The sequence below is a fragment of the Populus alba genome, chromosome 5 (genome assembly GCF_005239225.2).
Source record: "Populus alba chromosome 5, ASM523922v2, whole genome shotgun sequence".
NCBI lineage: Eukaryota > Viridiplantae > Streptophyta > Magnoliopsida > Malpighiales > Salicaceae > Populus > Populus alba.
The window spans coordinates 21,769,741-21,830,688 of NC_133288.1; the positions used below are offsets into that span (position 1 = coordinate 21,769,741).

The following is a 60,948-nucleotide window of genomic DNA, read 5'->3' on the forward strand; positions in this document are numbered from 1 at the left end:
CTTTAGTCATAATGGGAAAGATCAATTAAAGTGAAAGACAGCCATTATAAAATGTTTACTTTATCAACTTTGTTTTCCTTGGCTCTTTATCAATAAAGGAATGCTAAAGTATGCATGATTAGTTGATTACAATGTGCTCTAAATAGTACAATATCATGATATGTTACAAAATCAAGATTTAATTTGGTGATAATCTGGCCTGATTAAATATCCAAAAACGAGAAAAATATAAGATATTATTTGACTATTTTACTGAGATAAAAGATACAAAAAATGTTGGGACAAGGGGATGTCTCTCCTTTATAGTTTTAAAACCTGGTCTGGCATGATAAATCGATCTGAGATTGTAACCGGGTCAAATTTTAAAAAAAAAATAGCTAAAGAAAAAACTCAGGGTGACTTGATTAATCTAATAATTCCAGTTAAAAAATTGGTTATAGTTCGTTAATTTTTTAAACTAAAATGATGTCGTTTTGATATTTTAAAAAAAAAAAAATTGATCTAGTCAAAACTTGGAAATGAAGATCTTGAATCAGACCGGGTTTAAAAATTATGCTCTCCTCTTTCTTTCTTTTTGGAAAATCATTATAGAAACATATATGTTTTTATCCTCTCAATCAAACACGTTTTGTTCTTTTACATATCAATCATTTCTATTCCATTCCACTAACTGGACACAAGTTAAAATAATGATTTCTTCACAAAGCATTGGTTGGATGGTTCATTACTCAATTCTCAAGCATAGAAATGGTTATGAAAACATGCTTATTCCAATTTACTCCACACTAGGAGGTAATTTGAACCCATTAATGTTCCTTCTCTTCTTTCTGTGTATTTCTTTAAGTAAATTTTATTTTTCAAAAACACTACTTGAAATGTAAAAAGAAACAGGTAAGAAAAGGGCAACAAAACGAGAAATGAAGTGATAGCAGTGAAAGAAGCCTACGCTTGGTGCTAAAAAGGGAAAGTCTTCCTCGTCGGAGATAGGGTCCGTCAGGAAGAGCATGCTCGCTACAAGCCCTTTAATATCCTTCATGTCACAAGGGGCCCTCGTTGAAACACATACTCTGCTACCTTGCATCATGCTTGGTTACCGTCAAATCACTATTACCTTAAAACACACACAAAAATAAATAAATAAATAATACCAAGCCCTCCTTAGATTATTATTTTTTTCATGGTCATGGTTTTGTTAAGGTAGGTTTTTTTTATATAAATCAATTTAAATCTGTAATATAATATATTGCTCAGGCAACAAAATTTCTCACTTTCTTCTTTTTTCCTGAGTAAATATTCTGTCATCCCTGACCTCTCGCAGTAAAAAGGAAAATTCCATTCCTTATTATTATTTTTTTCTGGTGGCGTTAATAGCTCAACGTGGCACATTGTAGTGTCAACATGTAACATAAGACAACAAGAAGCTAATATGATGATCATCATGACCAGCATATGGTCCTAACTGGGAAAAGGGGACGAAAAGTGATGATAGCCATGGAGGGAAGTGGAGGTGTGGGCTGGCTAGGAGAAGTACCGACGGCAGATCAGAATCCAAAGAGAAAAAAACTCTCCTCTGTGCTATAAAGGTGCACAGGAGATGGCGTGAAGGTGTGGCCTGTGGAGATGTGGCCCTGTGGGTCCTTGAATGGTATAATTTGGTTCCATTGCTTCTATTCCACCCTGTAAGAATTCTTCCGTGCCCGGAAAGCAAATTGATGTTGAAAATTCCCACGAAGATATATATATAATATGGAATGTTAAATATGGGGCTCCATCTTACTCATCATTCTCGTCCACTACCGACTGCCCTTTTTGGATACAATGGAAGTCAGTATCACTGACCACTGATCTCATCTGGTCTAGTTCACACGAGGTGTAAAAAATAAAGGAATTTTTTTTACTTTAAATTAGTTCTTTTCTGTTTTTAAATTATTTGAAATAATAATATTAAAAACTATTATTTTAATAAATTTTCAAAAAATAAAAACCTTGAAAACAAAAAATACCGAATTTTTCAAACAGCACTTTCACTGTAGAGCTAGCTAGCGGTGGCTTTTCTCGCTTTGATGGTGGATTGTGTCTTTCCTTCCATTAAATTTAGCATCAATTGTCAGAGACCTTTAGGCCTAGTCATCCTAGCTACGCCAATGGACACTCTAATTCAAACAGATCGTCCTTGATAAATATGTGAGGAGAAAGATTATCTAGTTCAGAACATCTGGGCTCTTTTCTTTTCTCTTCGATCGAAATAGAAAAGAAAGAGGGGTAATTGCAGACCAATGACAGCTTTTAACAATATCGATCTCTCTCAATCACGAGAAATATATCGTAATTAGTTATATTTTAAATTTATTTTATAAAAATTATAATTTTAAATTTTATAAATTCTAAAATTATTGAAAATTTATATAATTATTAATTTTAGAATATGTAAAATTAATCGGGAGAAGCATAAATCAAATATACATATTAAAAAATATATATAAATATATCAATCTCTCTCTTCAAAATCGTTTTGAAAAATGTTTCACTTTTGATTTGCAAAATTAAAAGTTTTAATACTGTTTTACACCTTTTCACGTGACATGAACACGCGTTAAACTAGCGAAGTTATTTTCTGCATTGCATTGTGGTGTGGTTAGAAATGCTGGTATTATTATAATTTTAAAAATTCTTTAGTTGTTGTTGTTTAACCAGATTTTCATTTTAAATCTATTATAATGTTAGTCACGTAATAAAATTTCCGTGTGCTTGCTACTTCCAACCTAAACAATCAAAACCTTTGTGTCTTAAAATATGTAGAATTCTCATATGATTTTTTACGTGCAAGGATGTCGTAAAAACAACAACAATATTATTTATTTAAAAATAGCTCAACCAACAGTAGAGTCCTCTTTCACTTGAGATATCCCGAGCCTTTTTTATTTTAATTAAAAAAAAACAGTATTTACTTCATCTCTACTTTCAATAGTGAGTTTGCAAATTAATGTCCGGTTATTAGCATGCTTGCATACTAGAAACAGGATTTAACCCAAGTTTTTAAAAAAGGGAATTCAATCACCCACCAATCTACTTGCGTGGCGATGTTTAAACTATAGAACACAAATAGACAACCTTAGCCACTTGTAACTAATCCAGTCTGAGGGTCCCTGCCTTGTAAGGAGATGCTATCACTCTAGCTGGCAATGTGGAATTTTTCTTCGTAAATTGGTGTTTCATGAGGAACCATCTGTTTTCTTTCCTGTATCCTTTCTCTCTGCAGTTCGAATATATTTTAACAATTAACAAAACTTGCTTGACAGTTCGAAATTATTTTTTAAACCAGCATTTTGCCCAACTAGATACCCATTGAGTAAAAACATTTTCAATCGAGTCCCTCTGCTGTGTGTTAATATTTTTTCTGTGAAGATTCTAGAAGCTCTCGTTTCATGCAGTGATAAAAAAATATTAGGGTTTAATTGATAATTAGTACATGTATAATCGAGGATTAATCCGATTTTTTTTTTTCTTGTGCGTGTGTGTGTGGTTATTGTCAAGTGTGCATTGATATCGGTGCCGAATTATCCAATCCATTATGATAGCTCCATTCAAATTATTAAAGACTTGATTACAGAGTATTAACAGGGGTAAAGTTATGCAAAATTCATATGATTTATGACTATAATATGATGGGAATAAGGATATTAACACTTGACGACATGTTCTTTAAAATAGGAGCACCAATAATTAAAATTAGTGTTGCCGGAAAATGACATAGCGTCTAATACCTAATACGGCCTGTAGCTAGCAAGGGTGGGCCAGATTAGCGACAGCCATACGGGCATGATAAGACTAAACCTGTTCATAAGTACGCAAAACTCAGGTATGTGAGTGAAAAATTGTCTTTCAGTTTCTAAAATGAAGAAAGTTGGCAAAATCATTATCGGATGATTTTGATGATTAGTGTGTTAATGCCTATTCAAACAGGTTGTTAGCTTGTAATCTCTGCGCCATGGCTTGAGGTGAAGGTCCATTGGTAGAGGATAGGATTTTCGACAACAACGCACAACCAGTGATAAAAAGCTAATCTTCATACCATACTAAGCTAGGCCATTGTTTCGCGAGCTTGAGGTATCAAACACAGAGTCCAGATCAATTCTTGTTTGTGTGGAAGAAAAGGCCAAATGAGATAGGGAAATATCACTGCACGCAGGAGATAATTGCATAAAAAATGTAATCGGGACGCCATTTCACAGTTTATCTTTTACAGCAAATGGTTTGCGATTTCTTGGCCTTGGCTCAAGTGGTTAGGTTTCTTTCTAATACCTAAAAAATGCAAGTTGTTACTAAAAGATCTGGGTGTGGGAGGTTAGGTTCGCTTAATATATAATCTGGGAAAGGATTTAAGCTATGTTGACGTTGTTGTTATTATAATTATATAACTCAATCTAATTTAAGATTCGGGATTGTGGGTTAATTTGTATGTTAGTGGGTTAAATCAAGTTTATGTTTTTTTTTTAATATTCAAAATGACATTGTTATTATAAAAATAATAGTTGAATTTCTAGATTAAAGGTTACCGATCAGCTTTATTTGGGAGTGTAATTACAACTGCTTTTTAAAGTATTTTTTATATTGAAATACATCAAAAATGATATTTTTTATATAAAAAAAATTATTTTTAAAATTAGCACATCAAAACAATCTAAAATATATATAAAATATATTTTTTTATAAAAAAAATAATTTTAAATTTTTTAAAAAAATACGAACACAATCATATTTTCAATCGCTCATTGCCAAATCAAGTCTTGTAAGTGTGCCTTTTGCTATAATTTTAGTTTTTAATAGGGTTCTAAACTATGGGTGCAGAGAAGCATTTCATGTGTAATAGGGTTCTAAACTATGGTTGCAGAGAAGCATTTCATGTGTATATTGTTAAAATCCTCTTATATAAATCATAGTCAAATGTTTTAAATTTTGTTTTATAACTTCTAGTTTTAGTCTAGAAACTTTGGTAATTACATTGCCTTTAGAGAGAGAGCCTAATTCATAAACCTAAACAAAAGTATTTTTAAGGTTTGTCCCCAAATAAAAGCAGGGGATATAGAAGGTTTTATGAAAATTGTGGTGTCTAGAATGGTAAGCCGGGTTTTAATTAGGATATTTGGGTACAAACATGAATTGTTTTTTGTTTACATGTTGGGTTTCTCTGGGCCTTTTGAGCAGAAGGCTTGATTACATTGTTTGTCCTTAGCGGCAGGTGAAGGCTTCTTCTTCTTCATCTTCTCCTGCCGACGCTTGTCTGTTTCGATAACTAGGGACATAGGTTTTATGAAACGTGGTCGCTCTCTTTCGAGTGTTTTGTCTAGTGGTCCCTGCTTGGTGTAAAGGCTAACACAGCAGAACTCGGCTTTTAACTGCCCTTGGATTCTGTTCCCTCGGACCGTCAGTTGGATACCGTGCTACCGATTTTTTTAAAATGTTTTTTTATTAGAAATATTTGAAAAAATTTTATTTTTTATTTTTTAAAATTTATTTTTAACTTTAAAATATTAAAAAAAATTTAAAATAATTATTTAAATATATATATATATATATATATATATATTTTAAAACACGAGAATAAACAAGCTTTTAGCATCGTCTGTTTGAGATGGTTCTGGCTGCCTTTTACGGCCATTGTCATCCTCGACGCGCCACTCGCTGGTCAGGTCATGGATATTTGACGGGGTTTTGTTATCTTATATTCACAAATTATATAACAAGAATCTCATCTAATTTTATAAAATGCAATAAATTAAAAGGTTTTATAATTAATATTCTACGACTACTAGGTGGGGTAGTCATGCCAGCGATGCCTACGAGGCTAGTGTTCGCACACACAAGTAGGATTCACTAGTAGGCGTGGCAGTGTGGGTTCTGGGACCTGGGTAATATTAAACTCAGGGTAACATAAAACTCGGATGAGAATAAGGGCTTGTTTATACGTATTAAAAGTATTTTTTAAAAAATTTATAAATTTATAAATTTTTTTATTAAATTTAAATTAATATATTTTTAATTTTTTTAAATTATTTTAATATGTTATTGTCAAAAATAATTTTTAAAAAATAAAAAATATATTTTTAATATACATTTTAACACAAAATTTTATTTAAAAATCAATTGCAATGACACCATCAAATAAACTCGTGACAATTTTGTTTTTGGTTCGAATTTTAATTAAAATACAATAAAAAAATATTTATTTAATATTTATTTTAATCCCACTATATCTTTGTTTGTATTATTAAATATTAAGGATGGTAATTCCATCTTAACTCTTTATATTTATTTGAAGCAACCATGATAAATGGATTTTTTTTGTAGTTATTTTATTTTATGTATAATAGAAGTAATACGAGCTTAACTGGATATATTATTTTATTTTATATTGAACAATAAATAATATTTAGATGGATTGTATTTAAGATTTGATGATTAGAATGTAAATATTTAAATTTATGATTAATTAGTTAATAAATGAAGGAGGAGGGGGGCAGGGACAGGGACAGAGACTGGGAGAGTTAGAACTCTTCTGTACTGTCGAGGTTAGAAAAGCTTTCTCAATTCTCAGGTCCGTTCTCGACATCGAACTATCTTTTCTTGAATCTGCCACCAAAAACGACGCCATAACGCTAGAATCACACCATCCAAAGGATTGAAGCTACTGATGGTCGACATTTCTGCACACTAAAAATAAAATCATGCCCCTTTAAATTTTCTAGACGAGTTTCTCAAGGTGTATGATAATTTGTTTTACCAATAAAGCATGTCAAGTTCACCTTTTTTTTATAAATAATATCATTGTGTTGGCAATTAAGGTGAAGAGGCACTGTTCTTCACCACGTCACATTGTTGAAAACTTGCCATTTAAGGCATTCGACATCTCAAATAGCATTGTCCTTTGCGTGTTCAAGCAGGTTCCCGTGAAAGAAGATGTGGCCAGATTCATAGCATGATTCCTTCTGCTGTCGAAATCTGTTAAATCGATCCTTGTAATTTAATTTTGGATACAACAATCCTCGCATTTTCGACTTTTAGCCATACATGGTCACTCGTTCATCTCATGCTGAATATATCCCTCCTACATGTTGTAACGTGTACATGTACGTGGGGGTGAAGGGATCGATCCAATGCGAAAACCAACCACGAATTAAAGTTTGAAGAATGAATTACCAATTAATCAATTTTGAAAACCTCAAGGGACAAGAGGATGAAGGCAAAGCATTAGAGGTATCCTTTTCATTTATTTATTTTATCGTATTCGAGTTAGTTTGTGTGTATCTCGATTAATTTTATAAATTCCTAAAATTAATAACCATGTAAACCTCCAACAACTCTAAAAGTTTGTAGAACTCGAATTAATGACCTATATGAATCAAATCCAAAACCTAACAAGTTAAATTAAATTCTATACTTGTTCTAGCATATCAATTCACTACCCTGATAATTTACAGCTCAACTCGAGTCAAATTTAATTTTAAATTGTTTTTATATTAACCTAGCTAAACACATTTAAGTTAATATAGTGAAATGTTTTTAACAAAAATATTATTCTTTTATAAAAATCACAATGGTATTCTATTACGTGTGTTTGTAACTATAGTGTAGACTGTAGAGTATTTTTTAAAATAGTTTTTTTATTTAAAATATATTAAAATAAATTTTTTTAGAATTTTAAATTTTTAATATTAATGCATTAAAATTATAAAAAATAAAAAAATATATAATTTAATATTTTTTTAATAAAAATTATATATTTAAAAAATATTAAAAAACAGTTTCAAAGTAACTCCGGAACACTCATGTGATCTTTGTGGCTGAGAGAATAAAAAAACATTACGGTGTCCTAGCACGTTAAAGAATCTAGTGTTGCAAATATCGCGGTTGTAATTCGTCAGGCTGTCTAATCTTGATGATCTGGTGTCTTGTGATTGGCCTGTACGAATTTATTTTCCAGCTCATCTGTAGCAGTGAAAAGGACAATTAAATTAGTAATTCATCGTCCATCGTCACGCCTTTGCCGCCAATTGAAGCCGAGAATCAACAGTGTTGGCCAGTCACAGTCGTTTCTTTTTTCTTTATATATATATATATATATATAAAGGAATTGAGAAGGTAAGAAAGGGAGTCGATCCACCGTCAAATTAAAAAATCAGAGAGGAGCAGTGGCTGGCAACTGAAGCAATGGTCAGGTCGAGGGCACAGAGTCTTGACTTTGGGAACCTAGGAGTTTTCAAGAGACTGTGTACACATCTCATCAAACAGTTGTTGTACTGTACAGCAGTTGTATCTATATGCTTTGATGCTTTTAATGGATGCTGCGCCACAGCACCATGCACTGGCATCAAACAAATGAAATTTGCTTTTTAAGTGTGTATTTAATAACATGTTTGAAGATAATTTGTATCTGAAAAAAAAATATCAAATTCCCATCGAAATCATTGAAATTTATTAAAAAAATAATTTCAATAATTTTTTAATCTTAGACATTGCAAAACAAAAGTATGTAGGAATATATTATACCACTGAAACAAATATATTTAATTTATTATTATAAAATCATGATAAATAAAATATCTCCAACAAAAACCTATATTTTATACATGTTTAAAATTATAAATATATAAAAATATAACTAATGATAAACATGTTTTTAATATAAAAAATAATAATAAAATTTTAACAGACAAGTATAAATCAAATTTGTAATTGATATTAATTTAAGGTTTGAAATTAAAAAATCATAAATAGTTAAAATCAATACTAAGTAATTATTTAAGTTTAAGTTTCTCCTAATTAAGAATAATATCAATTAAAATAAATAAAAATGAAAGTGTAAATTCTATCATAATTAATTAAGCGACTAAATAGTCAAGGGCAGCACATAAAAGAGAAGAAGAAAAAATATTCTCCAATAAATTTTAACTGCGTTATGCATTTGATGAATTCTAGTGATAGAGAATGAAAAGAAAAAAAAAAAAGGAAGCAATTTTTCCGTGTACTTTTGAGGTTGGCCGAATTTGGAGGTTTGGTGGGTGAGTGTATTAATTAAAAGATGCAATAGTACAGTTAAAAAAATTAATAGAACTAGTCAGATTTTGAATTTATTTTATAAATATCATCGGTTCGAATCTTATAAATATTAAAATCACTAAAAATTTATATGGTTATTAACTTTAAAGTTCATAAAATTAGTCAAAGTATGCAAAAGTTAGTTTAGACAACTACATTAACAAAAAAAAAATAATTAAAATTGTACTTGATTAATATTTTAATATAGAAAGGACTTATAAAAGAAAAACACGAAGACATATTTGGTTAGAAAAAAAAAAAACATAATAATTTAAAAATAAATTTATGTCATTTTAAAATAATTAAAACATACATTGAAATATGTTTTTCCTATCTTTATTTTTCCATCTCAAAATAGTAATCAGACACTGCCTAATTGTATTAGACATTGCATTCGTGTATTCACCGTGAACCCTTCTTTATCAGGAAAAATAAAAAGCCGTGAGAAGAAAAGGTTTTGACAAAGTCACAAAGACAAATAATTCTGCCCCCTGCATTTATTGCTTTCAGCATCCAGAAAAGATTGCTGGGTTACCGAAGGAGACCTCCGAGGCTGACTGATAACAAATTTGATACACTGTTTGGCATTTTGTTTGTATTTGTATTTCATTAAATTTTATTTTTTTTTATTAAAATTAAGTGCGGTTTATATTTTTTGAATCGTTTTGATGTGCTGATTTTAAAAATAATTTTTTAAAAAATAAAAAAATATCATTTACATGTATTTCAACACGAAAAGCTATTTGAAAAGCAACCACTATCACACTGCCAAACACACTTTTAGAAGTAAGGTGGGGATTGGTTAAAGAGTTTTTTATTTTAAAATATATTAAAATAATATTATTTTTTTATTTGACACCAGTACAGCACACCAATACAGTAAAAAATTAATTTTAAGCAGTTGTTTTCTTTAAATTTTGGTGAAATAATAGTTCCACCACATAGCCAAACACCTTCTTGATACTATAGTCGGTCGAAAGAGACCCTCTAACTCTTAGAAAACGACCTGGACACCGCGGCTATTTCCACTCATTGATAATTTTAAACTATAAATATTCCCCAGGACGAAGAAAACTCCAAAAACCATAAATAATTGCAACAAGCTCGAAATATCATCACTTAACTAGCATACACAATTGAATTGTGAAAGTAACGTTACAAGAAAAATAAACTAAAATCGACGAAGGGAAATAAGGACACCTTTATCAGGAGTCATTGTCCATTGTTTTCTGGGCTTCCCCCGCATGGGTGTTGTTGACAATATTAGCACTGAATATCGGCTGCTAGGTAGACTACAGTGGTTCGTTCCTGTAATGATACATTTATGGTTTGAAAAATATTTTAAAAAATAATTATAATTATATTTTTTAGATATGTTTAAATTATGCTTTGCCTCCGTCATAGTTTTGATCAAGTTTAGTTAAACATCATCTACATAAATTTATATGAATTTCAATAAATAAATAAAAAATCTTCAGCCTTGGTTAAGAAAAAACAATAATTTATAGTTTTTTTTAAAGCATGTATTTTTTAAAACGGAATTATAAAAACTATCATGAAACCTAAATACAGGGTTCCTCACCTCACCTAAACACAGGCTCGATGGAAAGAACAACGGAGAAGATACCAGTGGCAGGCGGTGATATAATTTAGTAAATGTTTAAATTCATTTACTAAAGAATGGTAGAGCTTTGAATTCATGGCGAGAAGAACGCTGTCTGCTTGGTAAATGGCCGCGTAGAAATACGTGTGGACATATGCTGAAATAGAATAACATAATTTCCATGCATTCTCGTGTGTGTGACCAATCCATGAACGCACAATGGCCTTGTGTTTTTGCTTATTTCACTTGAAACCACTACAATTTTAAAATTCAATGGAGTATGTGATTCAATTTGCTCAACTGGGAAATAAAAAAATTGATTTTTATTAAAATATCTGATATTGATTGAAAAACTACAATTACATTGACATGGGTTTTTTTATACAACTTGTGCCAAGCATCCAGCAAAATGGCAGCCGGCAGGGCTAACTTGTCTCCCGTTAATTCCCTTTGGTTAATTAAAATTTTTTAAAATTGACTCAATTTTTTTAAAATTCAAGTCATAAATTAAATAAGTTAACTTATATCAAAATTAAAATGATATTATTTTAAATTTTTATTTTAAAAAATTAAATTAAAAATTTTGACCGAATCACAAATTGGTTGATTGTACTAACATTATGGAGCCAATCAATTCTAAATTGTTTTTTTTTTTAAATCAATCTAAACCAGCCAGGTCTTGAATTAACCCTCGGTTTGATAACAGCGTTATTATCTGTTTTCACTTTTGTTTGCCTTCTTCAGCCACCCTTTTAAAAAATAAAATAAACATTATCCACTCCACTAACATTAATTCATTTCATTAATTTAAGCTGGCCAGAGCGATGGCAATTGGAGTTAAGGCACGGTAATGGGTTTGCCTGGTCAAGAGATTAGGCAGATTAGGCAGCCAATCTAGAGATTATACCCGTCCCTCCAAAAACATGTAATATGTTATATCTTGTAATTTTATTTATAAATTTAAACTTTTTAATTAAACAGATTTTTTAATATGATATTAGAATTGATGATTAAGTGATTATAAATTTAAATTTTAAAATTTTTATTTATTTAATAAAATTTAAGAAGTTTGAAGCAGAATGAAAACACAACAATCTATTCCTGCCAGGCAGTGCAATCAAAAAGATTAAAGGTGTAATTACTGATGAACGGCTGAGATTTCTTGACTGGCGGTGATAACAATGGAAGCACAGCACATGGTGTGGCCACTACACTTTAAGAGCTTGTATGAGCTGTGACGGTGGTCCAAAGTCGTAGCACAGATAACAGAAGAATACACAATACACGCTCACTTTCCTAATATCGGATCCAGCTCATCATTTTTACTTCTTGCACAAGCCTAAAGGAATTAAATTGATTTTTTTAATAAATACATCAACTTAAATATACATTACCCTCGTGATTGTTGAAGTTATTTTTTTTATGTATTCATTTTTTTATAATTAATATGTAAAAAATACTTAAATTATTTCAAATATAAAAAAAATACCAAAGGACTGTTTAATAATGTGATAACTTTTGATTTTTGCCTAATTACGGAGAAAAAAATCATTTAATTTTTATATAATTTATGTTTTTTGAATTGGACCCCATGTATAATTACATTTCATACTTTTTTTTTATATAGAAGTTAAAATAAAATGTTTTTTCAATTATAGACACCTCTTTTTATATTTCATGCAAAAATTCACTCACAACAATTTTAACAAAATATATTTTTTTGAAACCTGTTTTTTTAAAGTCACAAATAAAATTAATTTTCTTAAACCTATTTTTTTAAAACCATAATTATAAAGGCTACTATAATACAAAAAAAAAAAAACACATTAAATTAGCACATGAAATTGCGGTGTGTTATAAAAATATATTAAAAAAGTCTAATTTTAATTGACAGATAAACTAATATCTTAAAGTTTAATTTTAATCAGAAATAATCTTTATCATGGAATAAATAAAATAAAATTGATATTATTACTTGTCTCAAAATAATTACCTAATTAAACCTTTGTTTAAAATATTTCATAACACACACTTTAATTAAAGCTAATTTAGCAAGAGATTTACAATCGGAAAATAAGTATTATAAAGAAGTACGAATAATAGAGGGTCATGGTTCTCATGAATTTATGTTAATTTTTATTTATGTAAAAATGTTAAATATGAAAAATAAAAGAAAAATCTATTTAAGATAAAATTAAAAAAACTTGTACAAGACATCTACGTCAACAAAAAAAGAAAGAGTACGAGGATACCACCGCCGATTTTTAATTTTCGAGGGGCAAATCCGTCAAGAGGAAGCACGCATGCCACTTTCAAGATTGCAATAAAAAAATAACAATTTCATTAATTGCTTTTTTTTTTTTTTTTTTTTTTTAAATAAAATTAATCTAAAAAGCTGATGTTTTATGGAGCATTTGCAACGTCCTCTCTTTTAAGTGACACCTCGAAGTATAATATTTTCACTCTCTCACCCACCACCACCACCACCGTCTCCTCTGTCATTTCTCATTTAAAAGCCATCAACCTTAGATCTCCATTTCTTTCCTTAACCCCAATATTCTCATACTTTCTCTACTTATCGAAGCTACATTTCTACTGGTGACTGGTGAGCTATTTTCTCTTTCTTTTTCATGTTCATCATCCTTAAACTTGTGTATTGGCGAGCTATTTTTTCATCGGTGGCGAGAAAATAAAAACGAAAATAGAAATGGGTTTTGTTTGGCGTGTGAGTTATGCTTGTTTCCGCTTTGTGGAAAAAAATAAATTTGGTTTTATTTGGGTCTTTTTTTCAAAGTGAAGAACATGATTTCTCTATCTGTCGGTTATTGTGGGATTTCTTCCACACTAAATCTTTCTTAGAGCTTGTGTTTGTTTTCCTGTTTTGATTATATGATCTTTGGCTTTAGCCTTTTTTTGCTTAATAGCTAAAATGGCTTTTACTTTTTATACCTGTGGGATTTTTCTTGATAACTGTTTTTGGTAGCAGTCTGGCAGTGATTTGACATTGGTGGCGTTTGGGGTTGATTACCTTTTGGGTTAGATTTTTTCAGCTTAGTACAGTCTCTCTTTCTGCTCCTGTTTCACTTCTTGATTTTCTTTTTAAAAATATTCCATTTGGTATAGAAACATTTTGGTTCTTCTGAACGTGGTTAATTTTTGTTGTTGTTAATTTTAGTTGTATTTTTTGCGTTATTCATTGAATTGTTATTTATTCTAGAGATCTTTATATGGTATTAATTACTAACTTGGTGATTAGTTCTTGGCAGTAATTAATAAGGTATTACTGGCTTTAATGACATAGCATGCATGTCATGGATGGTGTTTTTTTTTTTCTGAGATTTAGTTACACACAGGAGATTAATTTATGAAAATGCTGGTTATAATTTTGATGATAATTATTTGGTCAGATTTTTTGGGATTTTTAAAATATTGATGGTCCTATTTTTTATTATATATTTTAAATCGTGTCGATTAATAATAAAATCGTCGTGTTTGATTGCCTGATGTTTTTGTTATACTTTGTTCGATTGCTTAGCAAATGCAGGATTCTAGAAGGGAAATTTAATGAGAGAAAATGACATTATTCCTAGGATTTGCATTACCATTAAGAAAGGGCGGCTTCGAAAACCTGGTCTTATTATTTTTAAAATACAGTATGATTTTTCTGAAGTCATTTTCTCCAAACTTGCCAGTTGAAATAATGAAATGGAATTCCCTATTTTTTTATGTTTAAAGTTGATGAAGATTACATGTTATATTCTTTCTATAAGGTGTACCATCAGAAAATATATACTATACGACATAAATTGGAGGTGGTTGTTTTGATATATGATTATGGAGGACAGCTTTTAGTAGACCCGTTTTCTTATCTATCTGCATTTTTGACATTCTTAAAGTGGATTTATAATTCGTGCATTTTATTAATTTCCTTGTTTGAGGTTTGACTCTTTGGGTGCCATTGTTGCCTTATATATTTCCTAGTTGATTTCAATCATTTTTGCTCATATTTACTGTTGAAATTTCCAGTCCAATATGGATCGACGGAGTTGGCCTTGGAAGAAAAAGTCATCCGACAAGACTGAGAAAGCGGCTGCCGCAGCAGATTCTGGTGGATCACAGGAAGAGAAGGTATATTCACTGATAAAAGTTTTGTTTTCGCATTGTTTACTTACCATTGGTGTCAGACAATTCTAGCATCCTTGTTTATTTGGATGGTTTGTGACTTTGTACGCTTAACAATGGCATCATTCCCATGAATTTCTTTGTAACTTTGTCTCCACCAACGAGTGAATTTGTGAACTGCAAATTTTAGCATCATTAAAAATATCAGAAAAATAGACCGCATGCTTCTATATAGCTTTTGTATTTTTCTGAAAACGAACTCCGTTCTCTAATCTGCTACATACCATTTTAGTTTCTGGACCACTTCAGATTTGTTGGATGAAAAGACCAAGGACAAGATTTAACAGTAGCACCATGCAACTGGCTGGGTGTCATGCTGTTTCAGCTCCTTTGGAAAACAATGAATTTCTCCAATTAATTCTTGTTCTGATATTCTTTTTCATGAAAACAGGATAGCTATAAAAAACCCAGCTATGTTCAAATTTCTGCGGAATCATACACCCACCTGACTAGTTTAGAGGATCAAGTGAAGACATATGAGGAACAAGTTCAGACACTAGAGGGAGAGATTAAGGACTTGAATGAAAAGCTGTCTGCAACCCATTCAGAGATGACTACCAAAGAAAACCTGGTGAAACAACATGCTAAAGTTGCTGAAGAAGCTGTTTCAGGTATGGCACTGTTCTTGAGATACTATATGAATATAGCCATGATGGTGCTTATTTATTAATGCAATTTCTTAAATTTAACTTGGCATGAATTGTATTGAATTTGGATCACCTTTTGCCTCAGGTTGGGAAAAGGCTGAGGCAGAAGCTTTGGCATTGAAAAATCATCTAGAATCGGTCACCCTCTCAAAGCTCACTGCTGAAGATCGGGCATCACATTTGGATGGTGCTCTTAAAGAGTGCATGCGGCAGATACGAAATCTAAAAGAAGAACATGAACAGAGAGTGCAGGAAATTGTCCTCAACAAGAACAAGCAATTGGACAAAATTAAGATGGATTTTGAAGCAAAAATTGCTACTTTAGACCAAGAGCTCCTTAGATCTGCTGCTGAAAATGCTGCACTTTCAAGGTCATTGCAAGAGCATTCTAACATGCTGATCAAGATAAGTGAAGAAAAGTCACAAGCTGAGGCTGAAATCGAGCTCTTGAAGAGCAATATTGAGTCATGTGAAAGGGAAATAAATTCACACAAATATGAACTCCATGTAATTTCTAAAGAGCTGGAGATTCGTAATGAAGAAAAGAATATGAGCATAAGATCTGCTGAAGCTGCCAACAAGCAGCATATGGAGGGTGTCAAAAAAGTAGCTAAGCTGGAATCAGAGTGCCAAAGATTACGCGGTCTTGTTCGGAAGAAGTTGCCAGGTCCTGCTGCACTTGCCCAGATGAAGCTAGAGGTTGAGAGTTTGGGCAGAGATTATGGAGACTCTAGATTGAGGAGGTCTCCCGTTAAGCCTCCAAGTCCTCGTTCGTCCTCTGTGACTGAATTTTCTCTGGACAATGTACAGAAATTCCATAAAGAGAATGAGTTTCTCACAGAGCGTTTATTTACAATGGAGGAGGAAACAAAGATGCTGAAAGAAGCTTTGGCAAAGCGTAACAGTGAACTGCAGGCTTCTAGGAATCTGTGTGCTAAAACAGCAAGCAAGCTTCAGAGTTTAGAAGCTCAATTTCATATCAGCAATCAACTGAAAAGTTCCCCAAAATCTATCATTCAGGTTCCTGCTGAAGGTTACTCTAGTCAAAATATTAGCAATCCACCTAGCTTAATCACTGTGTCAGAAGATGGAAATGATGATACACAAAGCTGTGCTGACTCTTGGGCAACGATATCGATCTCCGAGTTTTCCAATTTCAAGAAGGACAATCACAGTGAGAAGTTGAACAAGGCTGAAAACGCAAAGCACCTTGAGCTTATGGATGACTTCTTGGAGATGGAGAAGTTGGCTTGTTTAAATGTAGACAGTGCCGCTACCACTTCAAATTCTCCAAAAATCAAGACTTCTGAAGTTGCCAATAGGGATGCTTCAGATGAGATTTCTTTGCAAAAAGAAGATACACTGTCTGAAGAGAAGCACAATTTGGATCCACCGGTTAATCACCTGTCTTGCAAAAAGGATTCTTCAGCCATAGAATCAGGATCTGATGCAGACCTGTCATCATTCATGAAGCTCCAGTTGAGAATCTCTACATTACTTGATTCTGGGTCTAAGAAGGCTGATATGGGGAAAATTTTAGAAGATATTAAGCAGGTTGTGCAGGATGCAGAAACTGGTGCAAGCTGCGTTTCCAAAGAAGCACACTGTTCTGATGCAACAACACATGACAGGCAGACTTGTCCTGAAGATGCTGGCATAATGGGAGAGAAGGAAATCGAATTGTCCCAAGAGAGTAAGACAGCTGCACAAATTACGCACACAGTAAGCCAGGAGTTATTGCCTGCCATTTCTCAGATTCATGACTTTGTATTATTGCTGGGTAAAGAAGCAATGGCAGTTCATGACACTTCTTGCGATAGCATTGGTCTGAGCCAGAAAATCAAGGAGTTTTCAATCACTTTTAATAAAGTTTTATACAGTGACAGAAGTTTGGTTGATTTCGTATCTGATCTTGCTCATATATTAGCTCTAGCCAGCGGGCTCAGATTCAATGTCCTGGGATATAAAGGCAATGAGGCAGAAATCAGCAGTCCTGATTGCATAGATAAGATTGCTTTACCCGAGAACAAGGTTGTTCAAAAGAATTCATCAGTAGAAACATATCAGAATGGCTGTGCCAACATTTCTAGCCCTACCTCTAATCCTGAGGTGCCTGATGATGGAAATTTGGTACTGGGCTATGGATCAAACACCACATCGTGCAAGGTCTCATTGGAAGAGTTTGAAGAATTGAAATCAGAGAAGGACAACATGGCCATGGATCTAGCTAGATGTACTGAAAATTTTGAAATGACAAAGTCTCAGTTACATGAAACCGAACAGCTTCTAGCTGAAGTTAAATCCCAATTGGCTTCTGCACAAAGGTCTAACAGCTTGGCTGAGACACAGCTTAAATGCATGACAGAGTCATATAGGTCACTTGAAACACGTGCACAGGAGTTAGAAACTGAGGTAAACCTTCTGCGGTTGAAAACAGAAACTTTGGAAAATGAGCTTCAAGAAGAAAAGAAGAGTCATCAGGGTGCTTTGACCAGATGCAAGGAACTAGAAGAGCAACTGCAAACGTAAGCTTCCATCCTTTTTTTTTACCATGTTCAGATTAACCATCCATCTTTTGCAAACTTATGTCTACCATGGCCTATGTGTGATCCTGACCAATTCAAGTGTTTCTAATTATCTCGTGGAGTTTTTTGATGATTCATCTGGATTTGTCTCTAATACGAACATTTTGTTCTTTCTAGGAACGAGAGCTCTACAGTGACTGACACTGAGTGCAAACAGGTGGGGCATTTTTCTTCTTCATCTTTCCTTAAATTGTCTTCGTTCAGAACTGCTTTGTTTCTCATGTTATCAATAAAACAAGAGAAAAAATGTGAGATATAAATGTTGTGATGAAGACGTTGCTAAATGATGCTTTCTAACACAGTGGTGTATGACCTAAACATTAATCTAGTGCAGCAAACATACTGTATTATGGACAGCATTGTATATCTTGCAAACCCAGCAATTCAGCATCTATGGACCTAACTAGAACAGACCAATAAATGAGTACTTGTATGAAAGTTGATATTGATCTCTCAATGCAACCATGCATTTTCGTATTATGTGACCCATCATAGATCATTGCCTTCTATGCCAAGTGTTTCATGTCAAATGGGGGAGGGGGAGGGGGAGGGAACAGTATCTTTTTTAAAAAACAACAAAGCACACTGAGGGCGAGGAATATGATATCTAATTAACTTATGAGATCCTTGCTATATTTAATGTGATACTTTGGAGTTTGGACACGATCAGTTCAAAGAGCTAAATTGGAAGTACTGTTTCAGGAGAAAGAGATAGCAGCTGCTGCCGAAAAGCTTGCAGAGTGCCAGGAGACCATATTTCTACTTGGCAAGCAGTTAAATTCTCTGTGTCCCCAAACAGAGATCATGGGATCTCCTTACAGTGAAAGGAGTCAAATTGGCGATGTTTTTGCTGAAGATGAACCTACTACAAGTGACATGAATTTGCAGGACTTCGATCAAGCTGAGATGGACACAGGTGGTTTAGCCAATATACACACAGCAGGGGCGGAATCTCCCATCAATTCACACAACCATCCATGCAGTCCATCTGATACAGAATCAAGCCTCTTGAGATCCCCAGTTGGTTCGAAGCCTCCAAAACACAGGCCTACAAAATCTTCATCTTCTGCCCCAATGCTGGAGAAACATTCTCGAGGATTTAGCAGGTTCTTTTCCTCGAAAGGGAAGAATGGTTATTAGCCCGGCAGGTTGCAGGTCTAATAGAGTTGTGGTCGATAAAGATCCATTTAGCAATAATCTGAATCACTAAACATGGAGTCGTCGAGCATAACTGGTGCTAGAATCACTCGTGTATTATTCAAGCTCGTGGCCCTGAGTTTGTTCAAGTTTCATATTGTGAAACGATGCTTTAAACACTGGGTAATTTTTTGTAACTAATGACTGTATATGGTATCCACATCTATTACAAGTTTCCTTGCCTTCAGCAACTCTGTGAAGGGAACATGACATAGTTTCTGGACGGGGACCGACCACATCGAATGTAATTGTTTGTGGCAGATTGGTATGATTGTTCTTTTTCGACATACGAACAGTTGATGTTGTCAGTTCTCAAATAATATTGTGAAATGATAATAAGTAGCTGAGTTTTTGAGCAACCTGTTCGGTTCTTTCGACCTTCAATTCTTCCAAACGAGCTCATATATCCATGTCTTGTCTGTTTTTAATTCCTTTTCTAGCCTGTGTGTTTTCTTTGGAACTTGGAACCGGGATTTGGAGGCGGTTGGAGAACTGCATGACTAAAGAGTTTGGAGGCTACAAGTTCGGATAACAGCTTGGAAAATTGTGAGCAAGCCTCTACTTTCTGCATGGGGAAAAGAATCTAAAGGCACCTGAGAGTTTCTATTACAGATGTGGTATATATTAAACCTCTTCAATTACATTGATTGATCTAGCCGAGGGATTTTCAAATCTTTTCATTCCTAAAATCTCTTTTATGTTGCGATTCTGACGTTCTGTGCTCGGCTTGATGGTGTTCTCTTCAGCCCTTAAACGGCTCTTGCACATTCAACCTGTACACAGTCCCTACTCGTCCTAGAGTTATAGTTATAAGATACAGCCTCGAGTCAATCTAGATTAACATTCCAATTATAAGTTAGATTGGTTAAGTCAATCTAGATTAACATTCTAATTATAAGTTAGATTGGTTAATTAGCGAGTAAATAAGTTAATCCAAACTATGACTATCAAGCTAACCCATTAAGTCAGTTGGGTATTTTAACCATGCCTAGAGTAATGTTTTGTACTTTGAGCATAGTTATTTGATTCAAGGGTCGTTTTGGTCAAAAAATCGTGTCTTGGATCGACAAGAAAAAATTAAAAAATATATATTTAAAATTTTAATATTTTATATGAAAAAATTAATAAATAATTCATATGTAAATATAAACTATATATTTTATAAATAATAAAATTTAAAAGATTATTTAAAAAAAAAAATTATCTCATTTATTCTTTACCAAACACATCTCAATCTTTACACTTCAAAACATCGACCAAAACCATATCCCCTCACGCGGAAAAGGAAAGGGTCCATACACAAGCTGACACGTGCATACTCCTTCCCTCAAAACGCCGCGAGTATTGCAGATATTTAAACGTTCGCGGGTGCAAATGTCCATAGAATCTCCGAAACCTCCGTGCCTCTTCCTCGTGCCATTTTCTCTCAACAGTCCTTGTTTCGTTTAGTTGTATTTTTCCTTGAAAAGAAATCGATTCCCAAATGACAAGAACTTGCTATCTTACTTTTCAACATAGATATTTAATTCTATCCGATCTTAGTTTTATATTAAAATAATTTTATTAAACTCAAATTAATCCAGTTAAATTTAACAAAACTTATATGAAACTCGATCAAATTAAATTATTTTTTATTTTATTTTTAAAACATTGCTATTTATTTATAAAGGGTAAAAATGAATTGAAAAAAAAAATCAGAGCATGAGAATTTTGTTTTTATATATAAATATAGTTTGAAAATTTTAAAAAAACTATATTATTACAAATATATAATCAGTTGGATGATGTTGTTCTCGCACTCTTAAATCTCGTAATTCAAGAATACATATACAAAACAGTTTGTTTGGTCTTGGTGTTTGTTAATTGTTTACTTTGTTTTTTCGTAACAATCATCCAAGATAATTTATTCTAATGCTTAACAACTACTAATTTGAAAATTGATTTTATTTTTTAAAAAATAAATCTTTATTGAACTGCAATGGATCACCCGGGTCCTGAATTAATCTAATGGGTTGTCTGGATCTCCCCACAACTCTTCTTCTTCTTCTTCTTCTTCTTCTTCTTCTTCAGACATAGTTAAAATCCCAAGTTTCAGATTAACCTACTAAATATAATAACTATAGCCCATACCACTCATCTTCAGCAATATGAAATTTAAAATTTTACACAAACACTTCGTTTACATAGTGTGGTTGTGGACTTTTACATGGCCCATTGTATTTTTTTTCGTGCAGTAGCTTAAAATCACCAAACTGCTAGGCTGAAAGCGTCCTGAAGAGACACAACGAGAAACTGACATTGATTTTACAGTCATTACAGTAGATCCCACTGAATCTGTTGAGGCATCCTTGAGTTTCTTCCATGAATTTAACTGTGCGTGGCAACATACAGGGAGGTAGATAGGCTATCCTAAGCTTCTGACGAAGCATATTGCACCCACGCCGTCTACACATATATTTGAAGGGATTTTTATCATATTTATATTGAAATCGAAAATTAAAGATGCCTCTGCTGATAAAATCATAGAGCGTAGAAATGCAACCAACAAAGAGCTATTCCTACGTCGTTCAATGAGGCCTTGTTCTTTCGATGGAGGATGCCAAAATGGGGTGCTTGTGGACTTGCAGATGTCCCTTTCGATTTATCTTTGAGCCCATTGTGAGGAGAGGGCTGACTCTTAGACAGGCCGAAGATGATCTTAGAGGCCTTCTCCACTAACGGAGGCCCTTCGATTCCTTTCATGAGAAAGATCCATGCATGCTCGATTGTGCTCCTTCCCAAAACAAAGATAAGGAGACTGTTTCTCTTAAAAAAACACGACTCCATCACTTCCATCCTAGGGAATGTATATTTCAAAGAATATTTTTATCAATGGAGGGATTTTTCAGCCTGTCTGCTTAAATTTGCTGAGGCTCGTTTGCCTTGTCTGGGCACCTCAAAGTTCAAAGACAAATTGCACACTCTTCAAGAGATGAAGTTATAGCAGCAGCACACTCTCTTAGACCTTTATAAGTTGTGCTGAAAACAAGGATCCATGTCCACCTATAACCATTCCGACATGATTAGTGTAGCTAGTTGGGTTAATTTTGGGAGACGGTTTCTGGTTGGCAACTTGGCATCTCAGCTAGATCTATGCATACATCCATCCGCTTCAAATATTGACCCCTGTTTTGGTGCATGCACGCGTGCGTTTTCTTCGACACCGAAGGAGATGGTGGTCCAAGTTAATTACCACAAACAACTGTTAACTTCTCATGTGTCTTTGTTGCGTCTTTCAACCAATCATGTTCAAAACAATGGAGGTTGAGAAACAGCACCGGCCTCGTACTATTTCTCACTGTAGTTCGGGAGAGATAAAGGGAATAAAATGATGAAATTATATGTGTGGTGGTCTCGTGGAAGAAGGTAGTGTTTGGGAACGCGGTTTAAATCGCGTTCTCACAAAATTTAAATTTTATTTTTTATTAAAATTTAATACAGTTTATATGTTTTGTATCGTTTTAATATGCTGATGTTAAAAATGAATTTTTAAAAAATAAAAAAAATATTATTAGACATGCATTTAGACACGAAAAATTATTTGAAAAAATAACCATTAACACACTGTCAAACATACTTGAAGAAGAGAGCTAATAATATTACACTTTAATGTTTGTTTTTCAAATTATTTTTTAGCTAATATAAACAAAAAACAAATATTATTTTAATATATTTTCAATTAAAGTTTACAAAAATATTTACTCCGTATTTTCAAACAACGCATACTAAATACAAGAAACATGGGATGCGTAACTATAATTTCGGTTAGATATGATAGATTATCCATATTTTCTTTAATACAGCTGATCATTAGTATGGTCAACTGATTTTACATAATACTTTAATACAATTTGGATTTGAACATGTATACGTCATGGATCATGTCGTTAAAATATTTTAACCAGGTATCGAGTTTAACAGCAATTTGTTTCTCCTTTGACAAGGATCGAGGACTGGTAGTTGAGCTATAGAAATAAATCGTGTGGTTGCAGTAATTGGATATTCAACTTAGAGAAGTCGCCATCAAATGTGGAAACAGAGCTTTATAGGGCACACAGTGAGTGCAGAAGCAAAGACATTTTCTCATGGTATATGGGAGAAGCCTGGCATGGCTGCCCTACAGCACAGCTCACCTCCCAGCACAAATGGCTCTCCTTGTCCAGGACCAACTTGCAATAGACGGGAGAGAAAACTGAAAGAGAATAAAGGGAGAGCAAATAATTATTACACACATCACGTACATTGTCAAACAAAAAGACATGCATGAATAATATCATCCATGCAGAGATGATATTAATTCCTCAAATTCATGAATATAATTTAATATCTCGACTTGTTTAATAAATGGAATATCTTTCTTGTTGGGTGCATGTTTTCTACTACATATATTTCATGAATGTTATTTAAAAATAGATTTTGAGAAGGTTCGATCCTTGAGGTCCTTGAAGGTCACATGAACAAACAGATCTGGGGATACATTTTACTTCCTATGTAAAAGCCAACTGAATTTAATTACATGTCCCGTACGGTACCAGAATTCAAATAAAAAGAGTTTCTTAATTACTTGGAAAAAATAGTAGCTTTTGGTGAGACATTAAAAACATAGAAGATATATTTCCTTGTATTTTAAGATATATTTTCAGTTTTAAAAGTATATAAATTTATTTTAAGAAGATTATCCCGGTGAAAAACTTATTTTATATTTTTTTCCTTTAACTAAATATATATTTTAATTTTTCTTATATATCATTTTTAACTTGAAACACTAACCAATATAGATGGTGTTTAGAAGTGTGGTTGCGGTTGCTTTTAAAATGGTTTTTACTCTAAAATGCATCAAAAAAATATATTTTTATTTTTTAAAAATTATTTTTGATATTAACATATTAAACTGATTTAAAATAACTAAAAAAATATTAATTTTAAAATAAAAAAAATAATTTTTTTTAAAAAAATTAAAGGAACACGCCAAACGCTTCCATAATCTACATATTAATAATTGCTATTGATAACTTAAATAATAAGGGCTATGGGCAATCTACAGGTTGAATTATGAGGTATTTTTTGGAAGAATTGAATTATATGAGGTATTGATTTGTCATCAGAGGAGGGGTGGGCGACAAGTTGAAGAACTTTTGTCAAAATTACTCACTTTTTTAATTAATGCTAAGCTTGAGAAGAAAAGCACAATGTGACATTGTAACTACTCGATTTGATACAATCACATAAGCTATACATTTCATTACCATAATCCAATCCTTCTAATTTCCATATATTTTAGTTTATACGTACTAACTCGCATATTGTATTGTTAAAATCATTTGGCTAGTGTTTTTTGATTAAAAAAATAGATATAAATGGAATAAAAACATGTTTGGTTAAGAAAATAAAAATACCAACACAAAAATAATATAAAATAAAATTTTATTATTTTAAAATACAAAAACATGTGGCATCTATTACTAGTATTTTTACATTTTTTTTACATCAAGAAAGTAATTAATCGCTATAAAAATTCAATTCATCATCAGAGGAGTGTGGTTATTGTTGCTTTTCACTTAGAAAAATATATCAATAATATTTTTTTATTTTTTAAAAAATTATTTTTGAGATCAGTCCAAAAAATGATTTAAAAACATTCAAAAATATATTAATTTAAAATAAAATAAAAAATAAAAAAATTTCAAATTTTTTTAAAAATAACTCCCAAACGAGCCAAACCTTGAAAGAAGTAAAATGAAATTGTGCAAGCACGAATTAACTAGAAAAGACGTTGAAAGGACATGGAAGAATAAAGAAACCCTAAAGAAGGGAAATCACCAAGTGTGCGTTACTGCTCATTTAGTATTGAATCTAACGTTTCTCTATCTAAAACAGAACTCAAAGATCATGAAATCTTCTTCAGCCACACTATTATCCATGTGAACTTATTATACATGTGAACGTGGTCTCCATTTCAACTGCTTGTGGTCCCTTGCTACTATATGGCTTCTGTCTCTGGCCAATATTTTGCCTTCTTTTTCTCTTTTTTTCCTTCTTTTTATTTATTTATTTTTTAATATTAATATTTGAGAAGCTTACACGTATCTTAACTAATTTCACATATCCTAAAATTAATAATTATATAAATCTTCAGTGGCCATTATATAAGCAACTACAAGACTCAAACTAGATAAAAAAAAAAAAAAATTAATTCTAAATTCTTATCACTAGATCACTTCCTAGATGGTTAAATATTTAAGGCATTCTCTTCTTACAAAGTCCTGGGTTCTTCAACTACGCATGGGTTATATTGGACTAGTCTTGTTAGCATGCGACTAGTCTTTTCATTCAAGGCATTCTCTTCTTACAAAGTCCTGGGTTCTTCAATTACGCATGGGTTAATATTGGACTAGTCTTTAGTGTTCATTTTGCGTTTTAAATTGTGTTTATGATCTCAGTGCCCGTTTATCTATGCGGTAATATTACTTTGTTTTGAAAAAAAATATTATTTTTTAAAGCCAAATTTAATTTAAACCATGCACCTAGATTAACGTAGCCTTAGCTGAAACTTTGCTTCTAAAAAATTCAATCAAGCCACAAGAACACTTGGAACGAAGGTGAAGCGTCCAACCCATCAAAGAACAATACTATAAAATGGCCTCTAAGCTAAATCAGTGGTCATAAATAATGTCATGATCTCATGGATATATGTATGTGACCTTAAACACAGAATTCTATGGATTGATTTTTAAAAGTAAAATCTGCTCACCCATTCAGTGAATAAGATCAAAAGAAGTTATTTGTTATGTAATTTTTAGTTAGTCAAGTTTACCTACTCCTCGAAAAACTACTTATAACTATCTTTTTTATTGATTTTGAGTCTTTTTAATATTATAGCAGTGATTATTTTTTAAAATAATTCATACTTATATATTAAAATAATTTTAAAAAATAATAATTTGGAGTAAAAATAAATAAATAAAATAAAATTACTTTTAAATCATACAAACAAACAAGTGATTGTCTAGCTATACCCGATGGTACTTTCAACTTAACTTGTAGTGGCTTAACAGTAAAATAAAGGCAGAAGGAAATCCAAAGTCAAAGATTGAAAGGATTATGGCCTTTTCGAGATAGAGTGGTTACTTATCTAGCTATAAGTTAAAAAAAAAAAAAGGTAAAAGGAAAGGCAAACCCACACGCCTGCACAGTCTTCACTGTGTCGGCCAACCTCCGTAGAAGGCGACATTGAGCTCTTAAAAGAGGGCACCGCATCCTGTAAATGAACCTTAATTAACGGGCCTAAGCTTAGCTATTAGCACACTATTATCTCTTAAACATAAAAGTTAAGCTAATTTTCACTGGATTAAATCCAACTGGCTCGAGAATTCATGAAGTTGATCAAAAAATTTAGCTGCGTACTGTCCGGCGAGTACGGTTTTCAGGGGCTACACATAGGGTTATGGACAAAAAAACAGTGAATTGGGACTGCCCTAGCAAATATCATAGTCATTTTATTTAATAAAATATGATAGCCCTGCAAATTAAAATTTTATCACCATGGCAGTTCCCTTCATACCATGGTGTTCGTTGAATTTTTCGAACGGCATCTGCGTTAGTATAAGGATGCGTTTGGGCAACACGGTACAAACTGCGTTTTTCCCATTAAATTATTTTTTTTTTTGTTAAAATTTAATATGATTTATATCTTTTGGATTGTTTTGATGTGTTGATGTCAAAAATAATTTTAAAAAAAATAAAAAAAAAATATCATTGACATGCATTTCGACATGAAAAATTATTTGAAAAAGCAACCATTACTATACTACCAAACATGCTCTAAAAAATTTGACCCAAATCATAATAAAATTCATTTAATACTTGAGTTTTTTTTTCTTAAAAAAATCATACATTTGTATTCTTGTAAAATGTTTCTTTCAAATGCATATTTACTCCACGTTTTAAATTTATTTTCAACAAGAATTATTAAACCTTGCAAGGGATTGTAAGTTAACTTAAAATTAATCTAAATTGATATTTTTTAAGTTTTTTATTTAAAATTAAAATAATATTATTTTAATTTTTTAAATTAAATTAAATTTTGATCCAATTATTGGCTACCTTGTTAGAAGTCAATTAAGCTAATTTTCATCCACTTTTATTTAAAACTTTGATGACGGAGTTCATAGATCATTGAATTAACTTTTATAGCGATGGATTTCATAACAATCTGCATGAATAATCATGGCATTCCGTAGAAATGTAGTTTTTTCAAAGAGACTTTTTTTAGAATTCAAACATGAAGAAATAAATAGATAAAAAGGAAAGAAAGAGAGAACATCGAAGGAATCCTAGTCACTACTAATCCTGAATCACCGTGTCCTGGGGTGTGCAATATGAGCCATCCACTAAGTGGGCCACCACTTAAGCATCTGTGATTATCACAAGTTGATCAGAGACGCAATCTTGTAGAAGATTATACGAGATACCTGCAGTGGGCCCCTACCACATGGGCTTGGAACGTATGTCGATTGATCAAAGTCTCCGTTTTTTTCGTTTTCTTTTACAACTTTTCCTCTAAAAAGAAAGATTTTCCCTTTGTATCTTACAAAGTTATTTGGCAGGTAATTACTTTTTTAAATATTTTTTATTTAAAAATATTTTAAAAAATATTTTTTGTATTTTAAAATTAAAAAAATAGTAATTCGAAGGAAAAAAATCATATTTTTTGTTAGAATTCCAGTTAAAACAGAGACACTTAGCCCTTTGATTGCGGTGATAGCTTCAAAAATGGTTGGTCTTTGGGTTGGAAATGAAAAACAATCCATGAAGGGACTGTGAAGATTTTTCTAAACCCAAGAAATTGAAAGAATCGATTGGAAAATATTCTAAAAGGGCAAGAACTTTGGATATTTTTAATGAATTTCTCTTCTTTATCAAAGTGTATATCAATAGATATGAACTAAAACAAATTGATTTTATAAGTGGCATGTATGGCGGATAGCATCAAGAGTACTTGAAATGGTACCAAACCGGCGTTTCACATGAAAAAAACATTTTATATATATATATATGAAACGCAGTTTGCAACGAAGAGCATGCCGGGCAGCCAAACTAACTGCTACATGTAAATTCTTCTAGAACTACAAGATGATGCATGGTTCGAGCCTTTGTAAACACTATCAATACTCATGATCTAGTGAGAAACGAAGCAATTGCTAAAATGTTGTTACAATTTGAAGCTTTTGAGTTAATAAGTGCCCAGCTGCAAAACATAGATCACAGAAAGAGTGATCTGGTTATCTGGGCCAAGAACCATCTGCATATTTTTTTTATTTTCTTGGAAGAAGATCTCTCGTGGGATTAAGGAAATGGGAGCTGTGTTGTGAGATGGGTTGGTTTCTTGTCTTGCCAATATATTTCTGACGAAAGATTCGTCGTAGCTGTCCGTTAGGCACCGTTTTTAACAGTTTTAACGGCCAAACTGGCAAGAGCAAACTCAAGGATAATGCAGCTCGAACTAGTAGAAACAGAACCCTAAAATCAAGTGAAAAGTGTAATGCTATGTCTGTGCAAGCTCCTGCATTGAAAAGGGAGACAGAGAGAGATTAAAAAGGGGAGCAACCCCGTTGTATTTCCTTACATCAGTTCTTCTCCCACAGGGTCCAATATTAGTGGCTGGTAAGAAACCCCAAAGGCCCAAACCACTGTTAGGAGGAAAATCTCGAACTCCAAGATTTTTACAAACCTAAACCCAGATACTAATAATATTTCATGGGTTATTTTTGATCAGTCAGAGTCGCTGTCAAAAGAGGTAAAAAAAAATTACAAATTTATAAGAGAAAATTAAGCAAGAGAAGCAGGAAAGCAGCTTCATCTCTAGGTATGCCATGCCTTAATTTTCTCTAAACAAACCATATATAGCCTAACCCTGATGCAGCTTTCTCCTAGCTCAGTATCTGATCAGAATGGACTGGAAAACAACTTCTTCACAAGGAATGGTAAGGCCCATATCATGATCAAACCCAAACTCTTCTTCTGCTTGTTGAAGCAAAGTCTGAAACTCGGGACTACTCAAGATAGAGATGGGCACAATGTATCTGCTTCTGTTTTCACCTACATATACAACAAAGTGACCTTTTGGGACGTCCAAAGGAAGGCCTTCCTGGTCATGATACCCTTGTTTCTTTCCCAAGCTCGAGCACCTCTTGAGGATCTGCCTGATAACTGCTGTTTGAGGCAGCCTGTTTGATTTCCTGATGGCCATTTCTTCGGAAAGTGAAGTTTGAAAGAGAGAGGAGAGGCTCTGGCCTGAGAGCTGGGGCGAGGGAGAGGTGGTCGGGTGAGTGAAGAGGTTGAAGGGATTGTAGGGTATTTATTGTGAGACTTAGAGGCAGAGAGAGAGAAGCAATGTCATGTGGGGTTGCGGGGGCAAAGGATAAACCATGAGTGTTTTTGGAGTCTGTGTGACCATAAGGACATGCTGGGTGGTTGTCTAACCCTTGGGTTCACAGCCCCTTCTTGTCCTCCCTAAGGACATCACGGTCCCTCTCTCTCTGTCTTGGCTTTCTTGTAATTTTGGTTTCGACTGTAATTTCTATTGCAAGTTGCAAGAAGCAACCCTGCAATTTCCGATGCTCTCTGGTTGTTCGTTTCTGCGGTGTAACCATAAAAATTATTATTTTTTAATTAGATTTAATATATATCTAAACAAAAAAAGTATTTTTGGACGAAATCGTTACCACGCTATTATACAAACTACTTTACTGTTCTGGGCAGACATTGAGCGTCAGGTAAAAAGTGGACACGATGGAAACATTCCTGTAATAGAATTCTCAGTTTTCTTGTCGAAAGCAATTTTATTGCTCGAGATAACTTTCATTCATAGCTTACAGGCTACCTGTTTAACTCTTCTGTTTGGACGTGGGAATATCAAATATTGTTTTTCCTCGCTTTTCAAGGATACAGATTTTGCACTGTTCCCTCTTATGAGCGGCTTGACACGTTCTTCTATTTTCATGTTTCGACATTGAAATTACCTCCCCGCTGGTAACTTTGACTTCACTTCTCTTTCACTCTTTCACGAGGATAAAGTTCAGGAGTCATGTGTGATCCCTTTTTAAGTTTAGTATTATTTTAAATACTTCACTTCTCTTTCACTTTTTAAAGATAATTAAAATGGTATTATTTTAAGTTTTTTTAGATTAGATTGATCAGGTTATTAATTACCAAATTTAATTTTGAAATCTATTTGGAAACATGTTTCATGCTATCATGTTTACCCGTCTGGTTGAACCACGTTGGGAAATCCAACAAACTTTGTTTAAAATATATGTAGCAAGTTGTGAGATCGAATCGTACCTTCTCATTTCTGCATTGTTCATGGTTCAGTGATCAATAAGAGCTGTACTGAATTGTACCACAACTTGCTGCTGTGGGTTTCGTTCATGATCTATGATCTAGGCTTGTGATTCTGTGGATTGAGGTGGTAGGGTGTTTGGCTGGGAGGTTGGTGTTTTTTTTTTATAAAAAAGATATAATAATTTTTAAATATAAATTACATCTTTAAAAATTAAAAAAACATGTTTTTTATGTGTATTTCATCAAAAAGCTAAAGCTACCTCCCATCCAAAAATAATAAAATGTATACCTGCTATGGCTTGCCCTGCACCTGCAGGGTGTAGCCCCTCCCTCCACCAATAGCAAATTAAGCATACCATGCATTTACTCTCCTTAGCTAGTTTAAGGAATTTAGAAATATATTCGAGCGATGTTTTGGTTGCTTTCGACGATTCCTTTAGAGTGAATTTACTCCATCAAACCAATACACTTACGGCCTACCATACACTTTCTTTGAACACGGATTGGATGCTTTAACTAGACAACAGAGTTAGCAGCAACCATAATTTGTTTCTAACAACACTGGTTTCAGCTGATAACTAATTAAGGTGATGAATACACAACAATATACTTAAATTCAAAGAAAGCGAACGAGGCAGTTCTGAATAGTTCCTTCTGTTGCAATCTGTAATAAATGGTCCCAAGCTAAGGCAATAGACCACAAAGCGATGATCCTCTCCTTCCCCAGCTACGTGCGGTGCTGTAAAAAATAAAAATTGAAGAATCTCCGTACACTTCTTGAATGGAGGCAGCAAGGTCCCATTAATTTGTCAACAATTCCCATCAATGTTGTAATTTTAAGTCCATCCTTTATACTCAACGCAACATCATGATCAATTGCACTATGGAAGGCTGACTTTTTTCTTTCTTTGCTCTGCCTCATAGCATATTTTAGCTTGGTTGATCAATCACATCACCTAACGTAACCGATCTTTTTGCTTAAATTTACCTGTTTTAAATAATATTAAATAGTTTACATAACATATATTCATTGTTTCGAGATAAAAAACAAAAACAAAAAGAATAACAAGGATAGAAGAAATACATATCTATTTAGTGTTTTTGGATCAACTCCTGTCAATAGCAGACGGGCTCTTTTCAGTAAGATGAATCCATGAAACAAGATGTAATCAATGTTGTAAAGCAAAAGCAGTAGAGAAAATGATCACAGCTTAGAACCCTAGCTATTTCAGTTGGAACACTTAAGGGAGCGGCGATTAGGGCCCTAACAAATGTGCTGGTAACGAGTGTGTTCAAAAGAGTTACAATGGAAATTGGAGGCTTCTGTAGCCAGGAGATCTCTTTGAAATGCTATAAAGCATAGCATACTACATTTATTGCCTTCAGGAAATTTAAAAGGACTTAGCATGTGGTGGTCCTCCGATTAGTACTAGACAGCACAGCAAAACAGGAACATAAATAATCATACTCGGAAATAAATAGGAAAAAGAAACGAGAGGCAAGTGGAATCCGTCTCTCTAGCTGGGCTATGATGTGTAGAATAGCGTAGTCCCCATGTTCTAAGATCCAGAAAACTTGCCATTCTACCAAATTACAGTGTCTCAGAGCGCAAATTTTGAATTTTTTTTATTTAAGATTGAAAATTTTTAGCGTTTTTTCTTTTTTTACGTTTTAAAGTGTTAAGAACAAGAAAAAATTTTTAAAAAGTTAAAGAAGTATTATTTTAATATATTTTTAACTAAAAAATACTTTAAAATATAATCACATATCTAATTGAAAACCATGCTTAAGACGGCTACTGTCCGGCCCTGTCCTGTCTCTCTTTCTCTGCTTTGGTATTTATCATCATGATAATGGTAGCGCGTACAACGATGGTACCTCTTCTCCTTACGGCAATCCATGCATGGTTGCTTGTATGGTTAAATGTCTACTAAATTAGGAGCATTATATACATGGATGTGTAGATAAAACATTATAAAAACTTTGCCGTGGTCCTTTACAGGGCTTCTTGAGAAAGAAAATGCCCCTGATACAGGCTATAGCTATAAGCAATTCGAAGAGTTTGGTTCAGAAAACAGGAAATTTTAGTTGAAGATCCATAAATCTTGCTGATTTAGTCCTTGATAAGTCAATAACTTGTATAAAACGGCCGATTTGATACGAGGGTATCTTATAATTAATCAATAATGACTTGACTAATCGGTCTAAATCTTTTCTATTTACTCTAATAAATGTTGCCGATAATGCTTGATTATTGAGGAGGATTTGAAGATGGATGAGTTGAAACAAGAACTGGGCCACGAGAGTACTCACAGAGTCTTCAAGGAAAGCCATCCCCCATGTTCTGTGAATGAGATTAGCTGGCGAAAGAGGGATAAAAACAGAAAAGTGGGCCCACCATTATTCACCGAAAAGCAGTGACTATTGATGGTTATAAATCCACCTAGGCAAATTCTAGGGTAGAAAATGACCATCTATTATAAGCTAAGCACATGAAGGCCATGTTACTTTTTCCTTCGATACCTCCTGTGAAGACAACATTGTAAGGACTTTTACATGTCACTGCTAACTGCTTTACCTACATTACTCAGCAAAACATCTCTCTGAGGTTCCCAAATGTCCGATTTGGATCCCTTACAAATGGGTTTTTTTTTACTACATACTTTCCTGTACAGATTATTCATGGGATATAATTGAGGAAAGCATGCGACATAATGGGTGGTGAGGCATTTTCTGCCAGTGTAAGCCACGTCTACACGTTGATCCCACATTCTTACTATGATTTAAAAAAAAAAAAAAAAAAAAACCATGAGGAGTAGGACGTGAGTTGATCCAAGAAAAGGTTGGCATGGACTACACAAACTATGATGGTATATAATCAGAACCTTAATATATTACAATAAAAACCATATATATACATGTAGATATATATTGCCGTGGTATGGCCCTAGATCACAACATATGATCATAAATTAAGTTCAATGTTGTAACAATCTTGAAAGCACTAACGAAACTGATAGCAGCACCTTTCAGACCTAACTTGAAAATTAAATATATATGTGTAGAATTATTAAGGAAAGGAAAATTGTATTGGCCCCCATGACAGCTATGAGTCCCAGAAGCAAGAACCCTAAGGACTTCACGGATTTGTACCTCACCTTATTAACATGCACATGTACCGTAGCAGCATGGAGGAGGAGAATTAACGTCGAACTGATCATTTGGTGTATAAAACTTACGTGGAATGTACTGCAAAGAAGTTCATGAACAAGATACATAAGATTAATTATTTTAAAAGAAATCAGCAAATAAATCTAGATCATGTACATTAAATCTAGATATATCATGTATGAAACATGAAAAAAACATTAAAAAAAAAAAACCAAAAGATTTTACTACAGTATTGGACTCAAATTTAGTCATATAATTCTATAGACAGAGTTCTTATCAAAATCTCATTTACCAGTTATTAGATCGTCAGATCTTCTAAAATAAGTTCAGAATATATTGTTTTTTCTATTTTAAGTAAGTTTTAATTAAACCTGGGTCTTAATAATCTATTTAAATACAGTTATGGTGTTGTTCTAACATTGGACTATTTATTCAGATTTTCTTATATAAAATATCAAAGATATTTTTTTTCCATTTCTCTACAGTGTGTAGCACCGTAGCTTTAAAACCTAACAACCCTAGCTTTTACCCTCATTATACGTTGCGTCGAAAACACAAGTGTGATGGTTTTCTGGTGCATGACACAGGAGGAGCCGGTGTCTTGTTGCCAGGGTCCATGCCAGGGTGGATGAGTACACCATGGCATGGATTGCAAAGATGAAACGTGTATCCATGGAGCCCATGAAGCCAAGGCTCGGCTATTTTCTCTAAAGCTGTAAGGTGCATTAATTAAAGTGCTATCAAACTACAAAACAACCAGCTGTGTGGATTGATAATGTTTCAACTCCTCTTTAAATGGGGTTCAGAACCCACTTAATTTTGGCAGAAAATTAAAGTACAAGTGTCTGCGGGCTGCAGTTAATTACTAATATAAAATGTTTGAAACTAGTTTTGTGTTTTTTACTTTCATTTTTTCTTGTGTTTTGGCCTATTTGTTCTTATCGAAATAAAAGTTATTTCCAGCTCAATGTTTTGTCCTCACTTTGTGCAAACAAACGGAGCCTAAGTAAGAAGTTTTGATGAAATATCTTGCTTTGAATGTTTTTTGAAAGTTAAGAATTGAATTTTAAATAAATTTTAATATTTAAAAATATTATTAAAGTAAATTAGAGTTCAATCCCTCTCACAAAAATTTAATCTTAAAACTAATTTTTTTCAAAAACACTCATCTATCTTTTTAAAAAAAACAAAACTTTTTAAAAAATAAAATGAAGGTAACAAGGATAATATAGCTAGGAAGTAAAATAAATTGAATTGTATTTCTTCCACATGTATAAATTCAATTTATTTATCAATTGAATTCAAATCAAATACTACAATTGAATTCAATTACAGTACAGAATTGGTTTCAAACAACCTTTTAAAGAGAAGAAATCCAGCATTTAAAAATAGCAAGGGTCCCCATACTACTACTAGGCATAATTATTAAATTCACCTACATATAGTGAGTACGATTTGAATAATTTATTTTTTCTATTTTAAATATTAACTATGTTAAATTTAGATCATCAAGTCGATTGATCCACAATTTTTTTTGTCAAACTAATATGAAATATGATCGAGTTAATTTTAAAGAATTTTTTTATATTTTATCTAAAATAATATTGTTTTAGAATTATTTCTAGTTAAACAATCTAAAGATTTAAATCTTTAACGCATCAGATCTTGAATCAAGTCTGATAATTATATTATCAATTATCACAAACTGATAACAGAAAACAACGAGTTCTAAAATCCAAATAATTTGTTTAAATTAATAGACCCGATCAAAATTACAAAGATAATGTTGTATTACATCCTAAAGTTCTTTTAAGATATTGATTACGTCTCCAATGAGAATTTGTACGCATGCATGAGATGATAAAGTACCGGAACATTATTTTTAAAGAAATCCTCGTTTGAAATTTGAATATTGATGATTATAGGTGTAGGCTACCACCAAATTTCAGCCACAACATGTAACCTTTGCCCCTAAATAGGTCATAAAACAAAACTCTTTAATCCCTATCTATTTTATTTGGTTTTTTTTATTGAATTTGTCCTTAGAAATTGGCTGGCTTTAAAAAAGAAATTTGTGTATACTTGATTCAATCCATTCTTTATTTATAAATTTCTCATAAAATATATGTTTTCTCTTTGGGTCGTCACTCGCAACTTGAAACGATTGTTGACTGACCATTAATTGTTGATTACTTGAATTCTTGCACGCTAGCAACCTAACCAGACAGGATCAGAGGGCTAACCACGCGTGCTAGGCCCAGGTCCAGTGCCTACCGAACCAGAAGAACCCAACATGCAGTGAAACTGGACCCTCCAGACCATTATTTTGAAGAGAGCACGAAACTGTCCATAACAAATTCGAGACCTAGCAGTTGCAGAAACTCCAACGACGAGACATCAGAAATATCTTGCTCTAGGATAGTATAAACTATAATATAAAATGGCGGGAACGGAAGAATCATGAGAGAATAAGCTGTTAGAACTTAGAAGGCATGACTGGGCCCACCATATGCAATGTTTTGACTGTGGGAACGGACATTTGCATCAGGCAGTGTCTCTAAAATGCAAACCCTGTAGTCAGAAGAACTCTGTCGAACACCAGGCGGCTACATCACTAACTGGGCGGTCAACGACTAGTTCATTGCTGTAAAAATAACAAGTTCACCGTCAACTATCATCATCTTCTAGATTACACAGTTCTTCATTTTCAGTTACAAGGCAGCCATTTTCCAGATTCATGGCAACCAAAGCCCTAAATGCTGCACAACCGAAAAACAGCTGCAGCTCGCAGCTTCGGCTCTGTCTTGTGTTGATCCTTTCATGCTCCACTCAAATCGTTTTTTTTTTTCTCTTCTGGATTGGAAGGAGGGCTCATAATCCCCTAAGCCACAGAGGCTACAAAAACAAAGAAGAGAGAAACTAGTCCCGTGCATGTCTTCGAGAAAACTGGGAAAGCATCCTGCTGCTGGATGGCACAATGATTGGACTCCCTATAGGCATGCTCACAGCAGCCTGCCCAGGTCGAAGAAGAATCTGTCCACTCAAAATCTTTTAAGCTAACACACTGGAAAAAGAGTGCAAGTAACCGAGATGCAGCTCACACTGTGACAATGATACTATCATGAGGCCATCAGTGAATGCAAGAAAACCACCTTGGTTAATTTTATAATAATTGATAGCAGTAAATATTTTTCCCGTGCATAAATAATTGTCTTAAAAATGAATAACAGAACAGAACAACCCAACATTTTTACATTTGTAACAAACATAACCTAGTGAAAAATCCCAAGCTAACCGCCAGGTATAGAAGGGAAGATCTTCAAATCTATTAGCCGCCGCACCAAATTATTGCATTCTGCTGAAACCTATAATAAAAACTCTTTCTTCTCTTCGAGCTATTCGGAAGGTAACAGATCATTGGTTTAAGCAGATACGGCAGCTGGTGTTGCCTCTTCTGCCTGCAACCTCTCGTAATGTTTGACAAGGACTTCCCAACCACCAGGGCACATAAAACCATCAGGAGGGTTCTCACCAGTTCTTGCGTAAGTCCTCATCTGCAACAAAACAACGAGTATACCAAATTACATGTAGATAATTATATCTGGCATGATTGTGTCCATACAGTTTATATACAAAGACCTCCAACACCCAAAAAACTAGGATAAAAAAATCTTCTGCGGTCACTTCTTTAATCTGCAAAATCTTCAACAGTCACAGGTCCATTTCTCAGAAAATTAGCATGGCGTTCTTTTCTAAACAATTACAGGGAGATTGAGAGAAGTTCCTATAAGCAAACTTCCACATCTTGAACCACCTTTATGAAAGCTACGAAACAATGCAATAATTTTTCAATAGAAAGAATCATCTAATGATGCCCTATCACTCTCGATCAAATAACACACAATCAGCAGCAATAACGCTTTCCTTTCTCTATTCGTAAGAGGATATGGATAAGACCAGTTTTGTTACTGTTGCCATGTTCTTTGTCAATGTCAATTGATCTTTCCGAGTCAAACAACTCATTATAACTGACATACCGAGATTAATTATAGACAGCATGGAGAAATATCAGGGCTTCATACTTTATGAGCAATAGCATTGACTCTTTTACATCCATAGAAACAGAAACAATTATCTACCAGATATTGTTCCTACCTTGGTTCCAGAGATGAAGAGGAAATCTTTGGAACGAGATGGATCAAAAAATGCCATCTTCTTTGCCACAGTATCATATGCTGCCACCTGCACCATTTAATGACAGAAAGATTACTCACTGGCTTCACTGGGGAGATAGCGTCAAAAGGAAGAATGCTTGAACTTCAATTTTTAAACCCAGCAAATGCATTACAAACTCTCAGGTGTAAAGAACAATCAGATTGAGGTCAGATATGAACAGGCATCAAAGTGGAAAACAGTAAACAATGGCACCTTATTTACTAGACCTAGTCCAGTCTCATATGAGCATCCACTTGGTCCGCAAATTGTTTGTCAACCAATCATCTTCTATGCTGTCTTCAAAATGTTTAGTTTCTGGCCCTATTGTGCCTTGCCCAAGTTAGCAATGGCTGCAGTACTTTCTAATTCAATCTTGAGCTTAACTTGTTCCAATTCTAAAACATACTATAACATGATCAATTGAACAATTTCCTACTCTTCTATTTCAAGAGAGGTCACTGGTAGTCTTGTATTGAGCATGACCAGCCATCTATCAGGAGATATTTCATTATTGAAAGAAATTCAAAAGGAGCATTTACTTAGTTCATTGTCATATACTGTAAAGTATTAATGCACTAAGATGACAATAGTAGATGAAGATGTTATTAAAGATGATCACCAAAAGAGACAAGCAGAGAGGAGTAAAGGAGCTTTGCAGAGAGGTAAGAGGCTGATAAACCCACCCTAAATGGCAGAATATTCAACTTTTCCAGGCCTGGAGCCATGCTTAGAACCTTCTTTCCATGATCAGGATCATATAAATCTCTCTTCTCTGTTGGGTGACCCATACCAGCAGGATCGCGACCTACAATGTAAAAGTTAGCACCTGCATTTATTCGAGCCTTGGCATGCCATTGCACTTCAGTAGGACCAGCATAATGCATAGGTGATGGGAATATAGCAACTATGGTCGTTTCAGGGTCAAGAACTCCATCTTCTAGAACCTGCTCAAAAACAGAATCATGAATGCCCACTACACAGCAAATAGACTCATTTGAGATAGTTGGTCAGAAAAGAAAAGAAAGGATGATCACAAAATGGATGTTATCTCAGATCAGTATTATCTCGTAGGATATGTAGAAGAAATTAATGAATGCAACCTTGCTGTGTTGTTCCATCCGAACATCCAAAGGAACATCATCAGCCTTAGTGAAACCTCCTAGGGGATGAAGCAGTAGAATAGGATTCTTATAACCCATTTCCAAAAGCCGCCTACGTGTATCATTCATCAATAAGGCATGCCCGTTGTGAACAGGATTCCTTAACTGAAATGCAAAAACTGCATCAGCTTGACGTCTATCAAATTCCTTCCTGAGTTGTTGGGGAGAGAGCCTATAGTGATCAAGCCCATCATTGTACTTGATGGGCTTTAGAACTTCTAGATCTCCACCTATGAGCCAGTTACCAGCTGGAGTAATGAATTCCTCAACATATGGTAGTCCAGGTGCAGTTGTTCCCCATGTTCTAGCTATTCTTTCTTCTTTGTTATGCTTGTATATCTCAATACTGCAATAAAAAATTCAATTTAGAATATTTCTCTCTTTGCTAAGAGAAGAAATTCAAATAACTTGGCAGGTCTGGAGCAACTTGCATAAGTTGAATGCAATTATTAAATTCAAGGGGCAATGCAGAATGGCTACCCAACAATGGAAAATCAAAGTACAAAACCAGGAGTCCATTTTCCAGCAGCGTAAAACATACCCTCCCGTGAAATTTCAGTCCATGGGGTTTCTAACATGATGATCGTAACCAAGACAGAACCAACAATTAGGTTTGACACACATTGTAAAGCTGGTGGCTTCCCTGAAGCTGTTTTACACAAACATTTTCTTCAAGCATGTAAGCAAGAGCATCTAGTGAGCATTTACATGTGCTCTCTAGTCCCACATGACAACGGGTGCTCGCACCATCAATAAATTCTGAGTTCCAGACATGGAATTGTCTTCTACTGGAACATCAAGAATTTAACCGAAACGAAAACAACTTCCTAGTGCATTGCTTGGCTTCATTTCACCCATAAAGAAACTAGCTTTATACTTTCCGAAAGTTCAACTATCATAGTTTTTTACTTGAAACTGCCGCACGAGTTATTTAAAATTTCAATCAAAACAACACACTGCATTTCATTTTCACGTGACTATTAAACAGCAGATGGGATTCCCTAATACAAATTCCAGGTTTGACTCTGCTAATTATAAATTTATATGGTTGACCACATTATAGAAATGTGTATTTGCACAATATTCTATTAAAGATTCATTTTTTCAAAAGCTACCACGAATAAATAAAATAAGAACGGGTTAAAAAAAGAAGAAGAACGGGTTAACTAACCTTCGAAGGATAGCAAGCAAGTCACCATCAGGACCAACCAGCCCAACATCCTTTGAAGACCCAATATTCTCTTTAGTCTCATCATCAATTGCCAAAACAATAGGAAGCGACATATTAACCACTGTCCCATTTCCCATTCTTAAGGAATTGAAATGCAAACTCTGCAAATACTCATTTTCTCTCATAAACCCTTTCAATGGACTTGCCCATCCTTCACTTATCACATGGACCCACTCTACATCAATCCTTGCCAGCCTCACTTTAGGCAATGACTCTGCTTCCAAAGTCTTTGACCCCCTCTCGCTCTCTGGCACTATAACATCCACCACCACTCCACCATCTGGCTCGATCAAGGAACTCTTGATGACTGAACCGGAAACAGAAGCTTGAGACATTCTGGGTTGTTTGTTGTTATATAGAATGGGGATTAGTGCGTTTGAATGGTAGATTGGTTTTGGTCGGAATCCGAGGCTGTAAGCTGGGATTTTTGCGCGGTGTTTTGGGTGGAGATTAAGGTTAATTATGTGAGGAGTTATGGTTAGTTTAATTGTTAGAGACATGATGATGTTCCTTGATGTTTTCTTGTGCTGTTCGATTTTGAGGGATGTTTGTTATGAGAGTAAGGTGGAGAGATCTAAGGGGGGCTCTGAATTTAGCCCACATTTTGGAGAGGAGAGGAACAAAAATGCGATTCAACTGTTAAAGAGATCCACACGTTCGCTCTTCTTACTTTCTGTGGATGGTACCTGGTTGCTGGTCTCCGTTTTGGTTGGGGACCAAAGCTTGGGCAGGAGTGGCAGGAGTGATGGGCTCTAAGGGGCTGTTTGGGATTGAGGTGTGACCTGCTTTTCGAAAAAATTCAAATTTTTTTTTTTTTTTTTTGCTAAAATTAAGTTTGGTTTGTACTTTCTGGATCGTTTTGATATGCTGATATCAAAAAATAATTTTTAAAAAATAAAAAAACATTATTGGCATACTTTTCGGCACAAAAAGCTATTTGAAAAGCAACAGCTACCACACTCCCAAACACCCTCTAAAAGTTATGGGAAATTAATAAAAGAAAGCAACTAGGCAATGGTTGTCTACTAGCCACTGGTTAAGGGAGTGTAATTACAGTTCGTTTAAATCTTTTTTTAAATTCTATTAAAACAATACTTTTAAAACTTTTATATAGAATATCAAAACAATACAAAAAAATTTAACAATAATTTAAATTTTTTTAAAAGTGTGGTTGGGCTTGGACCACAATGTCAAACATAGCATGACTTGCTCATGCTTTTAAAGTTTTTTTAAAATGTTTTTATTTAAAATAACTTTAAGAATTAGTTTTTTTAATTAATTTTTTAGTAAATTAAATTAAATCTTAAAAAATTTTAATTAAATCCTTAAACATATAATTTTGAATTTTCTTTTTAAAATTGCATTTTTTTTTACTAATAAGATCTTTATTACTATTAGTTAAAAATACAATGATAATTTTAATGTGATGATTTTTTAAAATACAAAAAATATTTTAATATACTTTGAAACAAAAAACTATTTTAAAAAATATTATATATTATAATTTTAAATACTCTCTGTATTACCGTGATGATTTAGATTTCATGATAAAAAAAGTCACTTTTAAGTTGTGAGCGTGTGGAAAATTTTATCCTATTTCATGAATTTTATCATTTTTTTAAATTAAGTTTTGTGATTAATGTTTTGATGAGTTTTTTTTTTGTTTTCTTACTTTCAACTTTTTATCCATCAAATTTTCAAAAGTGAAAACAAAGTAATTGAAATTTGCTAATCTTAAGGTGATTTGATTGTTAAATGATGACAGGACATTGACCCTTTTAAAATCAACACCGATAATCTTCCTAAATCTGTAAAATAAGAATTGGAATTCCTTTTCTTTTCCTATTTAAATTCTTAAGTTTTTTTTTTTTTTTTAAAAAAAGGATTCCTTGACCCGTAATTTAGTCCAAATTGATGTAGAAGCTAATTGTAATAGCGAATTTATAAAATGAATCTGTTTAACGATACATATTATTTTAAATGGTGACCCGTAATATATGCATCCTTCACACAATATTTAGACATTGAACTAATTCTTAACTTTCACAGTACTACAGAGAGCCTCGAGGAGACTGGTACCTTGTGCTAACATTTATTTGAACAGAAATATATAAGTCATTATTGGATGGAGCAGTCCTCAGCAGTATGTTTAACACTCGTCGGAAAGTAGAATTAGTGTTCCACGGCTGGCGGGGATGGTGGTGTAACGGCGGTCGTGGCACAATTATACATGCAAGTGAAGTTATCAACACCGCAGGTCTCGATGCAAGAAAAGGCGTCCTCCGACGGGCCTTTCGATGCGCAAGTTTCTGAGCATTTCATTATATCTTGCCCACAAGCGACGAGGCATTGCGGCAACGATTTATGGCTCTTGACCTGTGCTGCCCCGACGCATATCAGCAAAAGCAACGCAAGAACAATATGTAACCTTGAATCCATGATGTTTTTTTAACTTTCGCTGCTAAAAGTATTAGCTCCTACCTGTCTCTGTGTCCGCTTAGCCGTGAGCTTCGATCAATTTATAAATACAAGGATGGTCGGTGGTTCCTGATCTAAACGTACAGGGTTTCATCATATTCATGAAGGAAGCATGAATGGATCTTGGACAGAGCAACACGGCATGCAAAGTAGCTAGGAAGATTAACTTTATTTTTATTTTAATATTTAATTAACATAAATAACTATTTTTATTTATTGACTTATTTATATATATATATATATATATATATATATATATATATATATATATATTTATCATTTAAACAACTATCAATGTCTATACCACTAACATCTTTAAAGTGTTTGGAAGTATAATAACAGTTATTCTTCAAAGCGTTTCGTTTCAAAATATAATCAAAATAATATTTTTAATTTTTTTATATCAGAACATCAAAATGATCTAAAAATACAAAAAAAAAAAAAATTAATTTGAAGCAAATAAAAAAAAATATTTCTTTTCAAGAGTGCTTTTGAAACAAATTTTTTTTTTCAATCTCTTAAGATAAAAAATAAAAAAAAAACACCTTCATCTCTTTCATTCAATACTAGATATGTTACTTGCTCGTCGTCGTGGGTCAAAAAAAAAAATTATGTAAAAAAAAGCGCTAGGTTAAAAAAAATTCAAGTCTCAAGTCATTAGTTAAAGTGGTAATTTAAATAATCTAAAAAAAATAATAAATAAACTAACAAAAAAAAGGGAAAAAAATCACCCTCAAACCTATTTAAATTATCAAACAATTCAATATTAACCTAATTGGAGGAAAACTAAAAAAAAAAATAACAAAAAACACCAGCTTAAAAAATAGGGAAAAAATCAATTGAACTTCTTAAACCTAGTCTAATCTAAAAAAACTTGTAACTTGTTAAATCATTGACTCGAGTTCAATTAAAAACTTAAATCTCATTCAGTTAAATTTTGAAAGATGAAAACGTTGAAAAAATATTAATAAAAAAAAAACTTGAAAAGAAAAAGGAATATAAAAAAAAAATTGGACTAAAATCTGATAGGAAAAACACCCAACGAGGATAAAATCTAAAAAAAACATATCCTAGGCAAAAAAATCTAATTAAAAGAATTAGGACCAAATTTGAAAGATTAAAAAATCATAAGGTGAAATTAAAAATTATTTATAATATGATAGATTATTTATAGATTAAAAAATGGTGGGGTGAAATAGAAAAAAATTATTGGGGGTTAACCCAATAGAATCAAACTGAAAAAAATAAGAAAACAGAAGTTAAAAAAAGAGAATTAAACAAAAAAAATAACAAAATAATTTTTTTTTAAAAAAGGGATAAAAAAATAAGAAAACATTAATTTAGAATAAAGAAAAAAAAATAGAGCAAGCCTTTTAAATCTAATTTAATCTTTAAAAGTTATATTCTATGAAATGTTTTATTAAGATTCAATCAAGAAACATATTTCTTAACCAATTTAAACACCATCCATTTCAACTTAAGAAGCCCATAGTAAAAAATAGTTATCATTTAAAATGCACTTACATTGTGATGTTGATAAAAATTCAAGTTAATTTTAACATAAAAAAAAGTATAATGTTATAGATATATTTTTTAATATCATGGATATTTTAATTAAAAAAAAAGAGATGATGTTTATACTTGATAATAATTATTTGAAATAAATTAGATTATAAATAGTAAAAAGAGTAGCGAATGGTAATTAAAGACTAAACATGAAGTTAATCTTTATAGTAAAAAGTACAATACAATTGTATGTTTAAATAATTTACATTGACTATCCTTTTCATTTCAAGTGTTTCTTTTATCTAGCTTGGAGGTTAATTGTGATTATTAGATGCATATAATTTTTATTTTTATAAACGCATCATGCAAATACAATTGATCTAGCTAAAAATTAAATATAAATTATAATAATCTCTTTTAGGTATCATGACCATAAAGATAATTTAAAATATTAATTATTATTTAAAAAAATAAACTAAACAATTTAAAAAATAAGACAAGGTATATAAATAAAAAATAAATAAAAAATTAAAAAAGCTAGATGTTATTAGTCCATGTGACTAGTCTAAATGGGAAAACTCAAGCGTGCCTAAATTTGTTGTATTTTTTAAGAAGAAGAAAAAAGTTATCCATACAAGCCTTTTTTTTAATGCAGTAGATGATATTTTGTTCACTCATGTATTTTTTATCATTTTTTGTGATAAAAAAATTATAGTCCAAGTTATTGGATCTTAAAAACTCTAGTTTAAATGTGTTTTATATGTAAATACATCAAAAATATATTAAAAACTTCAATAAAATTATTTTTAACATTAAAACAACTTTTCATCACTTTATAAACTTAAATCAAACCGAACTTGAAAAAAAAAACTTAATGAACATCAATCCAATTTTTCTAACATGTTTGAAAAGGAAATCTACCTTTATCATCAAACTTTTGTCTCCAAAACAAACTGATGCAAATGGAACAAAAAAAACCCATATGTGTGACAACATATAATTCTCAAATGAAGATATCACATAAAAACCTTTATTTATAATTTTACCACTAAATGATTTTTTTTAAAAGTATTTTATCTCTTTAAGAGGTTTATAACTCCTTAAATGAATATGAAAATCAACTTAAACAAAATAGAAAACCTGAAAATATAATAAAAGTCCTAAAAAATAGGAAAAAAAAATTACTAAACATGTTATATAACTTCATAAACTAAATTGAAAAAATAAACATAATTAAAAAGAAAATAAACATAACTCTGGTTGCTTTGAAATAAATGAATAAGTAGTTTCTTGTCATAAATCACCTTATCCATTTTGTTACAATATCCTTAAGATGAGTTACATGGCATTAAGTTCCTGTATATGTGACAAATTCAGACACTCTAAAATTTCAAGGATGATCACGTTGGGCACTAAACACATCTCAACAACCTTTATATGGTCATGTAGGCTAGTTCCCTCGAATGCCCTCATTCTTTGTTTTAGGGCAGCTAATTGATCCATATTGTTTTCTTTAACTATCTTGTTATTTTGAGATTTCTTCATTATAAGGTCAATGATATATGATATTTTTATAGGATATGTTGGTTGAGCAAATTGAAAATACATAGCCAATTGAGATTTAAATGACACCTCATTTGCCCCTAAATTTTGTGAATTTTGCCAGCGAAGGTTCAGGCTGAGTTGTAAATTTTGCTTCTCTAGATTTAGATCTCAAGGCTTATTCGAATAGACTAGTAAACATCATGACTTCTTATCTAAAACTTTCCAACTCCTTTTGGTGTTAGGCTTGTTCTTTGTTATCCATATGTCTTCCCTGTAGTTGAGTGTTATGTGTGTGTTTCAGTAAGTAGGGGCGAGCAAAAAAATCGAGAAACCAAAAAAACTGAGAAAACCGAGAAAAAAATAATCGAACCATGAAAAAAACCGATTAAACCGAATAAAATTTTAAAAAAATCGACTAGTTCGGTTTAGTATCGGTTTTATAAGCCTAAAACGGACCAAACTGAAAAAAAGTTGAGCCAAACTGGAAAAAAATCGAGCCAAACCGAGCTGAAACAAAAAAAACCGAGCCAAACCGGAAAAAACCGCACCAAACCGGTTTGAACCAATTTTTCCCTAAAAAAAACTAACGAACTGAACCGAAACTGGCCGGTTCGAAGTGGTTTCGGTTTTTTTTTTAAAATTTCGGTTTGGTTACTTTTTTTGATAAAAACTGAACAGAACCGAATTTGATCACCTTTATCAATAAGGAACCTATATCTCAATCTGCTAAATGAAAATTATGCAATCATGCGCAAATGATGATGTTATTAACAATGAAAATACAGGTTCAGTGCAGACTCGCCCTTCATAGAGTGATAATGGTAGTTTATTCATGGATTTTAGGGACTTGATGTCGTCATCATGCCAATAAGGGGATCCATGTCCAGTCTTGCTTAAGTTTGAGCTTTTGATAAAACTTTTGACTTTCAAATCAAGTTAGTCACCTTTTATCAACTGTAACAACTTACAACTTAGACTCTTGTATCCTATGTGACAACCATTTGCCACCCAATGATCTTGGAATTTAAGATGTTGCATGTTGGGCTAACCATGATGAGATTACATAGGATATAGCCTAACAGGTTGGTTCTAGTTGTTAGGTGCATCACGAGGGTAAGTTATTATCTAGTCTCAAAGGGTCCCTCGTATGCTTAGTGATTATCCTCTAAAGGTTGATATGAAACTTACAAGTAGTGTAGAAATAGAGGTCTTGAGTAATATTAGATTGACATATCAACCACTATTGAGAAATAATCAAACAAGAGTTTGATAGTTTCACGAGTCTTGCCCAAGCTAAAACCATTAGGGCACCATTACTTCTCCACACATCCTAAATTTTAAGGTGTGTGCTTTTGAAGTAATGCATGATAATAGATGTGTGTGTTAAAGCAGTAAAGGCAATCAAATAAATCGAACAAGCATAACAAACGAGATAGCAATAAAAAGACAAACAACAAAACTCAGTCCTAAAAGTCTCCAACAGATTCACCATTATGTCAAATCCGGATATCGCAATGACCAATTAAAAAACTACTATTGGAGAAGAGAATAGATTTCTAGTATCTTGCTTTTTGGGGGAAAATGTATAGTTTAAGGAGTTGCCATCTAGTATTGTGGTCACTAGAAACCTTAATTGATCAACAAAGATTTTATGGCATAGGACTAGTTACACGAAAGGGAAAATAATATCACTCTTTAAGTGTCCTACCTAATGCAAACCACATTACTGATTTTATCTTAGATTGCTATGAGTTTGTCTTTATTTTATTTTTTGTGGTCCCTCTATAATATTCATAACTATAGTATCAATGAATATTTGTCTATGAATATTTATAATTTTAACGTTGATAAATATTATGCAACTCAAATAACATAGTATTCTTAACTCAAGCGCCAATGAATAATTCAATTGTTTGTGTTGCAAGAGGTTTTGAATGAAATTTATCAAACATGTTATTATAAACAAGTTATGTTTACCACTCTCATGTTAGGATTATTTGTAAATCATGTTTTACATTTGTTTTTTTTTATTGGAATATTTTATATTTCAACACTCCATTTTTTTTTAACTCGGGGTGTTCGGGCCAATTTACGCGCACCACGACTAATCTCCGGACCTATTGAACATCCTGCAAGCCCAGTAGGCAAGTAAGGCACCGCGGGGGTGGCGGGCTGATGCATAGAGAGGATCGAACTCGGAACAGTCACAAGACAAACCTTGCAATTGACCACTGAGCTAGACCCTCAAGTGCTTCAACACTCCATTTCTTGATTTCTCTCGTAGTTTGCTAGCTAATATCATCACATGTGATTTTTATAATCTCTCTATAATATGCCCGTGCTCTTGAAGTCCTGCTTCCTCTTCCTTTCTTTGTCACGAACAGCCATCATGTTTCTTTTGTATTACATTGTATCATTTGTAAGTACATATCCTGAAAAATATTTAATTTATTTTATTAAAGTATATTCACATTATATAATTTGTTTTTGAACTTCATTGACACACATATTTTTTATGGTATTTGTAGATATGAATTTTATTTAGAATATTTTGTTAGTATTCATTTTTTCTTGGTTGAAATTAGTATTCATTTCATTAACAGGAGAATGCACCTTGAAAAACTACGAAAAATAAAGCTCCAAAAATAAATATCTCGTGTCGAAAACCTTCGTTGCACGAGAGAACAATCCAATCCCAGCACCCGACCGACCCGCTGGCCCTCTCACCCTGTAAGAAGACACAAACACCCCTAAACTTCTTGGCAGTTATTTTCCTATTTCTCATATCGTGCCCAACCCCTTAGGGGTTTCCTCGTCACAACAATTTATCCCCGTACCCTAACTCGCTGTCGTGAAACAAATCCTAAAACATTACCAATAACCACGCACGCAACGGAAAAATTGTGCTTTCTCATATTCTCTCTAGCTAGTTAGTGCTAGGGTTTACTTCATTGTTTGCTGTTTCTGCTATAATCAGTTAGGCTTTTTCAAGAGAGTTAGACCGGATTTGCTGATCGGAGTGATTTGCGATGGGAGTGCCGGCTTTTTATCGGTGGTTAGCGGAGAAGTATCCGCTAGTGGTGGTTGATGTGATCGAAGAAGAACCGGTAGTTATTGAAGGCGTTAAAATTCCTGTGGATACAAGTAAACCTAACCCTAACAACATCGAATATGATAATTTATATCTCGATATGAACGGGATTATTCACCCCTGCTTTCATCCCGAAGACAGAGTACGATTTGGATTCTCGCTCGCGCTCTTTTCGCTCTTTTTTGCTTATTTGCATTTAATTCGTGTATTTTTAATTTAATTGTGTTGTAGAATGTTCACTTGGTTTTAATGAAATTGAATTGAACTGGATTTGATTTTCTTTTTAACAATGTGATTTATTTATTTTGTAACTTTCTTTTCCTCTTGCAGCCTTCACCGACTTCTTTCGGTGAGGTGTTCCAGTGTATGTTTGATTATATTGACAGGCTTTTCGTGATGGTGAGGCCTCGAAAATTGCTATACATGGCAATTGGTAAGTAATTTAAACCGAGTGGTTTTCTTTTACTGTAAATTTGATTTGTGTGTGATACTGATTGTGTGGGAACAACTTATAGATGGAGTTGCACCACGGGCGAAAATGAATCAGCAACGGTCTAGGCGATTTAGAGCAGCTAAAGATGCATCTGATGCGGTATGTGCTTACCTTAAAAATGGGTTGCTCCTCAATTTGTATGCAGCTGGAGAGTGACACTGATTATTGGTTCTTGATCAGCAAAACCTACTTTAGTTTTTCTGTTAAAATTGCTGTGCTAGTTATGTTTTATATTAGGTGAAATTATTTGGTAGAGTTTATATATATGGATGCAATGGCTGACAGTGGGTGTTAGAAATCTGAAAGCCAATTGAAGTAACACGATTTTTGTGGATAAAACACGTAGGCTAGCTTAACCAACTATTTATAGAAGAAGGAATAATATTCATAAAGATATAGAAACAACTCTTAAAGGGATGCTCATTAGATAAAGAACTAAAGAACTCTAAAGGAATATTTACAGTTCATTAAATGAAAATCATCGTTCTTCTTCCTCCAGAAAGTTGATGGTTTTCAAATTTATCAATTTGTTTGTTTGAAATTAGAGTAGTATAGAGCCTATGATTCTGATACCTGCTTTATAGTCTCTGTTAATTAGTTGCATCTTGTAAACTGCATTTATCCTCGGTGAACTTTTTGATTGCTCAATAGATAAATTCATGGTTATGGAAACATCATGCTCTAACCATATATGGAATATACGGAAGTTCACTGGTTTTGAAACCTTAAAGATTCTGTTAATGAACATATATTTAACCACTAGGGATATATGAGGCTGTATTTTTCTTAGATTTCTTAATGCCTTTTGGGATTTTCTAGGTTTTCAGTATTCATCATGGTTTCTTTTTCATATCACTTTGTTATTATTTTTCCTCAATTCTTCTAAAGGAGGAAAACTGAACACGACAGGAAATACACCATTTTAATATTATCAGTCATTCAACATTTGTATCATAGGCTGCTGAAGAAGAAAGGCTAAGAGAGGAGTTTGAGAGGGAGGGCAGGAAGCTTCCCCCTAAGGAGACATCTCAAACTTTTGATTCCAATGTTATCACTCCTGGAACTGAATTCATGGCTGTTTTGTCAATTGCATTGCAGTACTATATTCATCTTAGACTAAACTATGATCCTGGATGGAAGAAAATCAAGGTAGAACCTTTGCTGTGGTCCCTTGTTTATTTTTCCTCATGCAATGTTTTGTTATCTTCAACAGAGATAATGCTATACCTACCTTCTGGTGTGTGTAACCGTAGCAAATGCATAATATTTGAATTTCTGTTTACATTTCTATTTTGTGAAGGTTGTTCTTTCTGATGCAAATGTTCCTGGTGAAGGGGAACACAAAGTCATGTCCTATATCCGTCTTCAAAGAAACCTTCCTGGTTATGATCCAAATACACGCCATTGTTTGTATGGTTTGGTATATTTCTTCCTTAACTGACCCATGATCTTTTTTAAAGTAACTGTTATTTTTCCTTCCAGACTAACATTCTTTTCTCTTTTCATTGGTGCTTCTGATAGGATGCTGATTTAATTATGTTGGCTTTGGCTACTCATGAGGTTCATTTTTCAATTCTTCGAGAGGTTTGTGTCTTTTTGTTTAGACATATTTGCCTTCTAAAAACAAATTCAATTTTGAACTCTTCATGCTGTTTCTTAGTTATTAGTTTTAGTTAATTAGCAGAGAGGTAAAGGAATGTCAATTTTGATGAAAGGCTTGGTCATCAATCTGAGAATAATTGGATAATGAGTCTTTTTCAAATATCTGTAACTCATATGCTAAGCCATTGCTTATTAAGATGAAGGTTGATGAATCATCATAATAAGTGGATGTATCACTCTCTTTTTAATTACCTGTGACCCACATGCTAAATGTTGAATGTGTTTTTCTTTAACATCCCTTCTTAATGGTATGTCTCAGATTGTTTTCACTCCTGGACAACAAGACAAATGCTTCATATGTGGTCAGACAGGTCATTTAGCAGCTGCTTGTGAAGGAAAAGCGAAGAGGAAGGCAGGAGAATTTGATGAGAAAGGCAATGATGTTGCCGTGCCCAAAAAACCATACCAGGTAGGTTATTGTAAAGATATTTGAAAGTTTTGGGTGTAAACATCTTCCATGATGATGCATTATCTAGCCCTTTTTGCTTCATAACTCTTTTCTTGATGCAGTTTCTCAACATTTGGACTCTTAGAGAGTATTTGGAGTATGAATTCAGAATTCCCAATCCTCCGTTTGAGATTGATTTGGAACGTACCGTGGATGATTTTATATTCATATGTTTCTTTGTTGGCAATGATTTCCTGCCACACATGCCCACATTGGAGATCCGCGAGGTTTGTAAATAGTTGTCTAAAGTACAGCTTGTGGTTTCCTTGAGTTGCTGCTTGGGATTTTTCCCTACACTGAAATAAATTAATTTCATCATAACCAAGCAAAAAGACAACATTTTTTTTTTATTTTTGTTCCCTTTTTCAGGGTGCAATCAACTTGCTGATGGCTGTTTATAAGAAGGAATTTAGGGTGCTTGGTGGGTATTTGACTGATGGCAGCAAGGTACTCAAACTTTTGAGCTAAATGTTCAACTTAAATTTTTGGCTGCTTCCCAGTGGGTTCTATCACCACGCTTATCAACTTCTAGTAAGATTGCTCAGAATTTTTTCTTTATAACTTTCTGTTTTCTCAGCCAAATTTAAGTAGAGTGGAGCATTTTATTCAAGCTGTGGGTGCATATGAAGATAAAATATTCCAGAAAAGAGCACGATTGCACCAGGTTAAATTTATTCTCCAAAATTTTTGGATGTGTGCGTCTCTTTTACTGGAATGATGTGAATGACATTCATAATCTTATGATGCACTTTTGCAAGAAATTCTGAAATTTATGGTTTTTTCTGGGTTACTAATTGCGCGCGCGCGCGTGTATGTGTATTTTTGCTGTGTAATGCTTCTAAATGAGAATGGTAATGTGATTATTATCTCCAGCAGGGTATTGAAATAGACTAGATATGGGACCAAAAGATATCTATTAGATATAGAAGCAAAAGTATTTTCATTTTATAAGCAACAGTATGTGAAACATTAAACCATAAAGTTCTGGATAGACAAGAAGAGGCACTGACAGAAAGAAGCACCTCTTTTCAACTTCGTTAATTAATTTATTCTCCAGAAAAGAGCACCAGGTTAAATTTATTCTCCAAAATTTTTGGATGTGTGCGTCTCTTTTACTGGAATGATGTGAATGACATTCATAATCTTATGATGCACTTTTGCAAGAAATTCTGAAATTTATGGTTTTTTCTGGGTTACTAATTGTGCGCACGCGCGTGTATGTGTATTTTTGCTGTGTAATGCTTCTAAATGAGAATGGTAATGTGATTATTATCTCCAGCAGGGTATTGAAATAGACTAGATATGGGACCAAAAGATATCTATTAGATATAGAAGCAAAAGTATTTTCATTTTATAAGCAACAGTATGTGAAACATTAAACCATAAAGTTCTGGATAGACAAGAAGAGGCACTGACAGAAAGAAGCACCTCTTTTCAACTTCGTTAATTAATTTATTCTTTCCATACCTTGCAGCGCCAGGCAGAAAGAGTTAAGCGTGAAAAGACACAGGCAAGAAGAGGTGATGATGCGCAGCCTCAACATCAACCTGAATCTTTGGTTGCAGTCACACAATTTCGTGGTTCTCGTCTTGCTTCAGCTCCTACACCTTCACCATATCAGAATGATGGGACACATTCTCAGACATCTGATGGTAAAGGATCTTCTGTTCGGAGCCGTAAAGTTGCACGTTTGTCTTCAACAGCCAATATTGGTGCTGCCATTGTTGAGGCAGAGAATTGTCTGGAAATAGAAGTATGTTTTCCTGCTTCAGGAGAGGCACTTTAATGTAATTCTGACTCCTTCAGCCATTCTTTAGGACTCATATTCTATGGGCTAGCCTTTCATTTGGTATGAGCCCTTCCTGGCGAGGAGTTAAGAGTGCATTTGTTTACTCAATTTATTATTCTGTAGAATTGAAATCTGCGGCTTGTTACATTTATATCTGGAGCACTTAATTTTTTTAGGCACATGAAAACAAAGAAGAATTGAAAACTAAGCTTAAGGAGTCGCTTCGCGAGAAATCTGATGTTTTTAACTCAAAGAATCACGAAGAAGACAAGGTTTGAGTCTCCTATAGAAGTATTGGTTATTATCCTTACTTTTTTGGCCCATTAGTTTTTAATGATGTTTGTATCTCCAATGCTCTTTTACCAGGTCAAATTGGGAGAACCAGGGTGGAAAGAAAGATATTATGAAGAGAAGTTTTCAGCAAAATCTCTTGACGAAATGGAAGCTGTACGAAGAGATGTTGTGAGTACTTGTACTACTGTAGCTACTGATTTTGAATGTACTCTTTCATATTTTTGTGAGATAAGCAGGCTGATCTATCTATTTGACATTCAACTGGGTAGGTTTTGAGATATACGGAAGGGCTGTGTTGGGTCATGCATTATTATTATGAAGGCGTTTGTTCTTGGCAGTGGTGAGTTTTTGAATTTTCATTTCCTAGCAGTTTAGAGTTGTTTCTACTGTAACCTCTGCCCTTTACCTTAAACTTCATGATCCACCAAAGTAAATGGCAAGTTTGACACTGCAGTTTAGGTGACCATTATAATTTTAGGAAATATTTTTACACAGCTCCGTCTTGCAAGATGACTTGACGAATCATATTGCATCTTATCATGATAAACTTGTAGTTTACATGTTGTCTTTGTACTTGATACGTCAATGCCTTTAGATCTTCAACTCTGAACTGAATAAATCCTTTGTTTCAGGTTTTATCCCTATCACTATGCGCCCTTTGCTTCAGATCTCACAGATCTTGGTCAGCTGAACATCAGTTTTGAACTTGGTTCTCCATTCAAACCATTCAACCAGCTTTTGGGAGTTTTCCCTGCAGCAAGGTATCCTATCTATTTACTTCTTATTCCCTTAAGGAAGCCATTTCTATAAGCAAAACTGCTCGATAAAGAGCTAATGATATTTTTTTTTCAGTTCCCATGCTCTCCCTGTGCATTATAGGAAATTGATGACGGATCCAAATTCACCTATTTTTGATTTTTACCCTACTGGTACGCATGTTTACTAGAAAAGAAAGCTCGACATGTGACTATCTTTGTTTACATGCATGATAAGATGTCTTCTAACCTCTGTTACATCTATCAGATTTTGAAGTGGACATGAATGGGAAACGATTTGCATGGCAGGTTAGTTTATCTTTGCGATCTTAATTCAGCTGGCCTTTCAGACAGGATTATGTGGTGGAAGTAGTTTTTCTGTCGAACTGGATCTTATTGATTTTGTTTTGTTTTCTCATTAGGGTATTGCAAAGCTTCCCTTCATTGATGAAACTCGTCTTCTTGCGGAGGTCCAAAAGATTGAGCACACATTAACGGTATTCTTCTTGAATCAAGTTGCTTTACTGCACTATTGTTTCTTCCATTGCTTGAATTTTCTTACAAGAAGATCCTATGGTTTCACATTATCTGACCTGAAGGTTGCAATGTTCTGTAGGAGGAAGAAGCAAGGAGAAACAGTATGATGTTTGACATGCTTTTTGTGTCATCATCTCACCCTCTCTCTGAGAGCATATATTTGCTCGATAATCATTGCAAACAATTAACAGACAAGGAACGAGTTGAAGTCAAGGAGCGTATCAATCCTGAGTTGAGGTCTGTATTGAATTATTTATAAAGAATAAAGTATTTACTATGAGCTTTGAAAGTGGATTACTTTTATGAGATTCTGAATTTGACTGGTTTCCATTTTTCTTATGAATTGTTCTTTATCTCAATCAAGTCATTATCCCTAGTATTGTTATATGAAGTGTTGGATTCTTCTAATGTTCAACCAAGTTCCTGCCATCCTAGATATTGCATTTAATTTTGTAGTGCAGAGTTGAATGCAGGTTGAACTCAGTTGAAATGTTCTAGCTTTGAAAGTGTTAAGCTATCTTATAATCTCTAGGCTATAACTGATAACACTAGTTTTCCCTGAGACTGAAAGCTATCTTATGTACCAAACTCATGTTATGATTGTGCTTGCTTTTCTAGCATTCATAGGCGGGAGTTGTTTTGCCAATATGTTATATGATTTTTGTGGATTTGGCATGCCAGAATATTGGATGTGGCACTTTTGAAGCACCAAATCTCATCTCTGCCACGTGAACTTTTGCTCACTATATGCTCTCCTTTTTCTTATGTTCTCCGATTTTGGACTTGAATGAACTGTATTTTCCTCAGTAATCACAAATTTAAAATCTTTTTGGACTATTCTCTAATTTTATTTAGGCCTACATGCAGTGATGGGATGAATGGCTATTTATCTCCCTGTGCTGGAGATACTCATCCTCCTATATTCAGGTCTCCAGTTGTAGGCATGGAAGACATTTTGGCCAATGAAGTCATGTAAGCTTCTAAATGTTGAGTGTCATTTTGACTATTAGATACTTCAAGTCATCTTTTGTATAAGGTTTTTCCCTGCTCATTTATTGTTTATTCTTTTCTGTTCAGATGTGTTATATACAGACTTCCTGATCCACACAAACACATCACTTATCCACCTGTTGGTGTTATATTCCCCAAAAAGGTACTTATTTGGTTGTGAGGGCTATTCTTCCTTGTCAGTCTGCTTTTCATCATCTAGTTATATATTTGTTTCCTGATCTAGGAGGAAATGGCTCGCAACCAAAGTTGTTACTTGAGTACTTGAAATCTCTGCTAGCATGATATATTTTTTACTTGTTCATTTCTATGTACTGGCGTCTCATATGCACAGTTTTTTGACTCTCTGCTAAGAATATCTTTTCTTTTTGGTGTACTTGCATTTAGTCATATGACATCATGTAGATCAATGCTTTTAGACTTGCATTTCTATTATTTACTACGAACACATTTAACATGGAGCATGTTTTTGTAGATTGTGGATCAGGGCGATCTGAAACCTGACCCAGTTTTATGGCACGAGGAATCTGGGAGGAGGCCTTGGGAAAATGACAGGTGTGCTTTACTTCTTTTTTGATGAATAGTGTGTGCTTCACTTGATCTTCACAGCGATTGAAATAATTATTTGTTTGGCTGATTGCATGATAAGATGTTCCACACTTTCCCTAGCTGACTACATGTGCATTTGTGCCTCAATTACCGTAATATACACCACCACCTTTTTCAACTGTAATTGTTTGTTTGGCTCCTCCCGTTCAGGCGAAATCCCCATGGAAACATCGCTGGCCGTCATCTTGGGGAGGCATCGCATCGACTTGTTGCCAACAGTCTACACCTGAAAGGGGATCGCAATGGGTATAACAATCATATGCATGGCCCACCACAACCTTACATTGCATCTCCCCGTGGCCCACCACTCTCTTCCTATTCAAATGGGTTGCACAATCAGGGACCCCATGGAGCTTTGCGTCCTAGAGTGGATTATTCTCATGCAGGTTATCCCCGATCTACAAGTCCTCGTATACCACCTCACCATGACCGTGGATACGTTGAACCCTATGCTTCGACAGGACCCAACCCCTCGTATAGTGGTAGGCTTCCTCAGTATGAAAGTGAGAACCGATCAGGTGGGCAACATCCAAGGCATGAATTTCATCAGAATGGTGGACCAAGGTACCCAAATGGGCCTGGGGCACACATATCAACCGGGCCCCCTACATATGCTTATCAAGGTGGTTATGATGCCAGTCCCCAGCCACCTGGAGTTGGTAGTCACCAGCAATGGGGTGGTAGGTTTCCCCCACCAGCCAACCATAACAATCCCAGAGGTTTTGGTCACCATCAACAAAGTGGCAACCGATTTTCATCGTTGGATTCTAGAGGAAATAAAATGCCACCACAACATGGCGGAGCAAATAGGAGACAACCACCACCTAGTGGAACATACAGGGGGGCACAGCAATCACCTCCTGGCGGAGCCAGTCGGAGGCCCCATCCACCAGGTGGATATGGTCACCAATAAAGCTGTGTATCTTATAACAGGAAGGTCCTTTGATTGCTGTACAATAGTTGTTTTCCCCCAGCGCTTTTCACAGTTTTCCCATTCCATTACAATCAGTTAATTTGTTAGGCTTTACCATTTCTAGAATGTTGTATTGTATTTTACTTTGGATGGCCGCGTAAAATGTTACTAATAATCCGTGAAGAGTGTACCTCACATCCTCAACACCGCACGTTATTATACAAGGAGCCATTTGATTTGAACAAAATGTAAGATGAGGTTATCATTCTTTCCCTCTACCTCTCCCTCTTCCCTGCCCTCGAAATTCTTGGCAGGGGTTTTGATCTACTGGGGATCTGCTAACAGAATATTCTTGATCAATTCGAGCAGCTACGTCAGTATAAGATAATATTAATTACAGTACGATGTTCCGGTATGCTTCATGACTGATCACTCAGGGCTTGATGTATCCAAGCTCCTCCAATCAATAGATCAGCAAGTAACTTGTTGTATATGGTAGATACGTGACTTGAAAAAAGAGCTCGATGATTCTTGTCATACGATGCTCATCCTTTTCACCCTATTTTAATAGATGAATAATGCGGGAGTCTGCAAAATAAATTTACACAGAAAATATTGTTGCCGCGGGGCTAAGAGCAATATAACAATTGGGCTATTATAATACGATCACTTATATTTGGTCCTTTATCAACCGCACGTGTGCAGCATAGTCACAGCTTGCTTGGCGGGGCTGTTTGACATGAATTAATTTGTTTAATCCTCAGTACAATTATCTGAAATTGCTTTATATGTCCTCGCGTTCTGTTTGATGATTGTTTCGGATATATATAAAAATAATAAAAATGTGTTTGATTAAAATACTTATACAGAGATATAAATTTTTTTATACTTTTAAAATGAATTTATGTTATTTTAAAACAGTAAAATAATAAGGATATAAAATATGTCCTTTTTTATATATATACTAGTGAAACGACATCTTAATATTTTATTAAGAGATGATACTGAATAATGAAGGGACAGATTGGCAGATTGCTGACTTGAGGTGCCTTCGTTTTTGGAATGTTTAGATTCAATTTGGTTCTCTTCATACGGTCTGCAGTCAGGAGTCTGATTTTACGAGTTACACGTACGGGAGATTAGGTAGCTAGTCCAATGTCAATGTTTATTTTGAATTTTAAAATATTTTTATATTGTTTTGATGTATTATTAAAAATAAAATTTTTAAATAAAAAAAAATATATTTAATAAACAACATTTAACTCAGAAGAGTTGTTTATTTAGCAAAATCCTACTAACCGATGCCCAGATAACGACATAACGTGTATCAGCAAGGGGGAGTAGTGGCACGCCTCCACTGCTACAGGATCTTGATTTTGTTTTACCTTTTCTCTTCTGGGTTTCAAGAAACACAGCGCACGAACTAGCTAGCACGCATGTCATGCCGGTCGCTGAGGGATGTCGTTGACAAGAAAACTGCAACTTCCCCTCAAAACTTTACTAATATTTCTGTATTAATATTCTCAAAGTATTAATCTAATTAATACTCATACTCTCTCCTGATCTTTTAATAGATTTATATATCAATCTTGTAAATCAACAGGCATATGCTGGATCGCATCCCTGCTACAAAAGTAAATAGAAGAGAGGAACACATTAACCTGGAATAAAAAACAAAATTTTAGAAATCGATGCATTATGTGAACGCAATAACTTGAGAGGCGAATTTAGAAATCGATGCATTATGTGAAGTAATCAATGACACATGCATAAGTTTTAGTTAATGGGAAGTGGTTAGTGTTAATTTCACTTAGACAATGCCTCTAAGAACACCATGCTGTATCGAGACAGTGATTGTTTGTCTATAATTAGAAGAAGTTCTTCTTTTCTTGGTGAGAAAGTATGGTCAATGTGATGGGCATATTGGGACAAAAGGTGCACCCATCACATTTGTGTTTGAATATTTATATTTTTAGATGTGTCTTCTTGTTTCAGGCCCTTGTAATCATGACCATTTTAGAGCCAACAAACATCATCTCTCACTTTTCATATGCGACACGAAGACGTTGATGGAAAGGATTGATGAAGGTGATTGGTAATGTGGTAGGAATTATTTTTTTAAAAAATATATTAAAATAATATATTTTATTTTTAAAAATTATTTTTAATAACAATATATTAAAACAATCTCATAACATAAAAAATTAATTTTAAATAAATATTTTTTAAATTTTTATAAATAGTTGCACCCATCACACATCTAAATACATCCAAGCATGTAAATAGTAGTCCATATGACGTTTTCTGCATATGCATAATTATAAATGATATAATGGTTATTTTCGGATATTAACACATAAAATTTAAAAATTTAATAAAATAACATAACCATATAAAATTATAATAAAATAACATAATTCTATGTTTATTGTGATTTCAAAATATAATATTAAATTGAAACCATGATAATTATCAAAATATTAGCAAAAAAATATTAATTTTATAAGATGTTGAATGTATTTGGAAGTCGTAATTGGGTTGTTTTTCAAAATAATTTTTAATTAAAAATATATCAAAATAATAATTTTTTATATCAACATATTAAAATAATTAAAAAATATTAAAAAAATATTAATTTAAAATATAAAAATATTAAAAAAATTTAAAATTTATTTAAAATATTTTTCAAACATAAAATCCAACAATGCAGCCGTGATTCCAAGCCGGGACATCCATGAAATATTGCGATCGAGACACACACGTGTTGAAAATGCAATATTCATTATTTTTTACATCATCGATTGTCAATTATATGCCTGTCCTTTCAAAAGCAGCGTCCATGACATGGCACAATTGGATTTTTCTTTCTTATTTTCCCCCCAGTGTTTGTTTTCTCAGGGCATTATATGTTTTTTTAAAAAATTATATTTATTTTTTTTATTTTAAAATAATTATTTTTAGCATTTTTAAATTATTTGAATACATAAATATCAAAAATAAATTTTTAAATATATATTAATTTTATATATTTAAAAACAAATTTTAAAAAAATAATCACTACAATAAAATAATTATGGTAGAGATTCCACATAGGTAGAGATTCCACATAGGTTAAATAAAATCAACTTAATCAGGTGGCCAAAGAGGCAATATTCTCTTATCATCTTCTTGTAACGAAAACTATTCCAAACCAATAAAACTCCAATCCTTCGATATAAGACCACATATAAAAAATCCCATTTTACATTTCATCTCCTAAAACCATGACATCCAGTGCCACGTGATTAGCCGTATTAATTTTTTAAAAAATAATTATAACTATATTTTTAAATAAACCAATAAATTTTACAT

The 60,948-nt window shown here is 33.4% G+C and overlaps 4 protein-coding genes across 5 annotated transcripts; 2 read left to right on the top strand and 2 right to left on the bottom strand.

The window, feature by feature from the left end:
* The first annotated feature begins 13,136 nt into the window (after positions 1–13,136).
* Positions 13,137–19,669, top strand: LOC118062056 (filament-like plant protein 4). Its single transcript, XM_035075732.2, has 6 exons — positions 13,137–13,304; positions 14,726–14,827; positions 15,273–15,492; positions 15,614–18,053; positions 18,231–18,270; positions 18,816–19,669. The coding sequence occupies exons 2-6, from the start codon at positions 14,732–14,734 to the stop codon at positions 19,251–19,253; spliced, it is 3,234 nt and encodes a 1,077-aa protein (XP_034931623.1). The 5' UTR covers positions 13,137–13,304; positions 14,726–14,731; the 3' UTR covers positions 19,254–19,669.
* Positions 19,670–28,937: 9,268 nt separating this feature from the next.
* On the bottom strand, positions 28,938–29,879 carry LOC118062055 (protein SMALL AUXIN UP-REGULATED RNA 51). The gene has a single exon (XM_035075730.2). The coding sequence runs from the start codon at positions 29,596–29,598 to the stop codon at positions 29,284–29,286; it is 315 nt and encodes a 104-aa protein (XP_034931621.1). The 5' UTR covers positions 29,599–29,879; the 3' UTR covers positions 28,938–29,283.
* A 7,122-nt stretch (positions 29,880–37,001) lies between these two features.
* Positions 37,002–41,216, bottom strand: LOC118062054 (ATP sulfurylase 2). Its single transcript, XM_035075729.2, has 5 exons — positions 40,410–41,216; positions 39,179–39,584; positions 38,762–39,022; positions 38,019–38,105; positions 37,002–37,417 (listed from the first exon to the last, which is right to left on the bottom strand). Exons 1-5 carry the CDS (start codon positions 40,967–40,969, stop codon positions 37,286–37,288), a joined length of 1,446 nt encoding a protein of 481 aa, XP_034931620.1. The 5' UTR covers positions 40,970–41,216; the 3' UTR covers positions 37,002–37,285.
* Positions 41,217–48,855: 7,639 nt separating this feature from the next.
* Positions 48,856–57,844, top strand: LOC118062033 (5'-3' exoribonuclease 3). Of its 2 annotated transcripts, none has more exons than XM_035075706.2 (23): positions 48,856–49,231; positions 49,420–49,522; positions 49,605–49,681; positions 50,540–50,731; positions 50,883–51,002; positions 51,104–51,166; positions 51,504–51,653; positions 51,755–51,919; positions 52,062–52,139; positions 52,270–52,356; positions 53,167–53,445; positions 53,658–53,753; positions 53,848–53,943; positions 54,045–54,115; positions 54,408–54,536; positions 54,628–54,704; positions 54,799–54,839; positions 54,953–55,027; positions 55,147–55,304; positions 55,923–56,039; positions 56,145–56,220; positions 56,551–56,630; positions 56,835–57,844. In XM_035075706.2, exons 1-23 carry the CDS (start codon positions 49,028–49,030, stop codon positions 57,595–57,597), a joined length of 3,297 nt encoding a protein of 1,098 aa, XP_034931597.1. In that variant the 5' UTR covers positions 48,856–49,027; the 3' UTR covers positions 57,598–57,844. The 2 variants fall into 2 exon arrangements, with proteins under 2 accessions (XP_034931597.1, XP_034931598.1); XM_035075707.2 differs by having other exon boundaries at positions 48,857–49,231; positions 55,935–56,039.
* The last annotated feature ends 3,104 nt before the right edge of the window (positions 57,845–60,948 follow it).

Excerpts from the sequence above, each read along its gene's own strand:
- LOC118062054 (XM_035075729.2), bottom strand. The coding sequence starts at position 40,969 with ATGTCTCTAACAATTAAACTAACCATAACTCCTCACATAATTAACCTT. Across the intron at positions 39,023-39,178 it reads GGATGGAACAACACAGCAAG|GTTCTAGAAGATGGAGTTCT; the intron begins GTTGCATTCATT and ends GTTTTTGAGCAG. Across the intron at positions 38,106-38,761 it reads TGAATATTCTGCCATTTAGG|GTGGCAGCATATGATACTGT; the intron begins GTGGGTTTATCA and ends TAAATGGTGCAG.
- LOC118062033 (XM_035075706.2), top strand. The coding sequence starts at position 49,028 with ATGGGAGTGCCGGCTTTTTATCGGTGGTTAGCGGAGAAGTATCCGCTA. Across the intron at positions 50,732-50,882 it reads CTGGATGGAAGAAAATCAAG|GTTGTTCTTTCTGATGCAAA; the intron begins GTAGAACCTTTG and ends TATTTTGTGAAG. Across the intron at positions 54,705-54,798 it reads TTTTGATTTTTACCCTACTG|ATTTTGAAGTGGACATGAAT; the intron begins GTACGCATGTTT and ends TACATCTATCAG.
- LOC118062056 (XM_035075732.2), top strand. The coding sequence starts at position 14,732 with ATGGATCGACGGAGTTGGCCTTGGAAGAAAAAGTCATCCGACAAGACT. Across the intron at positions 14,828-15,272 it reads GTGGATCACAGGAAGAGAAG|GATAGCTATAAAAAACCCAG; the intron begins GTATATTCACTG and ends TCATGAAAACAG. Across the intron at positions 18,271-18,815 it reads CTGACACTGAGTGCAAACAG|GAGAAAGAGATAGCAGCTGC; the intron begins GTGGGGCATTTT and ends GTACTGTTTCAG.
- LOC118062055 (XM_035075730.2), bottom strand. The coding sequence starts at position 29,598 with ATGGCCATCAGGAAATCAAACAGGCTGCCTCAAACAGCAGTTATCAGG.